Consider the following 72089-nt stretch of genomic DNA (forward strand, 5'->3'; position numbering starts at 1 on the left):
ATCGTATTTTGAAGTTCTTCGTGTTGATTTTCAGAAGTTAAAGAAATTGAATCGATTTGTTCGTCATTACGAGATGAATTGATTTCAGCTACAATAGTATCAGTTGCGATCGACTCGTCAATTTTTGTTTGAATTCGACATCATTTTGATTCAATTTTCAAATGCTCTGTCGCTCTCTTGAATTGCGTTGATGAATACAATGTGCTTGTTTCTTCGATTTGAGGATTATGTCTCGTATTTATGAAAATATGAACTGATGCTTAGTGCAGTAGGACAAGATACCCAGGTGGGCCAACGGTGTATTGTATAGCTATATAATGTAGGAATGTGAGGGGGACCAACCATGGACTGGGGCTCAGATGAGCGGTCCAAGTGTATTCTAGGCCTCACGAGGTGGTCCAATCAGAATGGAGGCTCGTGTGTGCATGCATTGTATGTGTATTGTGGTGTGTGGTATTTTGGGGGAACTCACTATGATTTTTCTTACAATTGTGGATTAAATGTTTTTCAGGCACCATTGCTGATCGTGAGAAGACAAAGTGTGATTTTTCACACTTATTAGCAGCATTGGAAATTTCGGATGTATTATATTACTCTGATTTTCAAATAATTGTATTTTCGAACAAATAAATTTTCTTAACTTGGTTTTTTTTATGAAAATGGTGTATACCTTAATGAAAAATGAAATAATTTGTTTGTGAAAAATGTGATATTTCAAATCAACCTCACCGGAAAACCTAGCATCACCGCCGACAGCCGTATGCTGTCGTCGGCCGCCACCAATCCATTTGACGAAAAAATTAAAATATTTTGTTTTTTACTAAAGATTCAAAAGACTCCACCTTTGTGTCATATACAAGCTTGGGGTGTGATTTTTGGGTTTAGACATTCACATTTGGTACATTCTTTTCGATTTTACTTCATTCAATTTATTGCCTTGCTAGACTTATTATACAAATTGATTTCTTAGAATTAGTTGAATTGTGCAAAAAATGCAAGTTTGGACTGAATGCCTGGTTTATAAAGTTTTGAAATGATCGTATTGGTATGATGCGAGTGTGAGGGCTAATTTTTTTCAAAGTTTTTGTCATTGATAGGTTTACATTGATGGGTTTAATGGGTAGGAACATGACCATTCAATCTTCTCATGGTCCTTCCCATGGGGTTCAATCACTATGAATGGAATTACTAATAAATCTTATTTATACATTCATCACAATAATTATTAATATAAATATAAGTTACACTTAAAGCGATATAAGTATAGCTTTACTTATAGAGATTTTCCTGACAAAATTCTGGAAATTGTACTAGCAGAACTCTGACCCGAGAGCTTCTATTCACTAGACTATCATAGAACTTAGAACTTTACCAAAATATCCTAGATACTAATAATTTTCGGAATTTCGACATTATAAAGTTCAAAGAGAAAAGGTTTGAGGCGTGAGAATTGAATAAGGCTTTGAAAGATATTTATAGGCTAAATTTTTGATTGGTGTGTCGCGACCAGACTAGGAGTGCATCGCGCCTAGGCTGTGGTCGGCCTCCCTCCTCATGACACATGGCATGCTAAGTCTAGTTTGATATGCCCCCCCCCCTTCTACAAGCGCTCCCTGCGTCTATGCGCGCATTATGAAAATCACAGATTTTGTAAATTCCATAACTTCTTCAAACTGTCTCATACGACATCCACATGAAGCTATCGACGAGATCTACAACTTTCATTTAGACTTTGTTGACTAATTATCACTTTATTTTTAAAGTTATATATTTATAGGCTTAGAATCTTAAAATTTGTATAAAAATCATAACTCTCTCGTACAATATTTTTTCTCGACTGTCTTTATATCAACGGATAGGTATTGATGAGATTTTCAACTCTCATTTAGATTGTTTCTCTTAACAATCTGCCAAATTCGGTTTCTATGTCGCACACTGTTGCGCTGAAACTTCAAAAAATCATAACTTCCTCATAGAAAGCTAGATTTAGATGTTCTTCGTATACACGAGTTCGCTTTTTCGATTACTACGACTTTCATCAAGACTATTTATCCCGAACAGTCTTTTATAAAAAAACATTTATTTACGTAACTACTCGTTTATACTGTAAGTAGAAAATGGAGTGTTACAAGAGGTGACAAAAGTGATCCTTCTCTCACTGGTGTAGAAATCAAACAATTCAATCCAACCTCAAGAACTGTGAAGTCTAGACCACCAAAATCTACCACCTCCAGTCGATATTTGAACTTAAAGTTGTCCATTTTTTGATAGAGATGTTCTCCAACATCGGTTGACACAAGTATCTTTAACTTCCTGCGCGCATATACATGACGCCAACACTCGAATTTCTCTCCACTTATGTACGGGACATTGTGGAGGGAGTAATTATCTTTCGACTCCATGGTCAGCAACACCATCTCAACTACGACACCCTCAACACGATCATGGGTACTTACTACGAAGAGAACACCAACATTTGTAGAAGAGAATGGACTAGCTTCGAGTGCCCACCAAATGTAGAGTTTTGGAACCAAATCACCGGTCTTCCAAACTTCAATCTGAGTTGATAGAAAGACTCTTACATCATCCATCCTTGTTGGAGAATCGCACATTAAGTTCTTTCAACATCCATATTTGGTCACCTCAAGTTAGGACAAATGAACATTGTGAAGCTATATTTCCTCAATTGCATGGCATGATGAATGTGGTAGCACACACAATAGGGCAAAACAAGAGATATACATTAGGATATTTATTACCCTAATTGGTTTGGGCCTAGGAGAACAATTCTAGCTACCACCTCAGTACCATCAGTTTCCACAGTATCATGAGCCGGGACCCGAGTTTCCTCTTGATATCTATAGTCAACTTTTGTCCTTATGCTTGCAGGGAAACCATAATAAAGCAGCCATTCGACGCATTGAGGAGTAGCAGACCCACTACAACACATATATGTAGGATCTATGAAACCATTTCCATCCTGAGGGTGGGTACCGTCCTCGCGAACCTCCACCACTTTTGTCCTTGTGCTTGTAGGGAAACCATAATGAAACAGCCATTCGACGCATTGAGGAGTAGCAGGCCCGCTACAACACATATATGGAGGATGTCTTGCACCATTTCCATCCCGAGGGTGGTTACCATCCTCGCGGACCTCCACCATTTCCATTCATTTAGGTCATGTGGAAAATTGCATAAAAATTTCAAAAATATTACATATTTTGTTTACTTCTTTTCAAATTTTCATACTTTTTAGTTGCATTATAGCTTAGGACTCCATGATATTTTTATGTTTTTTCTTCTCATCCCTACAAGTAGAGGTGAGTATTTAGACTTGTGAACTGGACCGGACCAGACCATTTTTTTGGACCCCAGGCCGGTTCTTGTTTCTAGGATTTCAGCAAAACTAGTATGGTTCGGCCGGTTCCAGGTAAAAACCGGTTTTCGACTGGCTTATTAAAATAAAAACTGTATTTTGTAAAATTCTTTAAACAACCATATCTCATTCGTTTTAAGTCGGATTAACATGCAGTTTTTTCCAACATGTAATTTACAGTTTGTAGATTATTTGACACTATACTTTGTTGTTTTGGGTGTTATATATGATAAGTTACAATCGTTCAAAGATGAGATATCAAAGTTGAAATATTTAAGCTTTTTAGCAAGAAATTTAAACTTTTGTATTCTATGAAATTCTTTAAACAAGCATATCTCATTCAATAAGTCGGATTAACATGCGGTTATTTCTAACATGTAATTTGGAGTTTGAAAATGATTTTAGACTATAATTTGTTTTTTTTGTATTATATTAGATGAGTTACAATGCTTCAAAGATGAGATATCAAAGCTGAAATATTTCAGTTTTTTAGCAAAAAATTTAAACTTTTGTATTCTGTGAAATTCTTTAAACAAGCATATCTTATTTGTTTGAAGTCGAATTGACATGCGGTTTTTCCAACGTGTAATCTAGAACTTGTAGATGATTTTAGACTATAATTTTGTTGATTTTGGTATTATATTCAATGAGTTACAATCCTTAAAAGATGAGATATCAAAGCTGAAATATTTTAGCTTTTCAGTAAGAAATTTAAAGTTTCATATTCAGTGAAATTCTTTAAACAAGCATATATCTCATTAGTTTTACGTCGGATTGACATGCGCTTTTTTCCAGAGTGTAATTTAAAGTTTTTAGATGATTTTAGACTATAATTGTGTTGTCTTTGGTGTTATATTTAATGAGTTACAATCCTTCAAACAAATTGTATAAAGTATAAATAATCAAATTTTGACTGGTCCAAATGGCACAATATACGAAAACATATTCACTTTTATGAGTTGCACAGTATCAAACACAAAACATATTCATTTTAACAAGTTGTAACGTATCAAACCCAATAACATTTTCCTTTTAACGAGTTGTATCAAACCCAAAAACATGTTTTAACAAGTTATACCGTATACATATAGAATTGTACCGGTCCAAACGGGTCCAAGAACCGGAAAAACTGGACCTGGTACCAGACATGGACCTGGACCTGGTACCAGACATGGACCTGGACCTGGTAAGTCCCATCCGGTCCGGTCCACGATCTACATTATTCTCTGAAACCGGTCCGATCTAAGCGCCTGTCCGATCCGGTCCAAATGCTCACCCCTACCTACAAGTACCATAACATCGACTCATAAGTACTGAATCATATATTTGATGGGTTTTGAGCATTACAACATTCATATGGTGCATATACAACCCTAATTGCTTTGGATATAGGTTTTTCTCAAGTTATACATGCAATTCAATTATCCAAAGCAAGATCCCTAATCTAGCATACAATTTTCAGATTTAGTGAATAAACATATGTTAGAAGAATACCTTTCTTGTTAACTAGTAATAACAAGTAATCCTTTCCTTGATATTAACCTTCAATATCTTAGTGCCTTAATGGTTGCACCTCTAATGGAGTCACAAACACCACTAGCAATTGGATGAACAAGAGAGAGAGTTGGAGGCTAGTATTTTCGGCTAGGGCTCTCTTAGAAGCATAGGTAGGCAGAAGACTGTAAGCCATTCGGTCTATTTATACTTGTGGCTGCTAGGGTTGTAGGTGAAACCCTAATTTGACAGCTTAATCCTTCAGCAGCCCATGGACCCCTTCTAGAATAATCCTTGGACGAATTCTCTATGGGCTTCCCATATAATTCATCCAACCTTATTCCAAGGTGATCCATCAACCCAGTTGCAACTATCAGTGATTTGCAATATCAATCCCCGTTCTTTTAATCAGTCTCTTTAGATCACTAAATTAATTCCAAATCAATTGTTGATCAATACTAATTAAATAATATGATTTCTCAATTAATATATTATTCTTATAATATATTAATAAATCATTAATTAACCTCTTTCTCATAATTCATCCAGTCAAATTGCTATGGTGAAGGCAACCCAAAAGGATCATGTTACTATCAGGTCAAGTACATACCAATTATAGTTATGGGCTTAGACACCTAATCCAACAATATTGATCCTGGGTCTTGATATGGAACTCCTTGTGTTGTACAAGTAGGACACACTTTCAGCCTCACAGGCCACTTTAAGACTACTTGTGTGGGGGTCAGATCCAGGGTTCTAATTGGGTCTAGATGCAGATGGAAGAGGTTAGTCAGGATGATGTGTGCAACCAAAGATTATCCCGGTATGTATTTGAAGACATCGATGAATCGCATCTCGGTTAGTGGGAATACCCCTTTGTACCCCCGAGTTTTGTCCGAGCCTTGCATAATTAAATTCTCACCACCTGTTTAAGACATGCCATCATTTTTGTAGGGTTCTAGAGTAGATAGTTAGATATGTTTTCTTTATCACACCTTACAGTGAGGTGCTTGATGAACTTTGAGGCAGGTACCCCAATTCACATTTTTGGGACCATATTTTAGGAAAAGTAAAGAAAAGAAACAATTACGGAAGATTCAAAAAAATGCAACATAGAAAAAGTCAAAGCAAAAAAGCAAAAAAAACAAAAAAAAAATGAAGAAAAAGAAGCAAAACAAAAAGAAGAATAAAAGTCCAAGTTCAATATTTCTCTATTCATTTAAAATAACAAAAAGAAAACAAAAAGAAAAAAAAGAAAAAGAGCGGAGAAATAAGAAGACAGGACACCGAAAATAGAAGTTCAAGAATGAATCTTTAGGATGTCTTGTTTCTATTTCTTAGACTGATTTGTAATTTTTCTATTTGATTTTGGTGATAAAAGGCAATGAAGGTGAGATGGTAGAATTTAAAGGATAGTACAAAGGAGAAACCCCCGAATCCAGATGTTTTCCCTTGAGGTCGTTCTACAAACCATATTTTGTTTTTATACACATTGGCCTAACCAATGTAGGAATCATTATGTATGGAGAGGTGTATTTCCTTCATTTATTATGGTTTGAATTGAATAATTCAGAGTGCTCCCACTAGCCACACCCCTTGTTTCCTTTGTCTTGTATAATCTAATGGCTTTCACATTTAGACAGGGTCTATTCGCTCTTCAAGTTATTCGAGAATGTGGTTTATGGATCTAAATTGAGGAATATTTGGAAGACATGTAGGATCCATACAACACCGATTCATACCATGTTAATTGAATTTAACCAAGGTCTTTTTGGATTAGTTTCTAAGCCCGTAACCATATTTGTCAAGTACTTGACCCGATTTTGCATGCTCCTTTTGGGTTGCCTTCACTAGAGCAACTTAACTGGAGAAATAATAAAGAAAGAGGTTATTATGATTTATTAATATGTTATAAGAATAATATGTTAAAGGAGAAATCATATTTGTTTAATTAATATTGGTCAAATATTAATTAAGAATTAATTTAGTGATCAAGTGTAATTAATTAAACTGGAGGGGTTGAATTGTAATTATGTGATAGTTACAAAATATGGTAATGGTTATCCTAGATATAGGTTGGACGAATTCAAGAGATAAGACATCCTTGAAATCGTCCAAAGGATAAGGATAAGGGTTTTCAAGACTTATCTAATGGTTACTTGGTAGGCAAGCAACTAGATAAGGATAAGGACTGAAACCCTAATCTCTACACCTATATAAAGACCCCTAAGGCCATAAGAATTCGTCCATGCCTTGTCTAGGGTTCCTAGGGACGAATTTCATACATCTTCTCTCTCTCTCTCTCTCTCTCTCCCTCTCTCTCTCTCTCTCTCTCTTGCCTCTTCATTTGCTCTTGGTGTTTGTGAGCCATTAGAGGTACTACACGTGTGGTACTTGCTTTCAAATACAAGAAGATTCAATATTTAAGTTGTTATTACAATATAACAACAAGAGGTATGTATTTCATCTTTCCTTGTGGATTTCGAAATTCCTAGAAGCCTTTTAGGGTTCTTCAAGTGTTCATAATGTTGTATAACTAATAGTGATAACATAGATCCAACTCTAGGGTTGCATGCACACATATGATTTGTTTGTATAAAACCCATCAGTGGTATCAAAGCCTTTGTTTAACTTGTTTTCAATTAGTATTATACAATTGTATGAACTTTACATACTAGGGTTTACAGCCAATAAACCCTAGGAGGCTAGAAATTTCGAGATTAGGGTTTCTATACCCTAATTTGCGAAAATTTGAAAGGGTTTTCAAATCCTTTCCTTAAGCCTCAAGAGGTTTGAAAAACCCCATGATTTTCGAAATTAGCCTCCTCCCCAAGATAAGATCCTAAATTTTAGGGATTTGGATTATACTATATCCTGTAATTATCCTTTAATGGTTATATATGGTAATTAAAGATTTTGAATTATCCTATCCCATGATTTTCAAAATTTAGAGGGATTAAAAGGATTAGAATAAATTAATTGTTTAATTGGTAATTATCCTTTATGATTTAGATAATCCCTTATGATTTAATAATTTAAATTAATAGTTTAATTCAAGATAATTATTAAATCAAGAGTTTTAATAGTCTTAAATTCGAAAATTTTAAAGTGAGATTAAAACCTATTTTGAACAGTTTCAAAACCTGCCCTCAAGTTTTGGAATTTAACCTGTTTGATTAAAAGTTTAATTTTGAAAGTCTAAATTCTAAAACCCTAATTTTGAAAAGTTCAAATTACACCCTTATGGTTTATTAAATTAATTAAGTGTATAATTAAAAGAGAGTTAATAAATCCATAATGATATGGTTTATATTTTAAAAGTGTAATTTATAAAATTTAAACCACCTAGTATTTTAAAAGTGTAAAATATACCCTTATACTATGTATAACATTAAAAGTCTAATATTATATATGTATAACTAAAATGCTAGTCTTACCGTTAGTAGGCCTCATTCACTAAGCCAATCTATAAGGGGGGTATAAGGTTATGGCCTATAAAATGGCCGTTTAATGGGTATCCACTCTTACCCACCGCTTCCTTGATTGGTGGAGGGTCGTTAGCCGAACGCGTAGGATAGGGCAATCCTCTCTTCATTAATAAGTATAATGAATCTATGTAAAGTAACTAAACGCTTTTGCAAATTCCCAATCCTAGATACTTTAGGCAAATGTGAAATTGATGTAATCCCATGAAATTACACTTTGTACCCTTGCTAAGAAGTTAGTGGAGCGTGTGTTGTTAATCGGCACACTAATTGGTTCTAAGAAAAGGTGGCAAAGGGTTACTCAATTTTTGTCATAGTTCGATGGAGCGTGTGTGGTTTACCGGCACATCGAATAGGTGACTGTAACAATGAGAGCACCATGTACATTTGCATGGTTATTCACACCCACTTTGTGATCCTCGGCATCCCAATCACAAACTAGAGGGGCATATCAAGATTTAAACATGCCATTGAAAAGTTCAATGAATCTCAAAGGAAATCTAGGAATTCTTAATACATTTAAAACTTAAGCCTTTATGTTTTTCATGGTGAAGAATTAGTGAATCGTCATTCACTTACCTCCGAATTATTTGCATGTTGATTACGGCATCCCTCTTCTAATGTGTAAATAATGTTGTTGGATCCTATCCTTAATGTCTCATTTGGGTGTTTCATTAAGGATTCAATCAACTAACTTGAAATTTCTCCTGTTTTGTAGCTGTTTGATTCTAACCGTGGTCTTCCCGAATCCCAAGGAAAAGGTATTCTTGTTGAAAGTGAAAGCTTGTTCCAAAGTGAAGGATCAATGTGGACTAGCTTGTTTTCACTCCCTCCTCCTCCTCCCGTTGTTCTCCCTGACCCACAAGATCGAAGATTTGAAAGGTTCAAGATCACCGAAACCCTATTGGCAATGGAACATGAAGATGGTAAACCCGTGTGTGCTCACGTCCTAGGGATGAAATCACACATTGATAGGTTGATTATGTTGGGTGCGTCTTTCCCCAATAAGTTAGTTGTGGACTGGGTTCTTCAGTCACTCCCTAAATCATATGATAAGTTCATAAGAGAGTATTATATGATGGATCTTGACGCGACCCTCATTGACTTAACTTACATGCTTATTGCTGCTGAATCGGAAATGATTTGGCGAAGTAATGGAGCATATTTGTCTGATAATTCAACCAACCATGCTTCCGTGGACACTCTAGAAGAACCCCTCTGTTTCTGCTGCCAAGAGAAGGGACAATGGATACGAAGCTGCCCAAAGGACCTGAAGAGTCCAAGAGATGGGAGAGTCAAGAAGTATGGCTCTACTTCAGGTATAAAATCCACTATCTAACTCCATTAAATTCCTATTCTTTATACATAATGTGATAAGATTACATTTGAATGTTTTGCAGAATTAGAGAAAAGAGAGGAAGTTTGATGGAAGAGCAAGATGAGTCTGATCACGAAGAAATGGATTACGATCGCATGGATTCGAAGATCAGATTTTGAGCTTAGGAAGTTATGATAGACTTGGTAGGAGCATTTGATTACATAGTTTTTCAGTTGAATTTTGCATTGTAAGGACATGTTTTCCGCTGCTTTTATGAATAAAATAAATTTTGCTTTTATCTTATTTGTTTATCCTTACAATGGCATATATGAAAAATTGATGTTTGTGTACTTCTATTATTAGCAAAATGGATTTGATTCTTAATTAGGTTATTCATGGAAGTGTCTAGATTTTACCAAATAGGGAGTGTTTCACATCGCCGAAGTTTTAAGTGGATAGGAAATTGGAATCATATAACAAGTATTATATGATGAATGGAAACTTTCACATTTGGGAAATTTGGACTAATTCCTTGACAAAGTGTCAATTGAAGGACTAGGAGATCAAATACACTAGGTCGTACGTTGATCAAGTCTACCACAAGAGTGACAAAGATATTCGTCATGATTTACTAAAGTTTAGTGAATATGGTTATACTTATAAGATTGAGTATAATTATGGTTTGATTAGAAGAGTTTCAATCAATAGCAGAACGAATAAGAAGAATCAAGTAGGCAGAAAGATAAAAGTTTCTCTGCTCTAAGAAGAAGGGAGAGTACCTTTTATTATGTTTTATGATAGGTCTTAATGATTAAGAACCATATATCCATTGATCCTCTAATTGAGTCTTAGTACAATTTGTATGTCTAAAAAGAGGAATCGATAATTATGGAAATGGTTAAATCAAGAAGTCAATCATACATCATTCCAATATCAAGTCTTAGAGTAATACTCCAAGATTGTGAATTGAGTGACAAGTCTTAAGAAGGTTTATAACATTCATCAAGTGTGGAATTTGGGAAAAAGGTTTTCTTATCCTTGCACATTTGAAATTGGTAAGTTGTGATGTCTTGGATAAGACAAAGACCAACTAGCAACAATCATGTGAAATGTTTTGTATTGATAAAACTACACTGACTCTTGAATATTTGTTTGTCAAGAAATGTTTCTTGACAAGAGAACCTTATATGTCAAGGAGTCAGTGGGAGTCTTAATGGTCTTGAAAGGTTTCAAGAACAAATCAAGAATAAACCTTATCAATCATCCCTAGCACACGACTTGAGGTTTACAACCTATCATGTTGACACTAATTTTGTTTCTGTGCCATTCCAATTGAGTTAATTATGCATGTGAGTTCTACGAGTTCTCAATGGGTTGTATAGGGGCAAGGAACCTTGTTCAATGGAAAGTACATTGAAATGAAGGGGTGGGTTGTTCAATAACTTGGAAGTAATGGTGGGACCCTTGATGGCAAGAAATTAAGAAGAGCAAGTTCTATCCATAAGAAGCTTGAATTTGTCACTAACATTATCTTGTGATTATGATTATGACAAATTCACATGGATGGGAATGTATACACCAAAAAATCTAAGTGTCATAAGGTTTCTCTCATTCATGAAAATGGATGTGATGAAACGCTTTCACTAAGAGAGATTTTGAAGATAGCATTATGTAATTTGGGTTTCTCAAATTCAACTATGATTACGGCATACCTCTTCATAGTTCGAATTGTGGGAAATGGCAAATGGGTCTGAACATTTTAGACTTGTTGATATGAGTCCTAGAATCGTTTATATATATATATATATATATATATATATATATATATATATATGTATATATATATATATATATATATATATATATATATATATATATATATATGAGCTGTCCAAGGAAAAGTGTATGAGTTTGAGAAGCTTAGATAAAGTCTTATCAAAGCATCTAGTATTAGAAATATGAACTTAAGAAATTGTTTTCTAGAAGTTCAGCTGATTTCTGAATACATGTCGAAGCTAGTGGGAGCATAAGTGTTATGCTGGTAAAGAAATAATCATCATGTAAGTAGGAGCATGATTATTATGGTAAGTATTGCTAGTTAGCAATATTAATTATAGAAAACAAGAATTATACTTTGCAAAGTCGTAAGGGTCGAAAAGTTGTTTTGCTATAATTAAGGGAGAGAATATTATATTTCGTTCAAAATCTAAAGCTTAGATTGAGAAATTTTAATAAATTTAGTCAAAGGATACATAGTGTGTTCTTAAATTTCGATTATGATTACGGTATCCCACTTCATAGTTCGAATAGTGAGAACGTGACACATAAAATATTATGGCAGAAGATTGATAGAGTATCGTATCTTTATGTAAGACATTATGCATCGTGTCCCATACGCTTCGGGTAAAGGATCGATTGCAAGTGCTATAATATTTGACCATTCTAAAATTTTCCAAATGTCTAGCGCATTTAGAAGGGAAAAAGGACAAGAATTGGTATTGACTAAGATAATTAAACAATATCAAAGGACGATCTAAAGTTCGTTGAAGATTGGTCACTTGTGAGTGGTTGGAAGTATGGTATTGAATGGACCATATCGACATTATTATGAATAGATAAGATTCTATTAAGAATGAGTTATCATATGGTAAATATGGAAATGTTTCCATAATTGGGAGTTGAAAATTAAGAATTTATGTCTAGATTAGAAATTTTTATGCAAAAGGATGTTCAAAGGAATGTACTTTGAGTAAGAGACATCACATCTATAAAAATTTTATGTAACAATTTTGATAGAGTACCTTGTGATTTCGTTGGTCGAGTCTTTGTGATTTTTGTGCCGTGACTTCACAAGAGGATCATTACATAAAATATTAGAATTTGACATATTCTAAAAGGTGGCAAGAATTTGGTATTCTTACACTAATTATAAGGATTGGGGATTGTGAAATAAGTTGCATTTGAAAAGTTTCAATTGATCTATTTCACAAAGTATGGACCATGGGAAACCAAAGTGTGCATGCTTGGAGCATGGGACAATTGTGGTTATGATTCGAGTTATAAAGTTGATTATCTGAAACATTAAACAATGGATAATGAGTAATCGATATGGTGATAAATAAAAGGTGTTTTATTTATACTCAAAGGTTTGGGACCATATAGGATTAGTATTATTCTTGTGTTTCACTTTGCATGTTTTGACTTTCTGAATAATTAATTATTTCAGAATAATCAAATTATTCGAATGGTCCACAGTCGTTCATATGTTGGAAGTATGTATGAATGAAGACTGTCATGAATTGGTTTGTAGATTGTCTAAAGTGTATTAGACATAGCAAAGGTTTACTGCAACGTTCATGAGTGCTTATGAATATGATTTTGAGCATTGGTTTAAACCCACACTCACTTGGATCGCTTCATGGATTTTATCACGAGCGATTGGTGAGACGATAATATCTTGTATTCTTAAAACCGAGATATGTGAGTTGTATCTTGCGAATCGGTTACACATTGATAATATGTAAACGCACCGGTAACTTGGTGTTGTAAAATTTATTGTTGTGTGTGATTTGGTGAGTGAGTGCAAGCAAACATTGATTCGAAGTTTATCCGTTCCTTTTACCCAAAGTGGGATAAAAGCGATATTTGTGGTCCCCTCGATGATTTAGTGATGACAAACATAAATGCTCAGTCGGGCTAGGGCTAATTTGATTTGTTCAATTAGTCAGTCGTCGTAAATTGGAAATCGGGAAACAACACATAGACTGAGAGAATGATTTCAATCCATGTCTCACGTCTATAAGATATCTAGAATGGAGGAATATACGATCCCTTATCTAAAGGACAGGTGACTGATAAGATCAGATTTTGACAGAGTCTTTGAGAGCTACGATTGCTAATCGGGTTGTACTTACTATTATAGTTACTAGACTTATCCAAGTGGGAGACTGTTGGATTAGTGTCTAAGCCCGTAACCATATTTGTCAAGTACTTGACCCGATTGTGCATGGTCCTTTTGGGTTGCCTTCACTAGAGCAACTTGACTGGAGAAATAATAGAGAAAGAGGTTATTATGATTTATTAATATGTTATAAGAATAATATATTAAAGGAGAAATCATATTTGTTTAATTAATTTTGGTCAAAAGTTAATTAAGAATTAATTTAGTAATCAAGTGTAATTAATTAAACTAGAGGGGCTGAATTGTAATTATGTGATAGTTACAAAATATGGTAATGGTTATCCTAGATATAGGTTGGACAAATTCAAGGGATAAGATATCCTTGAAATCGTCCAAAGGATAAGGATAAGGGTTTTCAAGGCTTATCTTATGGTTACTTGGTGGGCAAGTAACTAGATAAGGATAAGGACTGAAACCCTAATCTCTACAACTATATAAAGACCCCTAAGGCCATAAGAATTCGTCCATGCCTTGTCTAGGGTTCCTAGGGACGAATTTCATACCTCTTCTCTCTCCCTCTTGCCTCTCCATTTGCTCTTGGTGTTTGTGAGCCATTAGAGGTACTACACTTGTGGTACTTGATTTGAAAGACAAGAAGATTCAAGATTTAAGTTGTTATTACAATATAACAACAAGAGGTATGTATTTCATCTTTCCTTATGGATTTCAAAATCCCTAGAAGCCTTTTAGGGTTCTTCAAGTGTTCATAATGTTGTATAACTAATAGTGATAACATAGATCCAACTCTAGGGTTGCATGCACACATAGGATTATTTGTATAAAACCCATCAGGTCTATGGTAACATTTCTTTTTCCTTTTAAGTTTTTCTCATCCCCAGCTCATTTTAGTCTTTTTCTTACTTGAGGAAAAGTATGGTTTAAGCTTTGGGTGATTTGATAGTTTTTCTTATGTACTTCTTTTTTATAGTTTATTTTAGCATTTTTTGCCTTTTTTGTTATAATTACATACATATTTTATACTTTCTTCATTTTAGATCGTATCATGTATTTTCTCTTTTGCATAAGGCATTTTTTCGGTTTTTGGAGTCTTGTTGTGGTTGTGGTTGTGGGTTAGATTTTTGTTGGGTTTTTTGGGCTTATGAGGAGTTATTGGGATTTTCGTATCTACTTTGGAAGAATTAGGCTTGATGTGTTGAAGACTTTGATGGGTCATGGACTCTTGAAGATGGGCTAGGATTATCTATTTTGATGCTTGAAGATGATTGGTCCATTTTAAATCATGTGAAGTGTGGAGGGGACCAAGGGAATAAAAAGTAGTGGGGTGGAGTAGTGGATGAATGAGCCAACATCATTTCAACATCATTTGCGAGGGTAAGGTCTCCACCCACACAACTATGCATAGGTTCCTGCACAACTACATTTGCGGGAGCATTTTTGTCATTTGACCCATCCTTTACCTTGGAGATTACGTCTTGCATCCCCTAGATCGATTTTTACACCATTGGAGCAGCTTGGAGGCGATTTTCGAAAGGTAGAGCATTCATCCTCTCATTCTTCTTGTATTTTGCTAATTCCTTGATGTTAAAACATTTTTATGATCATTTTCTTATTGCCATGAATGGCTAGTTACTTTATTTTTGTTGAATTGGGCCAAAACCATTGGATATTTGTGAGTTTTCAAGGATTAATGTTTGGTTATAATTTATCTCATGTTTATGATTATTAGTTCATAATTCATATGCATATTTAATAGTTTGATCATGAGCTTGGTACTTGATAAGCAATTGTTGGTTCTTTCTTTGATTTAGAAATGAATCATTGAATTTTCTTAGGAAAAGGGCTTTATTGTGACATCCTCTAATTTTCAAAACCAAAAAGAATTTTCTTTACATTTTAAAAATCATGATACTTCATTTGCTAAAAATCCCAGTATACAAAAAAAATATATTTTGAGAACAAGATTACCTCAAATAAAATCCTAAAGATGTCACACTCAATATATATATATATATATATATATATATATATATATATATATATATAAGTTACAGCGTAAATGCCTAATGGTCCTGAACACCATTACAGACTGTCTCTTAATCACTCAACATCCTAATCAAGTTCTAATAAATTAAGTCTTGATACTTATGATGCTTACAAACTGATTGGGTCAGGTTGGGAAACTTGGTGATATACATAAGGATTTCCATCCCACGATGTTAATATATATATATATATATATATATATATAAAGTAATCTTGCAAAACCAACTGTTACCAAACAATGTCTCTCAAACTTAGATACCTATAAACAAATCATACTCATCCCAACTGATCCTCATAGATCCTAGTCCAAGATTATCTGGAAGATAAACTATCTTAAAGCAAGGGTTTGACTACCAGCTAGGGGCTTCCTTGGCCAGTGTAAGTCATAAAGGCACTCGAGCCATCATAGTATTTTGACAAATATGGTATCCCATTTCATCTACGTCTATAGATTATAAACGCAACATTAGCAATGTAATTCACAAAACCATCTAGAATGATCAAGTGTTGTCATCTTACTTTTGGAGATGACCAGACATACCATTACAGTTTCTTGATCTGGACCTACCATTTTTAGTCTTCCAAAAGGAGTACTATGTTTTACTTTGGCATATATTTCGTACCATTGAGCAGAACTCTACCCTCCGCTCCTAAATTACACACATTCTATGAATGAGACTACCTAATATCAAACTTAATTGATTTAGGTATCCATAATAAGTCTTATCTCATTAATGGGAAAAAGTACTAGGCTTCCAATACCAACTCTGTTTAGGCTACACTATCCTAATTCAATGCATATATTTAACACAAAATATTTAGGTATTATACATTTTTATCTCTCTCTAATAATACTTCTATTATTATTATTATCTTGTAATAATAGATATATGTCTTAACACATAAAGAACATATATGGTTCGTATATCGTATATCATCAAATACATTTGTAACACATATTCCATGAAATAAGCATGTAGCTTACATATAAACTTTTTGAAAAATATTCAATACTTTCATTAATACTTTTATTAAAATCATGTTCATTAAAGGGAATATGAACTCACCTAACTTAGGTGGATGATTGGTGATTTGGACAGAGCTTCGCCTAACACCTTAACTTTTCCTTTTGACGTGGTCTAAGTATGATTAATACTAGGTCTTAGTCTAATGTTATTGGTGATTAAGGATAGTGTAGATTCTAATGGGTTTTACATGTAATAATTCGGAAAAATACTTATACTCTTAAGGGTATATGCAACATACTTTGATCTATGTCATAACACTATTAAAGCAACATACTACTAAACAACAAAGCTTCTAAAACCCTAATGGAAATCGAAATTCACATAGAATTACATACCTCTTATTTTTTTAATAGTAAACATATCTTTGATTCTAACAAGATCAATCCACAAGTCTCTTTGAAAACAAGCTCCAATTGTGTGTGGCCTCTAATGGTTCACACCCACAACACAAGAACCCTATAAAGAATAGGATAGAAGGGAGAGATGATGAATTTTTAGGTCTTCCATGGAAGGATAGAGTGGTCGAAAATTCCCATGCATAAGTCCCTATTTATAGTTGATTAGGAAACATCTAGAAACCCTGATTTGAGCATAATAATATTATCTCAAATAAGACAGTTATCCAGTTCCTTGATTATCTAAATGGATTCTTCTAGAAATCCTTTTAGGGTCTCCAAAACCTTCCATATAAGGAAGGTTCTGGAACCTCTTCTTCGCTCAACTTTTGAACAATTACAACTTTAGTCCTTCAACCTTTAATTAATTCTAATTAACCAAAAAATAATTTCATATTAATTCTAAATTATCTATAACTATTTCTAATTAATATATTAATCATTTAATATATTAATAAATCATTTATCTCTCTTCTACAATCAATCTAAGCAATTTCTTGGTTATGAGAGGAAATCAAAAATGACTTTACTTTTATTTATCAATATTATACCAATTTAGTTAGGATCTTAGACACCTTAATCCAACAAATTCTTCACTAATCCCCAGTGTCTACATCAATATCTATCAAGTAAGGAATAACCAGGTAAGATCATATAGTAGGTAGGGTCTGTTGATATACAAAGTATACTGTTTGGAAATCTCGTTTTAAACATCTCAGTAAATCTAGCATAGTCATCATTCCTGTAAGTAGATCAGTCAATATAATGACTTAGAAACATTGATAACTCTTATTTATAGATTCATAATAACTACTATAAACATAAATATAAGTTATATTTGAAATAAAATAAGTGTATCTTAACTTACATAATTGTTTTGCGAAAACCGAGAAATTGCTTGGACATAACTCCGACCCAAAAGCTTCCACTTGCTGGGCTCTCAGGGACCTCATAGCTTAGCTAAATTATCCTAAATACCAATAATTTTTTAGATTTATTGAAGAAATTTCCAGAAAAGGAATTACGGAAGGTGTGAGGAACAAATGAGGGGTCACTGCATATTTATAGGGCAAAAACAAGGAAGGCACGTGGCGCCCTGGCTATGGTCGGCCGCTCTCTTCATGACACGTGTTAGTTGCAGTTTTCGGTTGGTTCGATGAGGTTGGCTTCTAGAAATGTGTGTTGCGCCTCCTGCGTATGGCATCGCTGAGAAATCTTCAAAAATTCGTATTTTCTTCATACGAACTCCATTTTTTACGTTCTTTATATCCACGTGTAGCTACCTATGAGATCTACAACTATCATTTAGAGTCCATCGGCTAATTCTCAATTTATTTTTAAAGTTATATTTTAATAGGCTTAGATTGTTAAAGTGTGTATCCAAATCATAACCTTTTCATATGACATCCATTCTCGGCTGTCTTTAAATCGACAAACTCCTATTCACGAGATCTCTAACTCTCGTTTAGATCATTTTTTCCTAACAATAAACCGATTTTAATTTCGATTTCTTTGCTAACACAACTGCGCTGAAAACTTCGAAAAATCATAACTTCCTCATATGAAGTCAGATTTGGTCACTCTCTATATGCATGCTCTCAGATTAATGATTACTATGACTTTAGTTTAGATTACTTAGACTAATAAATAACTTAACTCCGATTCACTTTTTACGATGCACCTAACATACTTGGTTTAATCGCAAAACGTAAAATATCCTTGTTAAACCTACTACAACTTTGGCTAAGATCATTTATCATATATAACCTTCTATTAAAAGGTCGTTTTATGGCGTATTAATAAATTCCCTAAAAGACTTATAATATGTAGTCGACGACGTTCAAGACTAGTGATCTCCCCATTCGAGGGTTCAAATTATAGAAATTATTTCTTATTATATCTTAATTATCTAACCTAGATTAGTGGAAGTTATATTTATGATGGTAGAAATCATCACTAACTTATAGATCATGACTCATTTATAAATGTGTAAGCATTCTCCAAAAATTGAGAATTCCTTCATTCTTAAGACTAATCAATTCTTTTGGGTTCAATTACTTCAATTGAATCCTTAACTTTGATTAAGTAGGTGTGTTGTGGGCTTCCCCAACCTCCATACTACCTTTTGAAGAATTTTGGCATATCATGTTTCATGATTCCTATAACAAATTTGAAGATGAATGGTAAACTTACATATTAAATCATAATGATAGACAAATAAGTATTCATTGTGTTGAATTGTCTTAATTGACCAATTCTGTATAATATTTGAGCATATCACCATCTTGTTTAATTGCAAACATTTTAATTCATACAATTTTTTAGTTTTCGAACAAATTACAAAACTCTCCATTTAGTTTCATTTTAGTTAGTTAGATTTATTTCACTTGTTCAATTGAATTGCATTCGTAATTAAATACAATCATTTCTCCGTGGATCGATCTTCTTTTATTTTATTTTTTTACTATTATATTACGTTTTATTTGCAAGCGAAAATGTGTAATTTGCATGGTGGCTTGACGTCCTACCACTTTTCTGGTTTGACTATTTAAGTCTTCCTAAGTTTCTATTCAACATGTAGCAACTTACTTTCTACTACTGTTCATTTCTATTATTGTCACCACGATGCGCGGCGACTGAAATCCTAGTTTTATAATAAATTTAAAGTTTTCATGCTTATTTATATGTACCTACATATGAATCATGTCATATATAATACGTTTTTAATTATTTGAACTTCCGTTTGTTAACATAAAAAATAATCTTACTTAATTTTATTTACGCTACACATGTAATAAGTTTTTGATTATTTTTGTTTGAAATGGCTTTGATCCCTGACTTTTTTGGTTCGCCAATTTAAGTCCTCCTAACTTTCTATTCAACATTTTTGCTTAACACGACTTTGGCCCGTGGATTTTATAGTTCGTCAGCTTAAGTTCTCTTAAGTTTCTATTCAACATGCAACAACTTACTTTCTACTAATTTTCAAATCCATCATTGTCACCGCAATATTGCAACAAATGAAATCCTATTTTTATAATTAATTTGAAGTTTTTACCCCTCCAAATCCTTCATTCATTTCCTCCTTCATTACAACTCCAAACTAGAGAAACCTAATTAGGAAACGAAGATCTTGTTACGATGGACTTCATTCCGACACTTATATATATATATATATATATATATATATATATATATATATATATATATATATATATATATATATATATATATATTCTAAGAACGGTTTAAACATATAATCACTACTTTATTTTTAATTCTAGAATTTTTCGTTTTCAATGATAGTAGAATATTTCAACCTACAACCTTAATTAAAGAACATCTATTCCTAAATTTTTAATACCACTGGGTCAAAGGTTCTTTGGTTAAAACATCTCTACTAGGGATGAGCATTAGAATCGTCGGACCCGGAACCGAACCGGAACCGAATCGGAACCAGAACCGGAATTGGAAATAGGTCCGGTTACCGGTTTTCCATTTTTATGAAAACAGGTCCCGGTTCTAAAAACCGGAACCTGTTTGACATTTTTTTTCATTTTTTAAAATGTGCATACTTCACTGCTATGAATTCGGAATTATTTGATTTTTTTCCAACATGTAATTTGAAGTTTTTAATTCATTTTTGACGGTACAAACATATGTTTTGGTTAGATATTGAATCAGAAACATGCATCGAAAGAAAGCATATCGATGTTGCGTTTTTTTTTTATTTCAGCATTATTTTTTTGTTTTTTTTAATCTGTCCAATTTTTTAAATGTGTATAACTCATTCATATGACGTCAAAATTACTTAATTTTTTTTCCAATGTGTAATTTGGTGTTTGTAGTACATTTTAGATTATAAAAACACATATTTTGGTTAGACCCCGGAAGATAACATATCAATGTTGCGTTTTTTCTGTTTCAGCATTTTTTATTTTTTTTGGAATCTGACATCGCTTTTAAAATGCACATAACTTACTCATATGAAGTCGGAATTACTTGATTCTTTTTTCATTATTTAATTTAGTGTTTGTACTTCAATTTAGAATGTAAAAAATCATAATTTGGTTAAATATTGAATCATTTACAAGCTCCGGAAGATAGCATATTATATTATTTCAACCGGTTCTACTTTGAAAAATAACCGAAAAACCGGGATAGGAACCAGAACCGGCGGTCCGGTTCCCAGTTCTTATTATATAGGAAAACCGGTTCCGGTTCCGAACCGGTCCGGTTCTAAAGCTCATCCCTAATCTCTACTAGTTAACCTCGTAAAGACTAATATTTAAAAATTATTATGGTATAAAATATATTATTATTATTATTATTATTATTATTATTATTATTATTAGGGATTAAATGTAACAAACAAATTGAAGAAAATTAAAAGGTCGGTTGATAATAAATATTTGAAATAATCTTTAAAAAAAATCTTATTCTCCGATGATAAAGAAAAGTTCAAAATGCTTTTTATATAAAAAATAACTTTTTAAAAACTAAACATTAAAAATGCTCTTACTTGATGAAAATATTTATTACATAAATTGCCATAAATTATAAAACCCCTTTTCGGTTCAATGGGCCAAGGGTTTTCTTTTAGGTCCTGCCAAATCGCCAATGTGTCTGTGTCCATTAGTGGTGCACAGAAAAACCGGTTTAAGATCCGAACCGGTCAAAGAACCGATAAACCGGTTTATGCTGAACCGGTCCACAATGAACCGAACCACCGGTTTACATCTATTCGAGAATTTTGTCATTGAAACCGGTTTATATCGTATGAACCGGTTTGGAACCGGTATAACCGGTTTAGATAGGTTCGATTAATTTCTTGAGTGAACCGGTTTGAGGCTGAACCGGTTTTCCTTGGCTATGGAGTGAACCGAACCGGTTTAAAGAATCGGTTCTGTTTAAAAAAAATCCGGTTTGTGCATGCCTAGTATCGATGCACATATATCTACTTAATGGTTTAAAGAGTTGGGCTCATATTAATTAGGCTATAATTCAAAGAATGTACAAACCTCAAAACATAATATACAAGTCATCAATCCAACATTAGCTTTGTCAAATATTTGACACCCAAAAAGTTACATCATATGCGTCTTAAAAATCCGAATAAATTCGGCCCCAACATAAAGAAAACGTACAACTTCTATTTACATTGTTGCTTGCCCGAACCCGTACGAGAAACATTTTGAGTCCCTTCGGGTATTTTCTTTTTACGCCTACCTTGTTGAGACATACGAGCATGATAAGATAGAATGGCGAAGTCGTTCAAGTCCTGCAATGGGGTTAGGGTCTTAACAACTTCATCCATAGTGGGTCGGGCCTTTGAATCCCGGCTCAGACAGTTGTATGCTATTTGAGACACCTTTTGGACCCCTTTAACCGAATAATTTAGCTCCAATCGAGGATCAACTAATTGGTAGACTTTTCGTTTGTCAGCTAGGTATGGACGGGCCCACATAACAAGATTTTGCTCTCCACTAGGACGTTTCTTGTCCATTGATCTTCGTCCTGTCAAAATTTCGAGAAGTACAACTCCAAAACTGTAAACGTCGCTCTTAGACGTCAAGTGTCCTGAATTTAAACAAAACGTCTATTAGTTCCATACAACTTATATCGATAATTGTCGTGTATATATACAAAACACAACAAAGTTTTGCCAGTTTAAAACTTGTACAACATGCATGATTAGTTGTACCTGTCATCACGTACTCCGGAGCAGCATAGCCGTAAGTTCCAACAACCCTAGTAGAGACATGAGTTTTATCTCCTTGTGGTCCTGCTTTTGCTAGCCCGAAATCCGAAAGCTTCGAGTTATATTCCTAATGAACAAAAAATAAAAAAGAAATATTCTTACAACATACCCATAAGCTAGTATACAATACCACCCGGAAGCATCATGATGTAAGATGTAGATCAGATACTCAAAATCCGTTAATTGTTTAGAATTGAAACAAAATGCAAACCTTTGACCACATAAATAAAAGTCCATTTAAAAAGACTAAAATTAAACAAATGCACTTACGGTGTCGAGTAAGATATTTGATGTCTTGAAATCTCTATAAATAATAGGTTCCGTTCCACCATGGAGAAAAGCTAGCCCTTTGGCGGCACCCGTCGCTATTTTGATCCGGTTAGACCACGGTAAGGGTATGGTTCCTTCAAGAAATTTAACCATGTTACCATTAATAAAGTTTATTTTTGACTTTTAGGAACAAACATATAAGTTTCATGACAATTAAAAACATTAATGTGCTACCGGAAAATAAAGAAATCTTGGTTCTTTTAATGTCGGAGAAACTTACTTCTAAAAAGATGGTTTTCAAGGCTTCCACGTGTCATGAATTCGTAAACAAGTAGCCGTTGATCGTCTTCAATGCAATATCCAATGAGCTTAACAAGGTTTGGATGATGAAGTTGTCCAAGAAAATCCACCTCTGCCTGCACAAACAACAAAACGATGCATTAGTTGTGTTGCATGGTACAACCCATCAATGCATGTTTAAGTTGTACTAATGATCCATGCATCAGTGAATTGAGCAATAGAACCCAAACATCCAAGAAAGGTGACATGTGGGGTACTATTCGTATGTCTCTATCTCTAACCAAATGTTTTGTACTTTAAAATGTACAACCCATATGAATCCCACGCATTAATGTGTTGTACATTAAAAACATTGATATTTTTTCATTGGGAAAATGACCTAAGAGACCATTGAAGTTTCAAATTCGTTCCAAAAAAACCATTCAAGTATTACATGTTTAAAAAACACCATCAAACTAAGACATATGTTCAAAAAACACTAACCAAGTACATGTTTTGTTCAAAAAACACCATCTCTATGGTTTGGGGTAACTTACATATTTAGTCTCTAACTTTTTTTTCTTAACTCGGACGATCCCTTTAGTTTAAATTTGCTTCGACTTTGGACCCTGATCGAGTTAAAAAACTAATATACCCTTATTACTTTCATTTAACATTATTTATATTATTTATTAATTGTTTATACAATTTATGTTATTATTTATTATAAATATATCAATTGTATAAATAATTACAAGTAATAAAAATGAATTTTAAATGAAACTAATAAGGGTATATTAGTCTTTTAACTCGATCATGGTCCGAAGGAAAAATAAATATAAACGTTACGGACTGTCCGAGTTAAGAAAAAAAAGTTAGGGGCTAAACATGTAAGTTACCCCAAACCATAAAGATGGTGTTTTTTGAACAGAATATGTACTTCGTTGGTATTTTTTGAACATATGTCTTAGTTTGATGGTGTTTTTTGAACATGTAATACTTAAATGATGTTTTTTTAACAAATTTAAAACTTCAATGGTCTTCTAAGTTATTATCCCTTTTTCATTTTCCAATGTCCAGGGTACCACCAGAGAGACATTGTGTACTTATAGAAATGTCTTGTACCGTATAACCTCAATGCATTTATAAGTTGTACCAAGCAAAAGCCATGCATTAATAGGTTGTACCCAAGTTCTACCACCAATGCAAAGAAAAGCAACAACCTCATCTATGTAGTATGTACCACTAGCTTTGTCCTAGAAGAGTAAACCTATTGACCAATCCAAAGTCATTTATACATCTTGCATTAAAACTTGTATATTTCCCAAAGTTTGTTGATTCTAGGTTTTAAATTGCTGATATCATGCATTAATGAGTTGTATTATATAAAATTAAACAATATAGTGATATACTAACCACCCATTCTCTATGACCTTGAAGACCATCCGGTTTCAAACTCTTTACCGCGACCGTTATACCCGACCCGGGTTTAGCTGGGGCGGTTCCATTTTCCTCAATCCATCCTTTAAAAACAAACCCGAATCCACCTTCACCTAGTATGCTATCCGGTCTGAAATTTCCAGTTGCTGACTTCAATTCATGAAAACTGAATTGAAGAAGCTGACACGGCTTTTTATCTGATTGAGACAAATCTGACTGAGGCACGTCTAGGTTCAAATCCGAAGAGTTTTGAGGTTCGTTAGGAGCACACATCTCCCTGTTGCTAGCATTTAAGTATCGGGTTTCTGTTGCTGAAACATCATATCATACAATATTTTGTCATGTTTAAACATTTAAACTTTTAAAGTAAACAATGCTGATGATATAAATAAAGTTACTAAACAATATTTTGTCATTTGGGTGACCAATTGTTTAAAATCAATAAATGAGTAAAACATTATTTTTCAATTTAAAAAATAATATAAATATTATTTTCCGTTGCGATATGTTTTTCACCCGATAAACAGGACCCGTTAAAAACTATTTTTTCCTTGCCGATAAAATCCATAAATCAAATTATTCTATTATTAAAACATTAAGTGTGAGACTCATATATTACATAGGTTTATTTAAAAGAAAATTTAAATATAAAATTTGAAATATTTGAGAAGTTTAAATTTATAAGAAAAATATTGAATCATAAAAATTAAAATATTTTTTTCTCTTTTAAATTTAAACAAATGATTTAGATAAATAAATAAAAGAAATTAATGAAACTTTAATTTAATAATTTTGAAATTAGAAAAGAAAATTTATTAATGAAATTGATATACATTTATTATTATATTCCAATAATATATAAAATTTAATAAAATAGAAAAATCATAAAATAACATGTAAAATAAAAATTAATTTAAAATAACCATAAAATTAAATGGGTAAAATGAATAAAAATATGAGATGGCAAAAAGATCTTTATTTATTAGAGTAGAAATGAAAACGTTTATGAATCATAAAAATTAAGAGGAATTTCAGTTAAACATTTCTATATAAATGTTTTTAAAACATTTCGACCTTTTTAGTTTGCCATATTCTAAATTAAAATTAATTATTTTGTTCGTTGTCTTGAATCAAACAACAACAAGCGATGCCACTGAATTGAATCGCCATACATTAAAATGTAGATCCTCTGATGGGTATTTTAGTCATTTACTTTTACTAAACTACAAAATCAACAGTTTCTCGGATAAGAGTTACAAACAAACGAGACAGAGCAAAGACAAACAAATATATATATATATATATATATATATATATATATATATATATATATATATATATCACAAAACAAGATTATATTCACAATAAAATACAAAAAATGGAGAAAAAATTTCAAATAAAAAGAATGATATAATACCTGCATCATAAACAAGACTGGTTCTTGGGAAAGAAGTCGCAGAGTTTCTTCTTGTTTCAACAGAGGGCTTACAAGAACCAGAGCTAACACTACGCCTTAAAACAGACCAACAACCACACTTTTTCTCCATATCTACTAAATTTGCTCTTTTTAATATTTTTTCATGTGGGTGTTCATGATTCAAGAAATCTTCAAATCATATGAACAAAAAGAAGGATTTTTTTTTCAACTTGGTGTTTATAATTCAAGAAATCTTGAGATCATATGAACAAAAACAAGAAGATTTTCAAGTGGGTGTTTTAGTGTGTACCATTCAAGAAATCTTGAAATGATATAACAAAAAGAGAGATTTTTCTGTCACTAAATTGGTGTTTTTTCGTGTTTCTTCATGTGGGTGTTTTTCATTCAAGAAATCTTGAATGAAATTAACAAAATGGGGATGAGGAGGAATTCTTTTTTAACCTACTATGAGAGAGAGAGAGAGAGAGAGAGAGAGAGAGAGAGAGAGAGAGAGAGAGAGAGAGAGAGAGAGATTCTTTGTTTGTTGGTAGTGTTGGTTGAGTAAAAGATTGTTATAGAGAAGCATCAATCATGACCATCATCACCACCATCAACATTGTGTACAAAAACAACTTTTTTGCCCACCACCTTTTTCTGTGGGGATGCTTTACTAATTACCAAAAGTGGAGGCTGTGAATTGGGACAATTTTTGGGGTGATTTTAAAGGAATCCTAATTACCCTTTTTTTAAATTCTTCATCATTGTGAAAATATTTGTATTAATGCCAAAGAAAACAAAAATATACCCAAAATCGATGCATAAGTCATCAACATAGATAAAAGTTGATCCCGGTATAAAGGATATATTGGTAATTTCAGTTTTTTATTTTCATTATTTCTGTAAAAAATTATTCTTTTAGTAACTTTTAAACTAATTTTATTATTTTAAGAATAATTATCATATAATATGTAAATTATATACATAACGATGGTTGATATGGTACTTATTCTTATAGCAATAGAATTAGTTTAAAAGTTATTAAAATAATAACTTTTTACAGAAATAATAATGACATCAGCATAGATACCATAAAAAGAAAGTTGATCAGAATATAAATGGTATATTGGTCATTTATTCCACTTCTCATTGTTTTGATAAAAGATTATTCGTCTAGTTAAACTGATTATATCGCTCTAAGAATAAAGTAGCATATAATATGTAAATTATATACATAAAAGATGGTTAATAATAATTTGTTTGCTATTGTCATAATTTAAAAGGGTTATATTTGTAAATTTATGTCCCCTCTCAATAGTATTTACTAAAAGTGGGCTATGAAATGGGATAGGTTTTGGTTGATTCTGGGGAAGACTAATTTACCCTTGTCATGCTGCTCATCATTGTCACAAATGTATGTATCAATAAAGGCTTAAAGGGTACATTTTTAAATTCCTTTCCCTCTCTAAATTACTAAATTGGGTGTATGAAAGTGGGTAATAATATAAGAAGACTAATTACCATTGTCAAAATTAAATAGGAATGTTTGTATCCATAAAGGGTAAATTTGAAACAAAAGATGCAATTAATTTATCTTAAAATTCATATTCTTTCAACCTGAATTTCACAAAAAAAAAAAAAAAAAAAAAAATTCAAGAATCCGATTTATTCGTATTTTTTTAATAGGAGATGATTCTTCCATAAGAATATTGTTAAAAAAAAAAAAAAAAAAACAATCTACGAAAATACTGGATTCTTTTTAAATGTTCATTATTTTTATAAAGCTTAATTTCTAAACTCTTAATTATTATCAGTTTCTTTTGTTTGAATTTTAATTTTCAATTGTTACACGTTACTTTAGTTTTAGTTTAATTTAGTTTTCAATTGCCACACGTTAGTCTAAATTTGAATTCAGTTGCTTTTCTTTATATTTTACTTGAAATTCAATCCTGCATTAAACAAATATAAAATATTATAAAGAAGATATTTGATAAAAAAATATATTACTTCAATAAAGAATTTTAACGAACAAATTTGGTGATTATTCATTATTAGCTGCTAGATGCTCTTCTTGAAAATAACATCATAAAGTTTAAAGCTTTTTTATTCCAAAAAAAAGGCACGTAACGAAATGTTATTAAAATCCTAATTATATGTTATATTATTAAATTTATTCTTCAAAAGATGATGTCAAGATGTAGATTTTGTTAAAATAATCAATATCTATATATATAAATGTTCTATACTTTTAGATATTTTATTAACTATTTGTAAAGGATACTATAAACGTTTTAAATGAAACGTTGAAGGGAAAATGTGAAAGGGTGCTCAACTTTGTGATTGAGACTTGAGAGGATAAGCAAAAAACAAGTTGGACAAATATTACTTTTGGTATAAGAATATAATTTGTGTGGTCAAAACCAATACGAAAATGGTCTAAGAGAATATTGTGCCCAATCCAAACATATAAATGTGATGTGAATTTGGAATTATTTGTGTGTGTATTGTGAATTCAATGTGCGTTCATAATTTAAAGGTAAATGATGATGGATAATTGTTTGACGTATATCAATATTACCGGTGATAACTTTGGTATACGGTTACTACTTATGTGGCAGATGGATGCTGTATTTTATACTCTGTTTACATGTTGTAATAGGTTCTTATATATATTTTTTTTTCAAAATAATTCAAATAAAAAAGTATCATGACTAGCAAGTAACTAAAACGTAGGCAGTAATAAAACAAGGTGAAAATTTTACAAAACGAGAAACAGACAACAACCCCAATTCGTCCAACTAATATTCTTCATTTTACCCCTATGCTTAAGTCAAATGAAAGATAAAAAGATTACATTATCATCAATCAAAGTGGAGGAAGAAATTAAATTATTAAACACTTTGTTTCTCCTGTTCCAATCACACCATAGCATACAATAGCATATCGAAATGAAAATATTTCTCTTTTTATGATAGTTTTCCCAGTTGGCAGCGAAGTCGAAAAATTTCATTACATCAGAGAATCGTTGCAAATGTAGCCCGCACCATTTGAAAATCTATTCTCTCGTGACTGTTGCAAAGTTGCAACCCATTTAGAACATGGTCAATAGGTTCACTTTAACTATGACAACTTGCACACTTAGATTGAATTTTGATACATTTTATACTAGCATTTCAGCAACTAGAATTCTACCCAACGATTTATTGACTCATTGATGACCACTAGAATTCTACCCTCCATCATCAGGGCTAGAACTTTCGACCAAAAGACCCAATGAATTTTAGAGGTCCTTTCATACCCTCCCCATAAAAATCTTCTTTTGAGTTTTTCCAAGTGGTTTATGACACCCATATACAAATAATAGGAAGTAAGGGTTCCTAATACAACTTAGATAAGAGTTAGGCGTCCGCCAAAAGATAATATCTTGAATGTCCAAACCGATAATTTGGATTCAAACTTTTCTATAATTGCTTTCTAGTGTTTTTTTTTTTTTTTGGTTCATATTGACTGTCACTAGTTCCCCAAAAGTATTTAAATAGAAGGGTATCCATCATGCATCCAAGTAGACAAGCCCACCTTTTAATTTCCAACTTAATAGAGTAGACACCAAACTTATTATATAATTTTCCTAATCAGAAAAAACTATGAATAATAATTCTTTATCTTTAGTTTATTAATATTTTGTGCCAAATTTTAAGCATCACTTAAGTTTGGCTTATTGGTTTTGTGTGATTGCTCCAACCTTGAGGTTAGGAGTCTGACACCTAGCTCCCCTGCTCCCTTTTTATTTATGCAAACGGGTATTGACCCGTCTCATCTAATTTTTTTGTAGTAAACTACATGAATAATCATTGTAGTTTGACCTAATCAATATGTTTTGTCCTTATGTTTTGTTTTTCATTCATAGCACTTCCTTCTGCTTCTTTTTTATTTATTATCGTGTTGATATACCCTCACTTCATTCTTTTTAGTACATTATATGAATTGGCGTTTTTGGCTCAATTTTTGTATTTCATCCTGATTTTTTGTTTTTCATTATGTCCTTAGTTTTAAACTTCCACAGTATGTCCCTATCATATATGAAATAACTACATTGCTATTACTAATTTCTTTAAAAAAATTTGTTATTAAGAATTTTGTTTTGAAAGAAAAGTCCCACATCATACCCCACCAACCTACCTAACCCTTCTCTTTATCCCACAATCCCCTTTCCTTCCCCCCTCATCGATTACCACCGACATCATTCTTTGCAATCACTGCTCCTCCTCCACCACTGGTTCAACCACCGATCAACCCCAAAACTCTAGGTTAAAAATATCTTCATTTTGAAACATTCCACAATCTCCACGACCATCAATCACTAACCATTATTCTTACCACAACAATCACTTCTCTTCATACATTAACCTTCATTTCAATCATCATAAACCACATGAACATCAAACCGTATTAACAACTCTAGGAAATAGTCAAACCCAAAAAAACACAATTAAACCCATAAAACAACTCTAATCAATCCCCAAAAAAAAGTAAAATCTAGAAAACAACTCTTAAAAACACTCATCTTAGCTCATTTAAACTCAGAAACCATTAATTAAAAACCACTAAAACAACTCCATAAATCAAACCTTTTGCATGTTTTTTGTTCTTTGGAAATAGGCAAGGCGACATCGATTTTCTTCTACTATGTCGATAGGACGGTGGAGCAAAACCAAAGAAGATGAAGGTGTTGGGTTTTCTATGTATGTTTACAATACATTAAGGAAATAGAAGCATTTAAAGGGAATCCTAAGTGCACATGTTGTTTTTTTTGCTATTATGGATATAAAGATTATTGAAAACAGAGTTCATATGAGAAAGTTATGGTCGTTTGAAGTTGAGATGTAAGTACTTTTCTATTTCAAGAAAGGTCAACAGTCAAGCTCTTAGATCATCACAACGTAGTGGTATGCTCACCACGACGTGGTATAAGGTGAGTCACTGAGACACGTGTCAACCGGAGAGTGACATATTTATAATCTGAGGCGTGTCATATCGTAGCTATATGTGCGTTGCGATGTGGTGATCAAATAGACTCTATTATTCCCATGTGTGGTGGACTATTGCCACGTATAGCTAAAGGGGAAGATCAACATTGATGAATATGAATATGGGGAAATCATTCATTAGCCTTTAGGAGTGGTGTCGAGGAAAAAAAATAAGAACGAGAGGATGATGAAGTTTTTGTTTCAAGTGTGCGACATAAAGAGGTATACGAATTCCCAATATACAAGCCTTCTTGTTCAAATCAATAACTGCAAAAGGAATGAATCATTTGACAAGGCTGAAATTCGAAAGACAATACTTTGGTATATGGAGATTCACGGTGTAATTCTTTAGACTATGAAGCTAATGACATGATTTCAACTATTCTCGCTAACGGGGGGTTTGTAGGGTGCGAAATGTTTAGTGCGAAGTCGAAATTAGTTTAAGTCTTTTTGGGTGCGAAGTTGTGTGCTTCGAAGTGTATGTATTTTGCAAGGCACCTTTTGATGTCGAAGTCCAATGTCTAGTCCTTTCATAGCTTTTGTAACACTCTATAAATAGAGTAAGTATAAGGGTAGAGAGAAAATTTTCACGTTTCGTTCTTGTATTCTCTCTATTGAACTCGTGTACTCTTTAGACGATTAATGAGCCAATCAGATATTATTTACGTATCATGTTCTTATTGCTTTTTGTGATTGATTTTGTATTCTAAACTTTCTTTAAACACTCTTCAAAATCACTCGGGTTAATCACTCAGATTATTCTAATTAATGATATATTGCTCGATTAAATTTCTTATATCACTAGGTCAGCCTCTCAGATCACTCACTCAAATTAATTACCCTAATCAATTACTATGATCAGTATCAATTATTCGGATCAATCTAAATTGTTCATATCAATATGAATCACTCATATCTATCTCTTCAATAAATATAAATCACTCAGTTGAATCACTTCAATTACTCAGATCAATCAACCACTCAAATTAATCGCTATGATCAATATTAATCACTCTATTCAATCTTAATTAATCACTTGTATCATTCATTCAAATTAACCTAATCAATTTCTCAAATTATTTATCAATTATTCTCTAAACCTTTTCCACTCTCAATTAGGATATTGTTTCTCTCGTAAGTTCACAATTTCTCAGATCAATTTCAATCACTTTGATATATATTATTGTTGTAATGGCTAAGTATAAGCATCATGATTGTACATAATGTCGGATTCAATAAACAGTCGAATATTTGATTCAATCATAAGCCCACAACCAAAAAAGGAACAATAAATAACGTTAAACCAAGCATTCTCAGGCTATAAAACCTTAGTATGTTTATGATGGGTTTTGAGCAAAACAACATTCCTATGGTGTTCATGCAAACCCTAATGCTTGGATCTAGTTTTTCTATTTGTACATGAAACAATTGTCCAAGAATTACAAACTCTAATCTAGCATACAATATATTAATAAACCATAATAACCTCTTTCTCCATTAGTCATCCAGTCAAGTTGCTATGGTGAAGGCAACCCAAAAGGACCATGCTACAACCGGGTCAAGTACATACCAAATATAGTTATGGGCTTAGACACCTAAGCCAACAGTCTCCCACTTGGATAAGTTTAATAACTATAGATACAAGTACACCTTCAAAATCCGATTAGCAATCGTATCTCTCAAAAGCCGTTGTCGAACTCTGACACGTCCTTTAGATAAGGGATCGTATAGTCCTCTGTTCTCAAGATATCATGTGGACAATCACATGGAGCATAGTCATACTTATTGTCCAACAGTTTGTTTCTGAATCTCTAATTTGACTAATATAGAACTTAACTGAACACATCAATCCAGTCCTGACCGGTCCTGGCATATAAGTCAAACCAAATCATCGAGGGGCCCAAGATATCACTTTTAAACTCGTAGGATAAAAGGAATAGATAAACTTCAACTTATATGCATTTACTATTAACTCATCAAATCATACACAACAATGCGTTTTATAACATTAATTTAATGATGTGTTTACGCATTATCAATGCACAACCAACTTACAAATCATAAACCATATATGTAGGTTTAAAGACTATATGATATTATCGTATCACAATCACTCGTGATTAATTCCATGAAGTGATTTAAGTGAGCACAAAAATAATCCAATACTCAAATCATATTTCAAGAGCACTCATGAACGTTGCAGCAAACTTTTGCTATGTCTAAACACTTAGACAATCTACAAGCTAATTCATAACAGTCTTCTTTCATACCTACTTCCAAAGTATGATCGACTGTGGATAGTTTAAATAATCTTATTATTTAGGAAGTCAAAACATGCAAAGTGAAACAATAGTAAATAATTGACATAAGACAGTAACATTACTAATAAATAATACTCCTTTATTTAATCATCAAAATGTCAATTACAATATATCTATTAAAAGTTTCTATGGCTATCTAATCACTAAAACTAATATCGTCCTTTAGCCCAATGCTCCTAGCGTGCTGCAAGTGCTTAACCTTACTCAGTCCCTTTGTAAGGGAATCTGCTAGGTTATCCTCTGACGATACCCTCTTCACTACGAGGAGTCCCTCTTATACCCGATGTCTAATCAAATGATATTTCCTGTTGATATGTCTGGATTTGCCATGATCTCTCGATTCCTTGGTTAAGGCAATTGCACCTTCGTTATCGCAGAAAATTTCCATAGGCTCTTTTATGGCTGGCACAACTCCTTGGTCTCCGATGAAGTTCTTCAACCATATTGCCTCCTTTGACGCTTCGCTCGCTGCTATGTATTCTGATTCGCACGTTGAATCAGATACGGTCTCCTGCTTGGAACATTTCCAAGTCACTGCTCCTCCATTCAAGGTAAAGACCCAGCCCGACTGAGAGCGGAAGTTGTCTCGTTCGGTCTGAAAACTGGCATCACTATACCCTCGCACCCTTAAGTCATCACTCCCACCAAGGATAAGAAACCATTCCTTAGTCCTCCGAAGGTACTTAAGAATATTCTTGAAGGCGCTCCAATGTGCTCTACTAGGGTTCCCTTGATAACTGCTGACCATGCTCAAAGCGAAGGCCACACATGGGCGAGTACAAGTCATAGCATACATGATCGAGCCAATTGAAGAAGCATAAGTTACTCGATTCATCTCTGCTATCCCGGCTTCGGTACTCGGGCTTTGAGTCTTACTCAACTTGGTATTGCTTTGGATTGGTAACTCCCCTTTCTTGGAATTTTCTATACTAAAACACTTTAGTACCTTATCGAAGTAAGTACTTTGACTAAGTCCTATTAGTCTTTTACTCGTGTTTCTCACTATCCTTATCCCAAGACTATAAGCAGCTTCTCCGAGGTCTTTCATAGTGAAGCACTTCCCAAACCAGGACTTAACTTCCTGCAGGGTTGGGATGTCGTTTCCTATGAGCAGTATGTCATCGACATACAAAACGAGAAAGCTAACTATCCTCCCACTGGCTTTGACATATACACAGGACTCATCCTCGCTTCACAAGAAACCAAACTCTTAGACTTTCTCATCGAAACAAAGATTCCATCTGCGAGATGCTATTTTTAATCCATAGATGGATTTCTCAAGATTACCCACTCTATTCGGGTGTTTTGAATCGACAAAACCCTCTGGATGAATCATGTAAACATCTTCAGTCAACTTTCCATTACGGAAAGTGGTTTTGACATCCATCTGCCATATTTCATAATCATGAAACGCAACTATGGCTAGCATAACCATTATAGACTTTATCTTCGCTACTGGTGAGAAGGTCTCATCATAGTCAACTCAGGGATTTTGAGTAAAGCCCTTCGCAACCAATCGCGCCTTATAAGTGTGTACTTTCCCATCTATGTTGGTCTTCTTCTTGAAGATCCATTTACACCCGACCGTCTTATGTCACAACTAGAAATTTTATGCCTTGTAACTACAACACTTAAGTAAAATTATGAATCAAAAACTTAAGAACATGTATGATGCTTACTTTATGACAACAAAAATTCAATCAAATACACCATGCAAGCATTTCAAGTAGTCAATAGGCAATTGGAAACCCTAGAAGTTCTTGTTTAAGTCCACTTTTGGACTAGGACTTCCTTATTGAGCCCAATGGACCAATAAGCTTCCAATTTGACCATTTTGGGTTTAGAACTCTTAAATGGGATCTAATTGGACCCATTTTCATTTAATTCAATATTTTGGGCCATATTGGGTCTAGAATGAAATAGAGTAATATTATGAACCATTTTGGACCATGATTAACCTAATCTAGCCTAATAAAGCATAAAAATCACATTTATATCTTTTTTGGGCCAACAATCATTCAACCTAACTATAATATGGGCTTAGGGACAAAAAGCCCAAAAATCTCCTCTTTCCCCTCTCCATTCTCGGCCCAAGCCCACAAAGAGGAAGGGTTGAATTTGTTGGGGTGCCACCTCACTTTTGCACCAAGGATCTCCATGCAACACTCATACTTCCATGCAACTATCTTGTCAAACCTCTCTCTTCTCCTCTCTCTTTCTTCTCTCGTCCAAATCCAAGAACACACACACACACACACCCACATTTCATTCTTCATTCTCTCAAGAACACACCATAAATCCCTTCACTTTCCCTTCAAAAATTTCGAGCTTCAAGGGCTTTGCAAGGAGGATTCTTCACAAAAATCATCATCTAGGTAAGTTGATGCTTGAATCCACACTCTAGACTCCTTGTTCTATACAAAAATCTCTTCTTAACTCATAAAAAATCATGATCTTTCATCTTAGAATCACCTCAAATTCGAGATCTTCATCAAGGTGTTGCTAGGGCCGAAAATCACCTCACTTTCTTCCTTTTTCTTCTTCAAGTCGAAACCACAACTCAAGGTGAGCTTCATACCCCCTATTTTTCGGTTTTTATAAGTTTTTTTTTTGGGGGGGGGAATACAAGCAAATTTGTAGATCTATGAGTATATGTATGCTTTGTATGATTTCTATGTTTATATATATGTTCTTATGTGATTGTGGTGTTGGATCTAGTCAAAAAGACCTTAAAACCGAGATCTACATTAAGTTGTATGAAATAAGTATAAATTATATTATTTCACACAAATCATTTCTAGAAAAATAACTAAGTTGGTTGATATGAACATCTTTGGGCTTAAAACCCATTTTTGGACTCAAAATGCTAAAAATATAAAACTAAAGGGCCCAAAATGTCAAAATACAAATTCTGAGGGATGAGATGAGTCAAAATAGTTTTAAAAATTTATTTCCTGGAAATTTACCCTTTTGAAGGATTAAAATGTGAATTTTTAAACATAATGGGCCAAAAATGAACTTTTCGGCCCAATAAAGCCCAAATTGCAAGATTTTCAAATTTGAGGGGCTGAAACTGCACTTTTCTGTAAAACAGGGGACTACTAGTGTACCAAGTCCATTTCAAGGGTTAAAAATGCTTTTTAAATTTAGAAGGGACCAAAGATGTAAAAATTTTCCATTTTGGGTCAAAATTGTAAAAATTGCGAGAATAGAGGTTTCAACCGAGAAAAACTCCATTTTGAGGGACTAAAACTGTTTTTCAAGTAAATTGGGGCTGAAAAATATCTTTTCAACAACTTTTGATACTAAAGTGTCAAGAAAAATGGTTTAAGGACTAAAATGGAAATTCTTTTATATAAAGGGTTAAAAGCGTAAATTTATCCAAGAAGGAGCTTCAAAAAGAATAATTCTATAGTTTTAAACAATAAATCCTTTATGATAAAAATAGTAGCACCACGACTACCGGCGAAGTATAATACACCTTCAATACCAAAAATCGTTACAAACGAATTGATTCGGTCTCGAATCAACAACGAACCAAAAATCAATACACGACGATACTTCAATACACACGCGGAAATTCACTAGAAGTCAATACACACGTAAGAATTCACCAGACGTCGATACACCATCTTTGGGCCCGAAAGTTTCAAATCGTGCTTGTTGGGCCTAGCTAGCCCAATGACATGATCTTTAGGCCCGAAGGAAACGCGCTTACATGTTATTGGGTCTTATACGACCTAATACAATGTAAAAGGACTTTCAATAGCTTTTGTGTTGTTGGGCCCCAAGGGTCCTTTGGCACAGCTAGTAAAGTCGAGAAGTCAAATGCGAGTCGGACCAAGGGCCTTTCGCATTCACGGTAGCCTTGAACGACTCATGGAATTAAAGAGGGCTTCGCACCCTCCTTTCTTCTTAGGTGGTGGGGCTATGGGAAGTCAGGGTGGTTGGATTAGGTGAGTAGTACAGACGACGCCTAAGGGTTCGTTTGTATAGTCGTAAGCTATCCATTTTCATTAATGCGTGATTACAACAACTCACCACCCTTAATTAATCCAATGTCACCTGGAATTATCGAATACACACGTCGCAACGGTATAACCAAATATAAAACGCGTAATTTAAAGTATTAGGAAAACATCAGGTTTTCCTAGGGATTTCAACACTTACACCTACGTGATGCATACCAAGTATAACAATTTTTCACATTTATAGAAATAAACAAGCATACTTACGGATCTTCACACTTTTTCTTACTTACAATAATCTTTTCAGAAAACATCGGATTTTCTGGTGGTTTTTCAAAATAATACAAAACATTATGTTTCAAACATTACTTACGAACTCACCAACATTTCATATGTTGACGTTTTTCAAAATACTTGTATTCTCAGGTAACAGGTAAATCGAAGGAAAAATGTACCCGGTGATGTCTTGTTGTTTGTTTAACTAGTATCGATCAATCTACTTTTTGGGAATGTAATGTTATGAAACAATGTACTAAATGTAAACGCTACCAGCTGTATTAATTCAATGCTTGGTGATGAATGATGTTATGTTTCATGTATATTCATTGTGATGGTATTCAATTGAGTCACAATAGACCTCGGACGTTTCCGCCGTCTGGTTCGGGGGTGTGACATCTTACGACCCGGTACATTGTCAACCAAGTTCCAAACTTGATTGTCATACATGGACTGAATCTCGCTGTTCATAGCCTCTTTCCACTTTGTAGACTCCGGGCCTGCCATGGCTTCCTTGTAGCTATTAGGTTAATCCAAATTTACTAGTGTACTATCACTAATAAACTTATCACCCTCACTTGTTATATGAAAACCATACAACACGGGTGGAACACTAACTCTACTGGAACATCTAAGAGGTAAGGACTCGTCAATCGGTTCAACAGGAGTTTCCTCCTTGGGTTAAACACCAGCGTTAGAGGTTCCTTTATCGCTTGATCCTTGAAGCTCTTCAAGATCAATTTGCCTCCCATTGTTCTCTTGGATTTTGAGTTCTCGCTCTCGGAAAAACCCTCTCCTCGCAATGAAGACAACATTGTCACTCTATCTATAGAAGAGATATCCAAAGGATTTCTGCGGGTAGCCGATGAAAATACACCGCTCACTACGAGGTTCAAGCTTGCCATGAGTCTCTCGTCTTACGAAAGCCTCGCAACCCCAAACCTTGATATGTGCTAACGAAGGAGCTTTCCATGTCCACATCTCGTGAGGTGTTTTGGCAACCTTATTAGTCGGGACTAGATTAGGATATGGGCGGCAGTCTCTAAGGCATACCCCCAAAATGGGATAGGTAACAAAGCTCGACTCATCATGGAACGAACTATATCTTACATGGTTTGATTGTGCCTCTCAGCCACACCATTCAACTGTGTTGTATTAGGTGGCGTCAATTGTGAAACAATTATGCATTCCTTGAGGTAGTCGTGGAATTCAAGACTAAGGTACTCACCACCTCGATCGGATTGGAGCATCTTAATTTTCCTGCCCAACTGATTCTCCATTTCCTTCTTATTTACTCTTTGAATTTTTCAAAGTTTTCTGACTTGTGATTGATTAAGTATATATACCCATATCTGTTATAATCGTCGGTGAAAGTCAGATAGAAACGGCTCGCATCCCTTGTGGTGGATCTAAAGGGCCCACATACATCGGTATGGATGAGATCCAATATACCCTCACGCCTTTCACAAGTGCCAGTGAAGGGTGACTTGGTCATCTTTCCAAGAAAACAAGACTCGCACACGACATCGTCCCTAAGGTCGAATGACTCCAACACTTCAACCTTTTCGAGTTGGGCTATGCGTTTCTTGTTGACATGTCTAAGATGACAATGCCACAAGCATGCTTTGTCCAAACTATTGGAAGAATCGATATGCAATACATCATTTCTTAAGTTGTCTACAACCATCACAGTTTCATATAATTCATTACAAGTCAATGCTTCAAAATAGAAAGAACCATTAAAGAAAGCATTAATAGAATCCTTTTCATTATCAAACAAAAATCTAAAACCTTTTTTATACAAACCATGAAAAGAAATAATGTTTCGTGTCATTTCTGACGAGTAACAACAATTATTAAAATCTAAACCTAACCCACTACTTAGCACTAAAGATTAAACTCCAATCTTGGTGATAGGCGACGTTTTCCTATTCCCCATGATCAAGTTTATCTTCCCATGCTCCACATCCCTACTTCTTCTTAGACCCTGCAAATCAGAACAAATGTGAAAACCACATCTTGTATCAAGGACCCAAGACATAGCATTTGATGAGTTTGTTGAATGAATAGTATAAATACCTGAAAAGGATGGATTTATCTTCCCATCCTTGATATCTTGCAAGTACTTCGGGCAGCTTCGTTTCCAATTCCCTTTCTCGTCGCAGTAGTAGCACTCTGCATCCTTCGGGTTGGAGGAGGGTGCAGCGGGACCAACTTTGGTTCCACTAGAAGAGGTATCATCGTGGGAATCTCCCTTGTGGCTCTTAGAATGAGCCTTCCTCGTCTTACCCTTTCCTTGACCAATTGCCAAGACGGGGGCGGTAGTAGGAGTTGATTCAATGGATTTGTCTTTCAGACTACTCTCAGCAGTCCTTAGCAGGCCTTGAAGCTTGCTTAAAGTGACCTCCTCCTTGTTCATGTGATAGGTCATGTGGAACTGGTTGTAACAAGGAGGTAAGGAATGTAGAATGATATCTATGGCCAGCTCCTCATCGAAGTAAACACTTAACTTCAGCAAGCAGTCCACATTCCTCCACATTTTCTGCAGGTGGGCCGTGACGGACTCTCCGTCCTTCATTTTGGTAGTGATCATCACAACGATGATCTCTTAACTTTCCTGCCTCGCGCTTTGATGGTACCTATCCATCAAATCTTGATGCATCTTATAGGGGTAGTTGTCCTTGTAGGACTTTTGGAGTTCGGCGGTCATTGTCGTGAGCATGATGCAATGAACTTTCGTAGCATCTCGCTCGTGAGCCTCGTAGGCAACTATTTCTTCGGGAGTAGCAGTGTTGACATTGACTTTTTTAGCTCCTAGTCAAGAACATACTCCTTGTCCTCGTAACGGGTCAGCATTCGGATATTGCGGATCCAATCATTGAAGTTGGTCCCATCAAAAATCACCCTCCCACACAAGTTCATGAGTGAGAATGAGTCGGAAGAGGTTGATCCTGAAGCGTTGTTGTTCAAAGTAGACATCTGAAATAAAAAAAGAGACATAGTTTGATTAGATAAGAATCCCCAATTGAACACCAAAATGAGAAATTAGGGATAGGATCCAACAACATTATTTACAGTTTAGAAGAGGGATGCTGTAATCCAAACTGCAAATAATTTGAAGGTAAGTGAATGACGATTCACTAGATTCCACCATGAAAAACGAAAAAGAGTTTTAAGTTTTAAATGTATTTAAACTCCTAGATCTTTTGAGATTCATTGAAATTTTCATTGGCATGTTTAAATCTCGATATGCCCTTCAAGTTTATGATTGGGATATCAAGGATCACAAACAAGGTGTGAATAACCATGCAAATATACTTGGTACCCTCGATGTCATTTACCAACTAATCAATGTGTAGGTTAACCACACACACTCCATTGATCTATGATAAACATCGAGTCACCCTTTGCCACCATTTCTAGTCCATATTAGTGTGTCAGTTATCCACGCACGCTCCGCTAACGACTTGGTAGGGTGCAAAGTATAATTTCATGGAATAGCATCCTTTCACATTTTTCCTAAAGTAACTAAGATTGGGAATTTTTTATAAAAACATTTACTTACATTATTAATCATTGTACTTATAATGAGTAATTAGTTTCCCTATCCTACCCGTTCGGCTAACGACCCTCTACCAATCAAGGAAGCGGTGGGTGAGAGTGAACACGTTAAACTGTCATTTTATAGGCAACAACCTTATACCCCCCTTATAGATTGGCTTCGTGAATGAGGGCTACTGACGGTAAGACTAGCTTAATATTATATATATATATATATATATATATATATATATATATATATATATATATATATATATATATATATATATATATTCTAGGGTTTGGAATTTAAATATTTCAAAATTAAAACTTTTAATTAAAATTTAAATACCAAAACTTGAGGGAAAGTTTTGAAACTTTTCAAAACATCTTTAAGATCAAATTAGAAAATTATTAATTAATCATATTATTAATATTTATCATATGATTTGACCTAATCTTTTGCTTTACAAGATAATTGAAATAAAAAATACAAATAATTAAATTTATCTTAAAAAACAAGTAATTATCTTATTTTTGACAATTATCCATTAATTTGATTATGATATAAATTACCATAACAGAAAATCTAGTTTTTAAATATGAAAAACAATTTATGGTAATTATATAAGCCAAATTAGGGCAAAACATCCGAGTTTCAGCATATCACTGAACTCACATCATGACATGCATTGTGTCACGTCGTGAGTCGAGTCAGAAACCCAAAAAAAATGAATTTTTTTTCTTATTTCAGCCATGAACAATTAACAAAGCATCAAATACAATAGAAGAACATCTTAGGCCCTGACACCACTGAAGGGTTTTGAGCAAAACAACATTCCTGTGGTGTTCATGCAAACCCTAACGCTTGGATCTAGTTTTTGTAACATCCAGATTTTCAGGGTTATTATTATGTAGTTTAATCTTTTGATTAAAGGAGAGAATCGACAAGTTGAGGATCCAACTCGCCGAGTCGAGACGGGTTTTCTCACGCGGGTTTAATGAGTGGACTCGGCGAGTCAGAGGAGGGACTCACCGAGTAGGTGCTGGGCAGAGAAACCCTAATTTCTCGGGTTTGGGACCTATTTAAAGGTCCTTATGGCCTTCATTTGCATCCACTACACCCTGAGAAAACATGGACAACATAGAGGAAGCTTGTAGTGCAAGAGGAGGGCTAATTCATCATCCTTTGGAGTGTCTTAGCAAAGGGAAGGAAGGATTTCGAGTTGGGCTGTCTTGTAGGACTCAAATCTCCTATCATTTCGTTCAGAGCTGCTGTGAGAGGTAAGGATTCATGTCTATCTTCGTTTGATTAGTAGATTTCATGAATCTAGGGTTTCTTCATGATTTATTAAGCTTGAACCTAGAGTATGAGAGGTCCCATGGTGAAATGATTCCTAGATCTGGACCTTGAGAGGTCCAGAGAGTCCCTTCCATTCTGCTTTATGCCTTTCCCTTGGAGTTATGAGCTAGGGTTGTCATGATATGGAGGATTTCACCAAAATAAGCATGGAGAGCCTTGCATGTGTACCAAGATTCGACCTTTATGTGGTTATTGGTCATAGGGAAGTCAGATCTATGGATTAGAGGAGCGGATCTGACCTCGGAAGGTCAGATGAGTGTTGTCATGGGAGTGACTCACCGAGTTCATGAGCGGACTCGACGAGTCGAGTCGAGGTTGCCTCGCGATACATACCAGGTGTAACTCGTCGAGCAAGGGGGTTGGCTCGACGTGTCAAGCGAGGCTAGGAGGAGGATTCCGTGGACACGTGTGGACTCGTCGAGTCGCCCTTGTGCACTCGACAAGTCGGGTCAAAGTTTCACCATTGACTTTCGTTGACTTTAGGGTTTTGGTCAAGACTGACTTAAGAGAGTTCAGGGAAGGGTAGAATGGTCTTCTACCCAATCTTTAGAGCTGAGACAATGAGAGAGTATTGATCGGGGATGTTATTTGAATAATAGGAGGAGGCCAGGTCCGGACGTTGGGCACGAGAGTTCATACGACTTTGTTTGAGGTGAGTCTTCTCACTATACTTTACCTAAAGTGGTAACAGAGTCATGTGACAGTGTATCTTAGAGTTATGTGACAGAGTTATTGTATGCTATCTATGTGATTTATGGCACTACATTATTTCTATGTGATTTATGTTGTGTGTATATCAGAGTTAGGACCTTTGGGGTCCATAGAGTTAGGACCAGAGGGCCCCCAGAGAGTTGGGACTGGAGGGTCCCACTGAGACACACTGACCAGAAGGTCAACCGAGTTATATACTTGAGTGTCTAATATGTGTTAGAGTGGTATTTTGGGGATCTCACTAAGCTTCGTGCTTACAGTGTTTTGTGTTATGTGTTTCAGGTTTTCTCAGGATCACGGGACGGCACTGGCACGATTGTACACACCAGAGGAAGCGTTTGTTTTGAGGATCCTGGTTTATTAATCGATTAAAAAAAAGAGTCATGTATTGTAATTTAAACAAAAATGGGATTTTTATAAAAAGTGTTAAAGAGATAAGCGATTTTAAATGAAAATTTTGTTTTGAAAATTTCGGTGTTACAGTTTTTCTATTTGTACATGCAACAATTGTCCAAGACTTACAAACCCTAATCTAGCATACAAAAAAAAATAACATCTAATGAACAAGTCAGAAAGTTACCTTGATTGTTGATTGAAGATCTTAAGCTTTTGAGAACCTTAGCACCTCAAATGTTGTGTCTTTAATAGATCACAAACACTGTTAGATGTCATTTTATGCATCTTTTAGGATACTTTTTCATTATCATTTAAGATCATATTTTGTACAATTTCATTTCATTTATTTAAATAATGTTCAGCTCAAGTAATTTGTTAGAATTCCCTTATTGCTCATGTTTTTATGTCAATTTCAGATAGTTTTAGTGGAGTAGTGCTTTGGGAGCAGTTAGATGTGCGTTTGGAGCTTAAAAGGGAGCTTGGAACTTATGGAGTATTATGAGGAATGTTTGGAAGATCCTTTGGTCAAGAAAAATTCGATTGAATTGATCACACAAAGATAGAATGTGCAATCTAAAGTTAAAGGATGTTGCTGGCAGCTTTGACCCTCTGTCAGTATTTTGACCATATCTCGAGAACCGTAACTCTGATTGACGCGATTCAAAATGATCTGAAAAGTAGACGAAATTTTGGATGTATTAGGCACAGCATGCGATTGCAGGTTGCCTTTATTCTATCGCATGGGGCCTTTTGCGATCGCAGGTTAGGTCGCAGCTTGGATTCGAGGTTTTTTAGTGCCAAAAATTCATCCGGAAGCAAAAAGTGAAAACCTGTGATCGCAAGTTGTGTACATGCGATCGCAGGCTGGCCCAAAAGCGCTAAAATGGTATCCTACTTCATTAAAAAGGCACGAGACGTGTTTACTTCAAAACCTGCGATCGCAGGTTGTGTACATGTGATCACATGTGTGTCGTTTTTGCTGCTAAACGTATAAATAGACCCTAATAGCATCCCTGTAACCTAAGTTGGCGATTCCATAGGTACCAGACGACGAAAACTAAAAATTCCAACGACTTTGGCTACTATAACCTTCCCAACCACGATTTTTTCTTTTTTATAGGCATTTCGCCTCGAAATACGAAATTGTACTAGACTAGGTATTAAAAATAAACAAAAAAAATAACAATGATAAAGAAATAGTGGATTCCATCGTTTCACGATTTTGGAGGCATTTCTTCTCCGATTTCAACGATTTCTGATGATCTGAAGACTGTGGATCATCTCCTTCAATTAGATTAGTAAGATTAGCTATTAGATGTCTCTTTTCATCTGTTTTGATCATATTTTGGCCATGTCTGGCTAAAACCATAGTCTTCAGTTCTGCAATGACAAGTACTTTTCATGTGATTGATCATTAGATCTGATTTTTGATTTGTGTTTCTATCTAGATTCTTCAATTTTGTTCTTAATGAATGTTTGATTTTGATTCTTATTAGTCTGATCACCTAGCTAGGGTTTTTATCATTCCTGTTAATCAGTCAATAGAATCCGTAATTGTTCTAATTAACTGGTAATAAGTAACAAGTAATAAATCGGTTTCGTGTTTGGGATTTGACTTTATTATAAAGTGTAAAAATCATATCTTTACGTTTTCATAATTGTTCTAATTAATGCAACTTTTCCGATCTTAATTAAGAGCTTATTTGATTAGACAGTAAAAAGTTAGGGTTAATTGAAGAGCTTTTTTTGGTTAACTAATTTAGGTAAATGAGATTATACTAAAGCTTGTTAGTTTTTCACAGTACCAGCTTAGATAGAACGCAACTTAAATAATCAGATTTAGATTAGTTACATTATTAGGAAAGTCGCAGCAGAACTGAAACCGTTTTTATTATTGATTTTCATTTAGTTTAATATCTGTAACACCCAAAGTTGGAAAGCCAAGAAAAGAAAGAAAACCCCAATTTTAAGGGGAGACTCGGCGAGTCCGAGCGGGATCCGGGTTGAGGTGTAAGCGACCAACTCGGCGAGTCGGCCAAAGTGACTCGGCGAGTCAGGTCTGAGCAAGGAAAACCCTAAATCCGGGACTTGGAGCTTATTTAAACGTCTCATTCTCTCCCCTAGGGTTCCTTTATTGCCTCTCTAGCACATATCACTAAACCCTAGCCGCCATAATCGTTTTGGAGCAAGATCTACCCTTAGTGAAGCTTTTGGAGCTTGAGAGAGAAGTTAGTCTTTGTGGAGCAAGAAGGGGGCATTGGATCCAGAGTTGGTGGATCATTTCTGAGCATTCAAAGGTAATAAATCGTTACCTTCCCTCTTTTGTTTAATAGATCAATCTTAGCTATGTGATTTGGGGATTTTATGCCATGCTTAAGAACTATTTCGAGTAAGAAGCCTAGATCTGAAGTTGCTACTTCAGATCTGAGTGTATCTTGGCCAGGAAAGTCATAAAGCATCTGTTCTTGGGTTGATAGTGAAGCCTCTTTGTCTTAAACCCTAGTTTGGATTGTTTTAAGCCTAGATCTCTTGATCTACACGTAAAGTTTGCCACTTTACGTAGGGGATAGGCCTTAGAAGTATGGATCTATGAGTTGGAAGCCCTGTTTGGCTCGAAAAGCCACTACATGGATTGAGGACTGAATAGACTCAGCGAGTCCTTCGAGTGGACTCGGCAAGTAGCTTGAAGATGAGGAGGAACTCGACGAGTGGGATGAACAGCTCGTCGAGTCGGATGAAGTTAGGCATGAACTCGGCGAGTTGGAAGAACAACTCGACGAGTTGGTTGAAGATTGCCTTGGGCTCGGCGAGTCTATTCTTGGACTCGGCGAGTCAGGTCGCGAAACCCCAAACCTTTCGAGTTGAAACTCGAATCAGCGAGTCGGGTGGAGACTCAGCGAGTTGGACAGGTCAGGACTCGGGAATAGTTGACTCGGCGAGTCATGGACTGACTCGGCGAGTCGAGTCGCGAATAGAAGGACCCTGAGCATATGAACTCGGCGAGTTATTAGGTGGACTCGGCGAGTAGGGTTGACCTGGAAGGTTGACTTTGACCAGGATTTTGACCTTGGCTAGAGTTGACCTAGTTGACCTTTGGAGGTCAGTTGGACTAAGTGTTATTTTGGCATTGGTAGCTCGAGGAGCTAGTGGAGCAGCAGTTCGGAGTCAGAGGTCAAGTAGCAGTCAAAGGATTAGCAGCATCAGTTCAGCAGTCTCAGGTGAGTTTCCTTCCAGTAGCAACGGGTCTAAGGCCACAATGTCGGCCCGTTTAGTTAGTAGTAGTTTCCAGATTTGATCCGATGCAGTAGTTAGCATGTTTGATGCCTTCATGGCTCAGACATGATTTATGTGTTATGTGATCCGGGTTACGGCCCGATGTAGTATATGTGTGTTCATGCTAGTGGATATGTTTATGCTATGTCCAGTCAGCTTCGGACTTCGGTCCGATGTAGGGGACGGGGGTCCCAGTCAGCTTCGGACTTCGGTCCGATGTAGGGGACGGGGGTCCCAGTCAGCTTCGGACTTCAATCCGATGTAGGGTACGGAGGTCCCAGTTAGTCCGGACTTCGGTCCGATGCAGTGGACATGGTCCCAGTTAGTCCGGACTTCGGTCCGATGCAGGGGGCAAGGCCCCAGTTAGCCCGAACTTCGGTCCGATGCAGTGGGCAAGGCCCAGTATGTGCTTTATATGTTATTGTGTGGTATGTGGTAGATTGGGGGAGCTCACTAAGCTTCGTGCTTACGGTTTTCAGTTTTGGTTTCAGGTACTCGGTTTTCAAAAGAGGAGCTCGGGAAGATTGCAGTGCACACACCATAGTCAGTTGGCCTGGGGATGTTTGACTCTGATAATGAGATTATGTTTTGAATTAATACTCTAAAAATTATGTTATGACTTATGATTTAGTTTTGTAAATATGGTTTTAGTAATGTTTTAAAAGAAATTTTTAGTCGTGATTTTTGGGTCGTTACAAGTTGGTATCAGAGCCTTGGTTTGAGGGATTCGGACATACCCTCGGGCGTGTCTGAACTCAAACTAAGGGATTGGTATAAAGGTTTTCAAAAGGAAAAGATAGTTTTGGAAAAAGGAGTTGAGAAAAGAAAAGAGTTTTAGAAAAAGCAAAAAGAATATTTAGAAAGTAAATAACTTGAAAGGAGAAAAAGGGTGTGGTGCATGCAATCAGCCGAGCTCAAGTAAGTACTCCCAAATTACCCATACAAGTTACGTTATGATTATCAGTATCAGTATCAGTATCAGTTTCAGTTTCAGATTTAGTTTCAGCTTCAGTTTCAGTTAAACAGCATGATAGAATAGGACTAAGGATCTAGGAGGATGCGTTATGTGCCTGCTTTATGTGTTTCAGCTCTATAAGAATTGCATGCTGGTATTGAGTAGACAGTAGTAGGATAGCCTGCGTAGGTTATGCCTGATAGTGTGAGCTTAGCATTGTATGCTAGTGCAGTTTCTTGTTATGAGAATAATTTTGCATGAGTGTGCTTCCTTTATCTGAATGCTGCTTGCTTTGTGCTTTGTGGGACTCTGAGTGATGGGAGTTAGCCATTAGGTGAATACGTCACATCACATGTGATCAGGGTTGAATAATCTCAGAGTGTTGGATTTGGCCCTATGGCGCAGCTCTCGTCTGAGTCTAACCGTTGTAGGGACGAGACTTTTACTCGAAGGATTATCCGAGCCTCATTACATGTGATGGTATTCAGGTGGTGGCTAATTGGCATTACAAGGAGGCCTTCAGCAGCTGAGGACTGGTTTAGGTGGAGTCAGAAGTTCCCTAGGGCAAGCCTAGGATGAGAGTAGCAGAGATCAGTATTAGTAGAAGTGATTTGGTGGAGTTGAGGTAACTCTTGAGGAAAGTACGGATATATGTGGAAGGTAGTAGGGGCCCATACTACTGAAAGCAGAGGATCCGTACTCGATTCAAGAGGGGCCAAGACGAAACCAGGGAATGGTGGAGTGTATGTGAGATCCCTCAATAGTGGTGTGTATTGATCAGTTATTGTGTTATGTTTTCAGCATGGTGACATTGCGCGAGGTATCAGTTGGCAGTTCAGGTGCTGGGGAGGGATCTGGCTCAGGCTCTAGAGCCGGGCAGCTTGATGATCCGACGAGGGATTTCATTTCTGCAGAGATTGTGCGCAGCATCATTGATCAGACTCCAGTGATTTTTGGTTCGGTTAGAGAGGCCATCGTGGAGCTTATGGACAGTCATCTTGAGGCCTTTAGGGCCGGGATAGTTTCAGGACAGTTTTGGGCTCGTCTAGAGCTCGGTTCTTATGGAGTCCGGGGATCCATCAGAGAGGGGGATTCCATTTCTGACTTCTGCCATCAGGGGTCAGGAGTGAGTGGGGCACCCTGTCTCCGAGAGAGACCCTTGCATGATTTGGTAGCTAATGAGGTTTCGCTAGTCATTCGCGAGGAGTTACCCAACATCATTGAGCGGGTCACTGGTCGATTGACCGTTAAGTTCCAGGGGCAACCAGCTGCTCTTCATACGGTTGATGGAGTAGTCGGGGTCACTCAAGAGCAGGAGATTGGTTTGGATGGGCAACTCGGAAAAAGGAAGCGGGCATGTGTTGCAGGGAGATTGGGAAGAAGTGTGGAGTCCTACTCAGCCGAATTGGGCACTGGAGGTCAGGAGGACCTAGAGGTGTGTGGTAAGTGTGGAGGAACTCATGGGTTTGCTTGTCACAAGTTCAGGTGTTTCAAGTGCGGGGAAAGGGGGCATGTGTATCGGGATTGTAAGCAGGATCAGAGATGTTTTCATTGTCACCAGTCGGGTCATTTCAAGTCTCGTTGTCCCGTCTTGGTGGTGGAGGGAGTTCAGGGTCAGGCGCCCATTGTTCCACAGAAAGTCAAGATCGAGCCGCACTAGATCGCTGGTATGTAGTTGAATTCTTCCCTTTTGTAGTAACTCTATGGTTATGGTATTGCATCGATGTTAGTAAGCATGTATCTGTGAGTATTATATTACCTACTTGTGACGGAGTTTTATGCCATTTGCATATCATGGGATTAGAATGGTGAATTGGAGTTCGTTCCCTCTAGATCAGGTTACTTCAGATGTGGTGACTGTAACATGTACGTGTAAGATTCAGTAGTGCCTTACTACTTGCGGAAGGCGTTAGTCGGGTAATGATCAGTTATATTCTCAGTAGTGATAATCCAGAGTTTTTAGTGGAGTAGCTAGCGGTCAGTAAGGAAGTGGGTTGGGGATGTGCACCCCAAACGCAGGTTCTCGGGATGTAGTCCCTAAAGCAAATACAGTTAAGGATCGAAGGGTGCTCAGTCAGAAAGCAAGAAGGGTGCGGATCTGATAAGAGTTAGTTGGAGCACTGGCAAGGGTACACGTTGGCGGATAGCATATCGCCCTTTTAATGGAAGGAAGGCTGGGAATCCTTTCGACCAGTGAGCAGTAAGGAATTAGCCGAATCCAAGTGGGGGAGAACCCTCCGGGTATACAAGGATAAGAGCCACGTAGACCCAAAATGAGTGCGCGGCCTCTGAGAAGAAAAGATAGTAGCACAGTGATTGATGGATTGAGAAGTTCAGAATTGGGAGTTCGAGGACCTTCCCAACAGTTAGATCATGTAATCGAGAGGGTTAGAAGCTGGTTGGGAATCCAGGATTGGAGGACCACCTGTAGGGCTCAAGTGAGTCGGAATGAGGATCCTGAGAACGGTTAGCAATAGATGTTTCGTATTAGTAGCCAGTGGCAGAGTTAGCATGCAGGATTGTGTAGATTCAGGAGTTGGGAGTTTGGAAACTTCCCAACAATAGCTTCTTGTATCCGGATCAGTAGACGGTTGATTTGGGAACCAAGCCGAAGAGTTCCTCGACGAAGCGCTAAGTATATCAAGGATATAAGATGTCGAGGATGATGCAGTATTCAAAGACTGAGGGCTGGTTTTGAGAAATCAGGATGAGGAATCACTAGCGGGACTAGGGATAGTCAGGATGTCCTCGGGATAGTAGTAGTAGTGTTGTAAGTCTGCGAGGGTAGCCGTAGCATTCACTAGCAGTCAGATAGTAGTAGTAGTGTTGTAAGTCTGTAGGGGTAGCTGTAGCATTCACTAGCAGTCAGATAGTAGTAGTAGTGTTGTAAGTCTGCAGGGGTAGCCATAGCATTCACTAGCAGTCAGATAGTAGTAGTAGTGTTGTAAGTCTGCGGGGGTAGCCGTAGCATTCACTAGCAGTCAGGTAGTAGTAGTGGTGTTGTAAGTCTGCGGGGGTAGCCGTAGCATTCACTAGCAGCCAGATAGTATTAGAGAGCAGTAAGTCCGCAAGCGTAGCCGCAGCCTTTATCAGATTGGTAGGTAGCATGAGCGCGTGTTGGACGCGGGAAAGCAGTAGTACCCACCAGTTCGGGTGCAGTAGTGAGGATATGGGAATCCACGGGTTAGATTTCAGAGTAGTAGTGGACCGTTGGGGTTCGGGTATGTTAAGGGCTACCGTCAGTCTGGGAGCCATCATACTGTTAGTCGTGGAATTGATGATGTCAGGATGTGACGTAAGGATCTGATCGGTGGATCGGGAGGTTGTTAAAGTTGCAGTGTCAGGATGACTGGTGGAAGCTAGTTCCAAAGGAAGATTTCGTTTAAAAGTTGTGGAAAGCAGCCATTCAGCCAGTTCAGTGATTCAGTCGATTCAGTGGTTCAGTCAGTTCAGTGTTTCAGTCAGTTCAGTGTGTTTCAGCCAGTTCGGTGTTTCGGGTAGTTTAGTGTTCCAAACAGTTCAGTATTGCAGGCAGCTCAGTGTTTCAGATAGTTCCGATATGAGTAGCAGAGTGGATAGAACAATTATAAATAGTCAAGGAATCTTGCGAAGTCGTTGGGAGCGACTAGGAGATTGCGATGGAGTGTAGTGACCGGTGGGAGTCCGGTAACTCAGATATCGGCAGATTAGTTGGACCAGGGTGGTCTTAGTGCATCCGGTAGGCGGATGAGGGGTAACAGAATTCTCAGTCGGAGGAAGTAACATTGAGGAAATTAGGGAAAAGAGAAGAATTCAGTATGTACCAACAGTAGTGACCAGCACTGTGAGTGGCTGGAGTGATGGACAGAAGGGTGTTAGTTTTTCTAGACAGAGAGTTGGAGGCAGTTCGCAGGACAGTTGGCCATAGCAAACTTCGAGGACGAAGTTTAGTTTAAGTGGGGGAGAGTTGTAACACCCAAAGTTGGAAAGCCAAGAAAAGAAAGAAAACCCCAACTCGGCGAGTCCGAGCGGGATCCGGGTTGAGGTGTAAGCGACCAACTCGGCGAGTCGGCCAAAGTGACTCGGCGAGTCAGGTCTGAGCAAGGAAAACCCTAAATCCGGGACTTGGAGCTTATTTAAACGTCTCATTCTCTCCCCTAGGGTTCCTTTATTGCCTCTCTAGCACATATCACTAAACCCTAGCCGCCAAAATCGTTTTGGAGCAAGATCTACCCTTAGTGAAGCTTTTGGAGCTTGAGAGAGAAGTTAGTCTTTGTGGAGCAAGAAGGGGGCCTTGGATCCAGAGTTGGTGGATCATTTCTGAGCATTCAAAGGTAATAAATCGTTACCTTCCCTCTTTTGTTTAATAGATCAATCTTAACTATGTGATTTGGGGATTTTATGCCATGCTTAAGAACTATTTCGAGTAAGAAGCCTAGATCTGAAGTTGCTACTTCAGATCTGAGTGTATCTTGGCCAGGAAAGTCATAAAGCATCTGTTCTTGGGTTGATAGTGAAGCCTCTTTGTCTTAAACCCTAGTTTGGATTGTTTTAAGCCTAGATCTCTTGATCTACACGTAAAGTTTTCCACTTTACGTAGGGGATAGGCCTTAGAAGTATGGATCTATGAGTTGGAAGCCTTGTTTGGCTCAAAAGACACTGCATGGATTGAGGACTGAATAGACTCGGCGAGTCCTTTGAGTGGACTCGGCGAGCAGCTTGAAGATGAGGAGGAACTCGATGAGTTGGATGAACAGCTCGTCGAGTCGGATGACATTAGGCATGAACTCGACGAGTTGGTTGAAGATTACCTTGGGCTCGGCGAGTCTATTCTTGGACTCGGCGAGTCAGGTCGCGAAACCCCAAACCCTTCGAGTTGAAACTCGAATCAGCGATTCGGGTGGAGACTCAGCGAGTTGGACAGGTCAGGACTCGGGAATAGTTGACTCGGCGAGTCATGGACTGACTCGGCGAGTCGAGTCGCGAATAGAAGGACCCTGAGCATATGAACTCGGCGAGTTATTAGGTGGACTCGGCGAGTAGGGTTGACCTGGAAGGTTGACTTTGACCAGGATTTTGACCTTGGCTAGAGTTGACCTAGTTGACCTTTGGAGGTCAGTTGGACTAAGTGTTATTTTGGCATTGGTAGCTCGAGGAGCTAGTGGAGCAGCAGTTCGGAGTCAGAGGTCAAGTAGCAGTCAAAGGATTAGCAGCATCAGTTCAGCAGTCTCAGGTGAGTTTCCTTCCAGTAGCAACGGGTCTAAGGCCACAATGCCGACCCGTTTAGTTAGTAGTAGTTTCCAGATTTGATCCGATGCAGTAGTTAGCATGTTTATGCTATGTCCAGTTAGCTTCGGACTTCGGTCCGATGTAGGGGACGAGGGTCCCAGTCAGCTTTGGACTTCGGTCCGATGTAGGGGACGGAGGTCCCAGTTAGTTCGGACTTCGGTCCGATGCAGGGGACAAGGTCCCAGTTAGTCCGGACTTCGGTCCGATGCAGGGGGCAAGGCCCCAGTTAGCCCGAACTTCGGTCCGATGCAGTGGGCAAGGCCCAGTATGTGCTTTATATGTTATTGTGTGGTATGTGGTAGATTGGGGGAGCTCACTAAGCTTCGTGCTTACGGTTTTCAGTTTTGGTTTCAGGTACTCGGTTTTCAAAAGAGGAGCTCGGGAAGATTGCAGTGCACACACCATAGTCAGTTAGCCTGGGGATGTTTGACTCTGATAATGAGATTATGTTTTGAATTAATATTCTAAAAATTATGTTATGACTTATGATTCAGTTTTGTAAATATGGTTTTCGTAATGTTTTAAAAGAAATTTTTAGTCGTGATTTTTGGGTCGTTACAATATCACTGCATTTTTAGTTTTTAGTTTTTAATTCAAATCCCCTTTTTATAATTTATGTTTTGAATAGATGTGCCTGATGCAAAAAGGCATTGACCATTAGGTTGTGTCCCTGAGGATTCGAACCTACTTCCCTGTGCTATATTTTTAGTTCAACTAGCAATGATAAATTACTTGTTTAATACGCGCGCGACAGCGTGTTAACAAAAACCAAAGCAAGTTGGAGAATAATAGAGAGAGAGAAAGAGAGGGGAAGGCTAAAAATCGGCTCTTGAACTCTTCTTAGGGTTGTGGTAGCCGAATTCTAGTGCCTAAGGGTCCTTTATATAGGTGAGCTACTAGGGTTTCGATCAAAACCCTAATTGGATTGCTTAGGCCTTAAGCAGTCCAAAGGAACCCTCCAGAATGAGGCCTTGGAAGAATTCAAGGTGGGCTTCCCTCCTTGATTTCGTCCATCCCATTCCTAAGGGATCCTCAACCCAAAACCAATTATCTTATAATTGCAATTCTAGTCCCATAGGTTCAATTAATATCTTTTGATCACAAAATTAATTTCTGAATTAATTCTTGACCAATATTAATTAACCAATATGATTTCTCCTTTAGTATATGATTCATATAATATATTAATAAAGCATAATAACCTCTTTCTCCATTAATCATCCAGTCAAGTTGCTCTGGTGAAGGCAACCCAAAAGGACCATGCTACAATCGGGTCAAGTACATAACAAGTATAGTTATGGGCTTAGACACCTAATCCAACAGTTTAATCTACTCAAATGTTCATAATTCACTTAGATTGGTTACTCTTGGTTACTTGAAGTAATCACTCAAACTATTCAAATTTGTTATTTAGATTAATTACTCTGATCAATTTCTCAATTTAATTAAGTCAATTACTCAAGTTAATATTATTGTCTCAGATCAATCACTCGGATTTATCGGTTACTCAAATGAATTTCTCATATTAATTACTCTTTGTCAAAATCAATCATTCAGATTAATTACTTGAACCACATAGATAAATATCATGTACTTAGATTGATTACTCAAATCAATATCATTTACTCAAATTATTTATTCAAATCAATGGTAATAGATGTCATATCAGGATTAGGCCTCATCACCTCTCGGATACTTAATCACAAATACCGTCTACATGAGTAAAACTAATCACCTCCCATGGGTCAAAACATATAAGTATCAGTCCTCTACGTGAAATGATCTAATTGTCTCTCATAGATCAATCATGTAAGTCTATCAATCATCTATATGAATAATCATGCAAGTCTATGATCTCGACCAGAATTCTTACTTACCTAGATCTTTTAAATAATAAGATCCAATCACTCCACATGAATCTTCTGTGCATATCATGATCTTAATCAAAGGTTCTCATTATAGTTTCTGATGTTATCTTTAGTTAGGAGTTATATCCTTATTTTAATTCTTACTCTCGTATTTTATACATTCTTGGAATTTATTCTCATTATGTTACTCAATTTATATCTATATGGATTCTAATGAATTTTTTTAATAAGCTCTGCATCGAAGTAAACTTCTCGTCACGCCGTAATATGCTTTTCGCACTCTTCATTACTACACCGTGGTATTATCTTCGCCACTTTGTGGTCCATCATCCTAAATAATCAAATAACAATCTACTTTTAGTCCGCATCGTGGAAGACTCTCGTTGTGTCGTGGCTACCTTAAGTACATTACCTTTATCTACACATCTTCATAATCACATCGTGGTTTGGTCCCTTCCACGTCATGGTAATCCAATCATGTCGTGATTTCATCCTTTACATGTCGTGTCATATACAACTCAGTTATAACATCCTACTTTATGGTCACATCGTGGTCACTTTTCCTTCACGTTGTGCTTAGCAAAGTACATTGCTACTAATAGATCTAACTGCACTGTGTATCTCTAATCACTACACCACATATCTCCTATCTCTGTGCTATGTATTTCACTATGAATTTCGCAATAATGCTCCATAATCTTTTTCCAAAATTCTCCATGACATTATTTATAGGGAATAATATATATATATATATATATATATATATATATATATATATATATATATATATATATCGAAATTCCCAAAGTATCAAATAATCTATCTAACTCACAATTATCATATCAGTTTGATTATCATCTCTACTCTATGGTTTAAGATTAGTAATCTACTATAAGAACCTAAGTCACATAAACCACAACTCTGATACAAACTTGTAACACCTAGGATTTCATACCAATTATGCCCCAAAAATTTCATTTTTCATTTAAAGCTTTACAACAATTTTTGTGTACAAGAGCATTTTGGAATACAAGTAGTTATCAACATATTAATTCACTAATACACAACTATATTTTCATGCATACATTCATTCATATTTCAGGGCAAAATTTATATAAAATCTACAACTTAATACAATTCATTTACAGTTTAATACACAAAAATTCACAACTTAATACAATCCATTTTACAATAATTCAAAAATTCAAAGAAGATAAACTCAAACTCTACCATCACCACCAACTACAATACGACATCACCAGCCACGATTGTCACCATCTCAATCATCCTTCCTTCTAAATCAAATATGTATATAAAATCGTTAATTAACAGCTTAAATATTATATTTATAATTTAGTAAACCAATTAATTTACTTATTATAAGTTTACTGCAAAATAATTATAAAACTAATATCTTCTTACATATTTATACAACACAAAAAATAAATATATTCACAAGAAAACTAAAAAAACATTCTCACGTAAATCATTTATATTTTAACATAAAATTCATTATAAATTCACAGCTTAATACAGTCAATTAACAGTTTAAACAGAAAAATCACAAATTAATGCAATCAATTCACATTTTTAAACACAAAAATAACAATGTAATACAAAAAATTCACAATTTAATACAGTTAATGCACAGTTAATTTAAACAAAAAATTCATAGATAATGCAGTTAATTTACAGTTTAAAGCATAAAAATCATAGCTTAATACATAAAATTCACAACTTATTACAATACATTCATAATTTAATACACAAAAGTATAAATTCACATCCATATTATCAACCTAAATATCTTAATACAATCAATTCACAGTTTAATACACAAATTCACAACTTAGTATAATAAATTTGATGTTTAATACATAAAAAAATATACATTCATTACTATATTCTCAAATTAAAACTCATATTTCAAAACTTTACTTCACAGTTTAATAAAGCAGTTTATGACACTCATTTAAAGTGTTCACAACTTAAAGACATTTTTCAAATTTTATATTTTTCATTCACACAAATCATCAAACACCTTGTATGCATCAAAAAAACCATTCACAATACTTATACAACTCAAACTATTCATAAATACAAAAAAAAAAAAAAAACACAGTAGGATTTAGGTTATTCAAATATTAATACATAATTTTTATACACTTATTCACAACTTAATGTACAACAAACACTATTTACGATTTCAAATTTTCATTCAGGCAAATCATCAAACATATTGTGTGCATCATGAAATGTTTCTTGATTTTGATTTTTACTAAGCCTTTTAACACATAATAGGTAGCAAAAATGGAGTAAGATGTAAAACACAATAAATAAACATGAAGATAATTGTATAGAGGTTAAAAAACACTCATATAAGCTCATCATAATATACCTGATGTTAAGAAGATGATGAGTGACACATTGGTTGTAACAACACCACCAAATCTTAATGATGTTGCTTGTCCACTCGCAAGATCTCATATATCTGGTCTCGTCGGATGTTTTTGCTCGTGTAACTGGCCTCGTCAATAGTTAGTGACATTGTAATCGTCGTTGCTGGTGGCGATTAGTAGCAAAACTTACAGATTTGGAGGAGGAAGACACTGCTGGTGGTTCTATAGTGGTTGAATGGTGGTGGATCTCATAGATCTACAGCGGAAATCGCACATCTAGATGGTGGCACCGGTGTCGGCTTGGATTCCACCGAAACTCCTTTGTCTGAACATTAGATTTTCTCGGAAATCCTTCCACGTCTCGAGATCCCATCAGAACTCCATCCACATCACGAGATCTAGCTGAAAAACTTATAGATCTGAAGGAGGAAATTGTAGATCTAGCATCAAAAATCATAGATATGGAGGTGGATCTCGTAGATCGGTGGTGGAGACATTGTTACTGGTGGTGGTGGTAGTGAAGCCGCCGTCACTGGTGGTGGCGGTGGTGCAACAAGCGATGAGAGTGGTGGTGTTCATCAGATTGGTGGTTGAAGGATATAAATGAAGGTTTTTACTCTAAATGTTAAAAGGGAAGTTGAAGTTAATAAGTTTTAGATGCATCAGGAAATGGTTCTTATGGTTCTTATTCTTTTTTGGTTCTCATTTGAACCTTTACCTATATATATATATATATATATATATATATATATATATATATATATATATGTATATGTATATGTATCCCTATTCTAATAAAAGAATAGTTTTAATCTCCTTTTGACATGTGTCATCCTATTAGGTCTCTTAATTAATGCATATTTTATTCTTCTTTTGACATGTGTCACCCTATTAGGCATCCTAAATAATGCATGTCACTTGTCAACCTATTAATTCTCCATTTCAAATTTCAAATTTTAAATTTACCACTCTAAATAAATTAAATTAATAACATTAGAATAAAATTAAAATAAAACTAATATATTATAAGATGATATAATTTCACTTATTTATTTAAATTAACGATTATAATTATATATAACTAAAAAAATATCTCTTAATTAATAATATATTTAAAATAATTGATTAATAATTTTGAGTTCTCACTATAAAAGTTTAATTAATTTTGTAACCGTGGTTCCCACGGGTTATAAACTAGTATATATATATATATATATATATATATATATATATATATATATATATATATATATATATATATAGAGAGAGAGAGAGAGAGAGAGAGAAAGAAAGAGAGAGAGAGAGAGGTTTAAATGTGGATGAACAAATATTGTGTGGATGTAGGGATTAATATGGGCCAAGTATTATTTAATTTTAATAAATAATTAATTAAATCATCTACCCTTTAATTTAGGCAAATTACTTTATTTAAAACCCTACATCTTCCATCGACACCCAAAAAATCGTATACCTCCTACATCCATTAACCTTCATCTCCATCAGCTGCGATTTATTGCAGATGTCGACCATGACCCAACTACAATCAACAAATTTGACAGGACCGAGGAAGAGAACGATAATCAAAACACCACCACCAGTAGCAAAGAATTCAAATGACTTCTATTTCTTAAGACGCCCAACGATTTTTTATATTTCTTATTCAAGTTAATCGATTTCTTCTACCTTATTTTCTGATTCGTTGGAAGTTTGATCTTTGAAAAATCAAGACTTATTTACTTGGAGTCAAAATTGATTTATGATTCTGATTGAGTATGTGAATTCGATTTTTTATGTTAAGTTGTGATTTGTGAATCTCACATGGCTTTGACTTCGTTGTTTTGAATGAACATTAGTACATACATTGTGGACTAAACATTACTACTGACAACTCTTTTTATTTGCAACTATACTAAAACAAGCCTACCAAGTGTTTGACAAAATGCCATCTCAATCAAACGACAGTGACGTTAGTTAAATTGTTTTGATTTCCTCTGTTGCTCTCATAAATTCCAAATGAATGGAGTCCTTGATTCATTATTGTTTGTCTTCATTTGTTTTTTTTATTATAACTTATCAATTTTGATTCATTATGTAAGTTCTTTAAATCTCACCTATTTTCTTATTTCTTTCTCTGTGACTTACTAATTGTTACTGTTTCAACTTTTACTATTTGATTTTTAAAATGATGTTGGAGCCAGGGTCGACCATGAGGATTCAAATGTCCAGGACGAGCTGCAAAAAAAGACCCTTAAACCCTAACATGTGACGAATTAAATTATATAAACTGAAGTTTTTTTTAAAAAAAAAACAACGATAAGTTTTAGAAATCTGCTTTTCTCATATAGAAGTGTGAATCATAAGTTGTTTAGATCAACAGACTTATCTTCAAATCACATAAGGATATTTTGTCAAACACTTTGTAAATAAGAAGAAGGTACAGCTTCTACTTAAAGTGAAAGGGCATAAGTTTCGTAAATCTACTTTCTCATGGGGCAAATGCTATAAAAGCCTTTAATTTAAAAAAAAATATCGGTTTTACCTTTGGTGTTTCTTGGATTCATTAAATCATGAGATTTTCTTTAATGGGTTCATTTATTGCATTTATTAGGTTTTACCTATTTTCGGTTGTTACCCTCATCTGAAAAAAAAAATTCGACATCAAGCAGGGGCAAAATTTGTGACTGCATCAAAAAGCAACAAAATCACAAATTTATAAAAAAAAAACAAGATGGTTTGCTAATGCTAGGAAACAGTGATGACAAGATATTGTATCATTCAAGCATTTTGGGTACTCAGTACTTCATCACTTGGAAATAAAATGAATTACATTAGAACTTTGGATGTAATATTGGTTATGTCAAAACCTGAAGCATTTACCTATACATGAAGTGATCCAAGACAAACATTGTTGACCTAAAATTTGCAACAATCCCAATTTACTTACTGATAAGGGAAACATCCAAAAATTACTCAACCCTAATCCAACAAATTAATCATCAGAATAACATAACAATTCACCACAAAATTAAAATTGATTCAACCAAAAACCATTAGAAATATGTTTCATAGCCTAAGAGAAAAGAATTGGTCATAATAATCAAATCAATAAAGATCAGATTCATGAAAGGTTAAATTTGATACAACATCTAACAGTAAAGAAGATCAATTGAAGCATCTAGTTCTTGTACTTAGACCACACTGATAACGAAACTGCAGGAGATGCAAAATACTATGATATTGTTACCTGGGTTCTCGATCGAATCGAGAACAATGGTATCGGGAATCGGAATCACGACCCTCGCGACGAGATCACGAGTTTGAAGCGCTGAAGTGTATAACATATAAAAAAATGGGCCCCTAAAATTTTTAGGCCTTTTTCCACGGCACATCTTGCCCCTGCCCTACACCGGCCATGGTTGGAGCATATTATTGTGAATTTGATTTCAATGCTTCTGAATTGGATTTTTTCTGCTAGATTTATAGAAAATGTGAAGATTTAGGCAGTGTCCTCAAAGCGTTTGATGATGTCAAAGAGAAATGTGTTATGGCAAAATCAATGTAATCTATTCTTCCAAATGTATTCTGAAATGAATGTATTCTTGTAGTCATATTTTCTGAAATGATTTCTTATATTTGTATGTGTTTGTTTCAGGACCACTTAGAATGTTGCAAAGTTGTTTAAAACAACAATGGTGGATGCAAATTAAGAGACAATTTCATAACACTTGAGATTCACCACACCAAAATGTCAAAATATAACAACATGAAGGAAGAAAGAGAATGAAGATTATTTCATGAATGACATTGTATTCTTTTAGAATAAAGATTTTTTTAAGAACGACTCACTATAAAGCTTGTCTTCTAATAGAATATGACAAAAATTCAAAAAAAAAATTGTATTTTTATAGAATGTGACAGTAAAATTTGTTTTTTGTTTATTTTTTGACCTTAGATTCTTCAATAATATTAATAATTGATGATTATTCTTTAGGAAAGTTGTTATTCTTCAACTCATGGTTCAAAATTTTGTTATTATTCAAAATGTTCATTCAATCAGAATATGTATTATGTCAGAATATGTATTGAATCAGAATATATATTCTATTAGAATATGTATTATAAACTCTTGGTCCACATTTATCCTTACATCCACACAATACTTACCATCCACATTATAACCTAACCTATATATATATATATATATATATATATATATATATATATATATATATATATATATATATATATATAGGGAAAAGTTATATGGAAAACAAAAAAACCACAAAAATCATAAAACTGCATAAAAAATTACTTAGAGATCACAAATCTTTTTTTGACTTTATATTCTTCATAATCGTAGGTTTTTTTTTTATAAATTCGTTGAAAAAAAAAATTAAAAAATCGATTTTTTTATTTTTATTATTTTATTATATTTTGGTTTTTTTTCAAAAACAAAATTCAGCAAAATTGTATAAAAAGGTGCGATTTTGAAGAATATAAAGTCAAAAAAAAGATTTGTGATCTCTAAATATTTTTTTCATGCATTTTTATGATTTTTAGGGTTTTTTGGTTTCCATAGAACCTAAACCTAAACCTATATATATATATATATATATATATATATATATATATATATATATATATATATATATATATATATATATAGGTTTAGGTTCTATGGAAAACGAAAACCCTAAAAAAAACCCAAAAAAAATCATTTAAAATGCATAAAAAAAATACTTAGAGATCACAAATCTTTTTTTTTTGAATTTTTTTATCAAAAAATCGCAACTTTTATGTCAAAATCGTAGAAAAAAATTTTGAACTTTTTTTTACAAAAAAAAATGATTTTTTATTTTTTTCAGCGAAATTGTAAAAAATGCTACGATTTTTTGATAAAAAAAATTCAAAAAAAAGTTTTGTGATGTCTTGGTATTTTTTTATGCATTTTTATGCATTTTTAGGGTTTTTTTTGTTTTCCAAATAACCCTTCCCATATATATATATATATATATATATATATATATATATATATATATATATATATATATATATATATTGCAAATTATTTTTTCATAAGTTTTAATTATGTTTCTATATATTTTGTTTAATTTATACAGTTTACTTTATGATCAAGTGATTCGAGGATTACATTTTATCAGAATAATTGAATTGTGTATTTAAGAATAAATTACAATTTTTTAATATCTACCACATTCTATCAGAATTTATATTTTTATTTTTTTTAGAATGTTATGAATTTAAAATACCTATGGAGAATGTATAATTTGATTCTATTTGTTTTTTTTTGTAATAATTACATTATAAAATAATATTTTATTAATCTCATAGAATGTCCTTTATTATGTTTGCAGGTCAATGAGTATTATTTAAAAAATGAAGCTTTGTTTTTGAACTTGATTACATAATTAACGAACAATGCATGAGGAGAATCTTATAAGAATTTCAAGAATAGTTTTTAAATTTTTTTTAGATGTATTTTAGTTTCTAATGTATTAGAGTACCCACATCGCTTATTAGGGATGTTATTCGGGTCGGAACCGAATCGAACCGAACCCGAATAAACCGAAAACCGAATAAGAGTATTTGTATGAACCGAAAACCGAACCAAATAAACAATACAGGTTCGGTTCGGTTCGGGTATTATTCGGTTTGGTTCGGTTTCGGCCCAAATAACCCACATAACATGTACAAGATAATTAAGGAGTCGAATAACCCAAATAACATTTACAATGTGATTATAAATATTGTATTTTGTATGACTTTTGTAGTTTATGAAAAACACGAATAACACAGATAACACGGATTAACTATTCTTGATATATAAAATGTAAAATCCAACCACCACAATCTTAAGATATAGTTGTTAAGCAACATATTAAACACTAAATATCAAAACATCCAAAACACCTAAAAAACTATCTATAAATATATAAGTTAAACATTAAACATTACGTGAGTATTTTGGGTAAAGATTGATAGATCACAAGACCAAATAAGCAATCGTGCAAGTGGAAAAAAAAATGTGACTTTTCATATTCGGTTCGGTCCATTTGGACCGAATAAGCCCTTATTCGGGTAAACCGGACCGAATAACCCGAAAACTGAATAAACCTTATATAGATACCTGAAAACGGAATCGAATTGCTTATTCGGATCTAATTCGGTTCGGTTCGAATTTTCTAAGTCAAATTCTCATCCCTATCCCTATCGCTTATTGCCTTATTGCAAAGGCCTTGCAAATGAAATTTAGATGCCACCTAAGACCTAAGGTTGTATCTTGCAACACTAGAAAGCCTTGCAATCGAGATAGTGGGCTCCGTCAATAACTTTATTTTCTATTATAATACATTTTTTTTATGATATATGAACGTTATGATTATTTTATTATATTTGTATTATTAAAACGTAGTACATAAGTACTACATGTAAATAATTGTAATGTATTTATAAATATTATTAAAATCTAAAGATAATTACCAGTTTTATATATATATATATATATATATATATATATATATATATATATATATATCCTTTCACAATTAACAAATATTAATAACTATTATTTATTTAAAATATATATGATCATAAACATATTTTGATAGAGTGCATAAAACTGACATCATTTTCCGTTTAATAATATATCGAGTTGCATTTCTTACAACTTTCTTTGTTGTTCTGACAATGTTGATTGATCAATTTCTAATAATTTCATCGCTAGTTTACTCTTTTGCCGTCCATCTTTTTTCATATCATGGTCTTTCAAAGTTGTTATGTATTATTTCATTATGTTCATTTTTTACATCTCAATATTAATTTGGGTTTACATCGTATCTTGTATACTTTCAATAGAGGTGCTTGACATTGGTGTTTGTTTCCATTTACCTTTAGAAGATTTTATGTTTAGTTATAATAATTAAATTTTTGTTTATTTATTATTAAGTATATATATATATATATATATATATATATATATATATATATATATATATATATATATATATTTGTATCTCTATCTCTATCTCTAATAAAAGACTCTCTAAGCTGCCACATGGCTCATTTATAAGCTTGCTCTATGCCACGTGTCATCTTCTAATAAAACTATTTTCATGTTTCCCGCTCAAACTATTAATCTGCTGTTGTCACTAAATCCAATTTATATTATTAATTTGAATTTTGAATTTTAAATTTGGATAATAGTTGGAAACTGATAAGAGTTTCCAATTTGAAGCCGAGAAATCAGCTACTCATCATCGAGAATTATGAGCGCCAGCTTACCGTCTCCAACATCTTTAAAAAACTCATAAAACTCTAAGTTCTTGCTTCACCATCTGGTTCTCAATTTTCACACATTCATTTATCTTGTAGGAAATCCCATCTGATTTTCATTCATATACACATATCTTCTCGATTTTATATGTTCTTCATACATCACAAAAAACTTACGACCATCACAGTTCGTCACTCACCTTTTGACGTGATAGAAATCCTAACTCTACAGCATGCCGCCCTCTTCATCTTAGTTTCTATCAAGTACTACGCAACCAAAGAACACTGTAGACATCACCAATGCTGCTCTCTTTGAAAACACTAGTTCTCCAACCGCCGCCATCAGGCTTCGCCATGAAAAAAACCCTATAAGCCACGATGCAGATATATTTCTTCTTCTTTGACTGAAATACTTGATTTAATTTTTGCATTAGAACCATCTTTTGTTGCTTTTGGTTTATTGAAGACAAAAAATTGAATTTATTAGTCATTGGGTTTGGTTATCGCAAGTAGAGTTTTAACAATCACTCCACAAGCAAAGGTAAACTACATCATCGGTTTTGAAATATGTTTCATTTCTTCATTATGTTGTTATGTATATATGTATATTTATGTATATACATATGTGTATATATTGTTTTGAGCACTAATTTGAATTTTTAATATGTTTCTATTGTGCAGAGTCTATATTGGTTGATAATCCCCTTTAGGTACAATCGTCTTGCTCTCACCAATTCAAGGTGAGATGGATTCTTCAAAAGATCCATATGTGTAGGTTTTGTTGTTTTTTTTTTTTTAATGTTTTGACAAACCTACACACACATAATCACTCACTAATAATGTCTTATGCTTATAAAGCTCTTTCATATATTTACTCTATTTTTGTAACCCTTATACATGATATGTTGTATCTATACAGAATCAAAAGGTAATATTTATTTTAGGTATAGCTTGGTGTTGAAATATTGACCCGTTTTAGCGTTATTATGCTATGCCCTCTAAAGTAGTGTTTTATTAGTCTTTTTGTTCTTAAGTTAACTAAATCTCACATCAGCTTATATGCATGGTCCACGTAAGGATAAACACATAATCGTTGGTGATATGGAGATACTCGTGAGAGCAAAAAAGTAAATCATTACTACTGGTTTATTACCCTTTATCCCCACGGGGGTTGAAACCAATGGCAAGTGCTTTCTTCATACAATGTACAATTCAATGTTTTTTAGCAACAATAACATAGAACAAAGTAAAAAAAAGATATGGTTAGTAATTTTGTTTGATTTTATTATATCTTTACATGTTCTTGCATTGTTCAATTCTTTTTTTTTCCTTTTCTTTTTCTTTACCATTAATGGAATTATATTATGTTTCTGTTTACAAAATCGAATGCTTATTTGTGTGTATATGTTGTTGTTTATGTGTAGGTGATTCTTAATTATAGCATCTTAGTTTCAAATTACAATGTTGCTACCATGACATTGTACATTAGAAAGTATGATTGCATTTTACTTTCATTTATTTATTATGGCATTGTACGATGTACACTTGGTTCAAAATGAACATATTTTGGTAAAAATATGGTTGTTTCTGCATCAAGTCAAAATTGTGCAAAATGTGCATTTTTTTAACATCGTACTTTCATTTATCCAAATGTTACATTTTCCTTTAAGCCTCATGTTGAAGGTCTCATCATAACTATGTGTTAAAAAGAAATTTTTTAGGTATTATTATTCATCTTAATTATCACCATTTATCATTTTTTTCCTTTTATTTTTTAATTTTCTAACTTTAAAATTTCATGAAAAATTGGGAAACATTGCAAATCTTCTATTAATAATGAGTCGTGTAATCTACATGGATGATGGCAACTCGTTTGGTGATCATGGCATTTGTGAGGCTATGAGTCTCTCTTATGCATCATTCTGCATGGTAGTAAGCATTCACCATTAACTCAAATGTCTAAAATGCCCTTGGAAGGAAGCTATAATAATGGTCATAACTGATCATGTATATTTGATATATGCTCCTTTGTCTTTAACCTACCATAAATCAAACATATAATTGAACAAAAAAAAAAGATAATATTCAATTTATAGCAATGTACTTTGGTGCAAATGCCAAAAAGGCAATTTGCTTTGGTGAAAATGTTAAAATCATGTTCATTTTCTTTATTTTTTTTTACTGGAAAGGAGTAGGTATGTTCTCAATGATTAAAAAAAAATGTGCAAATGCTCCTTTCCAAAAAGTGATTTTGTTTGGCTGAAGGCAAAACTGGATGTAATTTGGGTATTTTTAACATCATTACTTTGCAGGCAAGTTGTGCAGTTAAAAAGACCATTTTCCAGGCCTTTTTTCAAGTTTATAAAGATCAAAACAGGCATTTTTATAGCATACATTTTCGTGTAGATGACCGTTTTTGTAATTTTTGATAGGAAATCATCGAACATGTTAGGGTGTTTTTTTGCAGTTCACTTTGGTGAAAATGGGAAAAAATTAAAATGATTATTTTAGCCAACTTTTGACAGGAAGTATTCCAAATGGTTATTCTGTTTACAGCAATATATTTTCCTAAAATGGTAAAAAATACTCATTTAAAAAAAATTAACCAAAAATCATCCAATTTGTTAAAGTGTTGATAGCAATGTATTTTGGTAGTAGTGTTGTCGAAACTAAGCTTGAGAAATATGATGATGGCCATTGTATAACTTTTTTTGATAAAATAAACATATACATTTTTCGTAAAATAGTAATTGCAACACAAATGGGACAATAGAAAATAACCATTTATTCTAAAAGCCCTCTTCTTATTGTATAACTGTTTGAATAAAAAAAGTTTAATACAATAAGAATGGTAAACGTTTGTCTTTTTGTTTTTGATAAAAATTGTCAATAAATATAAAAATCAAAAATAAATAACACAAAGTACATCGGGTTGCTGCTGATGATCTAAAAATACAAATTATCATTCGGATATTCAAACCATTATACTTTCGTTTATTTCAAATAATCGCTATATCATTATGACTGACAATATATATATATATATATATATATATATATATATATATATATATATATATATATATATATATATATTAATTATTAATTTTTTTTATAATCATTGCTCAATTATTAACTTATAATTTAATTGCAATTATTTTTAAACTTTTTCATCCGTGGTTTCCACGGGTTATAACCTTGTGTGTATATATATATATATATATATATATATATATATATATATATATATATATATATATATATATATATATATATAGGAGTAGGATCAAATGAGAACACCTAAAAGATTGAGAACGCGAGAACACATCTGACCCATTTAAATAATTAAATTTAAGGCTATTATCAACCGAACAATTTATGTAAAATTCTAAAAGTTATAGGTATTAAAGTGTAACTTTAAATGGTGATAACGGTATTATAGTAATTGGACCTATACCACCGTTAGTTAATTCCTATAATTCCTCAATCACTCACCTATTTCCTTCCATTTCGCGTCTCTCTCTTCATCTCTCTGTAAACCTAGGTACGCCTACACCGTCTCCATTTGCTCATCGTCATCATCTCATCCCTACACCACCAATTTTGCACAACCTTACATCATTGATCCACCACCATCGCTAGCATCGGGTTTAACCATCAACCTCCATCATCATTTTCGATTCAAGATGAGAAACCCATCAATGTTCAAGATATCTTCATCTCTTAGCCTACCTCCACCGCACCTTCGATTTTCGTAGCCCTAATCGGACCTGCAAGTAGATTTCTAATCGGCCTCCTGTAATTCGATCTCAATCGAACCTCCAATTGATTCATGGAAAACCGAGAGGGAGGTGTGTACCTGGTTCAGATCGCAATTGGATATCCGTCTTCAAACACACAAGAAGATGAAATCATTCCACCTTTCTCTTTCGAACTAGCTATTATTTCCATATTTGGGACTCAAATTCATCATTGCTGAAGACAGGTGAAATCCTTCCTTCTTTTGTTCGCTTATTTCATTTCAATTGTAGCATCAATTGTTGGTCGTTTGGTTTAGTGTGATGGCTGGAGTGGTTTAACCAATTAAACTTGCCTTTGGATGATTCATGGATGAATTTGGACATCCTGTACTTTTGAAAGACAATTAAATAAAGGTTGTATTAACCTTTTGTTCACTTATTTTATTGTCAAATAATCTAAAGTTCTTAAGTTATAATCTCACACCCACATTATTGTTTCCAAAACTCAGATTCATCATTTTCGAAGATGAAATCATTCCAACTTTCTCTTAAGATTGCAATCGGACATCCACCTTAAACGACACAGGAAAATGAAATCGTTCTTCCTTCAATCAGAATACATTTCAAGCTGCTCTGAGACTGAGGCTTCCTTTAATTTCAAAAGATGGTGAGGTTTATAAGAAAGAAAGAGAGAAATGTTTTTCTGAAGATGTGAAGGGATTGTTTGATGAAAGGTTTCAAATTCAAATTTATGAAGGTTTTTACATGTTCTGTTAAATAAGGGTATTGTACTTATTTATGATAGAATGTGTATTTATTTATGAATAGCAATGTATTCATGTGTGAATTGTTATACATATTTATGAATTTTAGTGTATTCATGTGAATGCATGTATTTATTTATGATTAGAGGTATGCATTTTATGATAGAATGTCTATTAATTTATGAATAGCAATGTATTCATTTGTGAATAGAAGTGTATTAATGTATAAATTATTGTATTTATTTATGAATAGTAGTGTATTCATTTCAATTGATGAAAAAGGTATTGAATTATTTGTAATTTGATGTTTATTCATTTGTGATTGGAGTAGTATTTGGTTTTTTGAAGAAACATTTCGTTTGTGAATACAAGTGTATTTATTTGAATTGGATTTCTATTCATTTTTTTGAAAAACAAAAACGTGAAATAGGAGAATCAAATGGTTTTTTTAAGATTTTATATAGATTTGATTAAACACGTTTTTTATATTCCATTAATAAAAAAAATAAAAAAAAAATGAATATCTCTTTGTTTTTTGGTAACCAATCCTAAATTTAAGGGAATTTGATTTAATTTTAATTTAATTAAAATATACATTTACTAATATGCCCTTATATATTGATTGGTCCAGAATTGTTCTCGTGTTCTCAACCTTTTAAGTGTTCTCATTTGATCATCTCCCTATATATATATATATATATATATATATATATATATATATATATATATATATATATATATATATATATATATATAAAGTAATAGTTGTGGCAATGGGGATCGCTTTTCAAAGATGATTGTTATTGCACTAATATGAGTAGTCATTGCAAAACTGATGTGTCACAATTGAAAGATTAATGGGATTGCACTGATGTGGATGACCTTAGATGCATGATGGAAACGAACCAAACAAAAGAATGACGCCGCATCAAAACACCAGTTTTGACACATCAACGCCATGTAAGCAAGTTAAGTATTTGTCTCATATGGTGCTAAATCACATTGCTGATATATTTGAATAAATATAATATTTGGTTACCCGCGGTTGACATTAAATGTCAACGAATTAAGTATTTGTTGTGTATGATTCGTCTTTTATGGATCCATATACACACCGACACACGTGTATCCTAATATGCACAAATGTAAAGGGTGATGATTTTTTGCTTGTGTTTGACTTGGAGAAATTCTTTCTGTTAACAATTGGCTTGTTTAAATGTTGACACTTTGATTCTCTACTGACAGTCAGTGGTTCAACCCTTTATCAACTTTACATATGTGCATCTTGTACCTGCAATTATACAAGTACGAAATATATACTCTTACTTAAGTTGGGTTGTTTTAAAAATGTCGTTTTTGGCAAGATTTGCACAAATCTTAGTGGCAATTGTCATCACAAAACTAACAACATTTTCTTTTTCTGCAATTAGCTATTTAAGTCTCATACAACTGACTAGTATTTAGATTGTCTTTAAAAGATTGAAAGTTGGAATCCCACAAAATGAGGTGGGTGTTAATGGTGAAAGGTCATTTCACTTGTAAAAAGGGGTGAACGGTCATTTCACTTGCATCTTGTGATGCTATGGGTCAAGAAAAGCATTTGGGTGTCATGAGGTGACAGATGCTATTCCTTCTCCAAAGTGCCATTTTTTTTTTTTGCAAATTGGCTCTTGCTTTGTTTCAAAGGCTTGGGATCGTACTCTAACGCAAATAAAATAAAGTGGTATATTAGATGTAAAAATGATATAGTAAATTAAAATGTCTATTATTTTAAGTCTGTCTAATATCATACCAAATGAATTTCATGTTCTTTAGCAATGACAAAAACAAGAACATTGTTAGGATCAAGAGTCGATAAAAACACAATATCGATAAAGACACAACACATGAAAAGAGCAGGGCGGAACACAAGACCTAAAACTAGAAGGGCCGGAACGTTACCTATTTTTTTGTTAACAAGCCAAGAGGTGTTTTAATATTACGAAATCTTTTTATATATAAAAATTACGTTTAAAATAATTAAAAATTCAATATATTGAACAAACTCTAAGTACAATGTATTTAATTATCACCATAAAATAACAACAATTAACTTTAACATAAAATAATATAAGATACCAAAATATTTTACATAAATAAAATAAATAACAGTTAGGCTAAAAAGCATACAACACATATTTCGATAATTTATGATGTGGACAAGAAGATAATCCAGACGGTGGCAGCTGTGAAAAAAAGAACTAACCATAACGAGTAAAATGAGGACTAAAGAAATACAACCATTACGATTAACAATAGATCGACGGGTAATGGAGACGGCGATGAGCGGAGAGCCAACACAGTTCTCCGATGTCTGCTGTTTTTTCAATCTTCTCAATTTCTTATATTTTATGGTTTTATCAATTTGATTTCACGTTTTACACCAGTGTGGTAGTGGAATTTATATCTGGACTTTTCTATTATTATTATTTTTTTTTGTATAATTTCAACTATTTCATGATGCACATTCCTTTATTTTTTGAATTTGTGGAATTTCTACTGCTATATTCTAGGAATTGAACGAATCCATTGGATTCATTTGTCATTTTTTACCTCACAAATTTCTTGGGCTAAAATTACATCATTAATTTTTTTTTTTAAAAGTACAATCTTTTTTTAGATGAAACAGAGTACTTTGTTGAACAAAAAGTAGTTGGTTTTGT

General features: G+C 34.3%; 1 protein-coding gene across 1 annotated transcript; it reads right to left on the reverse strand.

Moving 5' to 3' along the window:
* Window positions 1-22091: 22091 nt before the first annotated feature.
* On the reverse strand, window positions 22092-26491 carry LOC145068928 (serine/threonine-protein kinase PBL35-like). The gene is made up of 6 exons (XM_079015897.1): window positions 26229-26491; window positions 24788-25122; window positions 23373-23508; window positions 23093-23226; window positions 22766-22889; window positions 22092-22641 (listed from the first exon to the last, which is right to left on the reverse strand). Exons 1-6 carry the CDS (start codon window positions 26356-26358, stop codon window positions 22214-22216), a joined length of 1287 nt encoding a protein of 428 aa, XP_078872023.1. The 5' UTR covers window positions 26359-26491; the 3' UTR covers window positions 22092-22213.
* Window positions 26492-72089: the final 45598 nt, after the last annotated feature.

Source organism: Lactuca serriola, chromosome 8 (genome assembly GCF_051521515.1).
Source record: "Lactuca serriola cultivar US96UC23 chromosome 8, Lser_US96UC23_V15, whole genome shotgun sequence".
Lineage (NCBI taxonomy): Eukaryota > Viridiplantae > Streptophyta > Magnoliopsida > Asterales > Asteraceae > Lactuca > Lactuca serriola.

Bases quoted from the DNA above. Each gene is read 5' to 3' on its own strand.
- LOC145068928 (XM_079015897.1), bottom strand. From the start codon at position 26,358: ATGGAGAAAAAGTGTGGTTGTTGGTCTGTTTTAAGGCGTAGTGTTAGC. The intron at 25,123-26,228 runs GTATTATATCAT...ATGATGTTTCAG, and splicing joins CAGTCTTGTTTATGATGCAG to CAACAGAAACCCGATACTTA. The intron at 23,509-24,787 runs GTTAGTATATCA...TTGTTTGTGCAG, and splicing joins AAGGTCATAGAGAATGGGTG to GCAGAGGTGGATTTTCTTGG.